Here is a 71,184-nt window from a genome sequence, read left to right as displayed (position 1 = left end):
CCCAAAGTACTGGGATTACAGGCTTTTTTTGTATTTTTAGTAGAGGTTTTGCTATGTTGGCCAGGCTGGTCTCAAACTCTTGACCTCAGGTGATCCACCTGCCTCCCAAAGTGCTGGGATTACAAGTGTGAGCCACTACGCCTGCCTATTTATATTTTTAGTAGAGAAAAAGTCTAGGTATGTTGCCCGGGCTGAACTGGAACTCCTGGGCTTAAGGACCCTCCTGCCTCAACCTCCTGAAGTCTTGTGATTTTAGGCATGAGCCACCAAACCCCATCCATCATCATAGTTCTAAGTCATTACTTGTAACTATTCCTTATTCTGGTCAATTACTACAAAGAATTGTAGGAAAGCCTACACTAGTCAATACATATTTCTTAGGCCCTGGCATTGATGACTGACCCCCAGATCTTTGTGGCTTAAAACAACACACATCATTGTTTAGGGTAAGCATCCTTAGATCAGCTGGGATCTGTTCTTTGCTGTTATCTTGCTCACCCAGGACCCAGGCTGGTGGAATGCCTTCTCTCTGTAATACTTATTGTCATCTGTGTGTCAAAGTTAGGGCCTCTGGCCAGAAATAGCCCAAGTCACTTTCGCTTACATTTAACATTTTTATTTTTAATTTTTTAAGTGTACTTGTCACTGATGTGAAGCTCACTTTTTTTTTTGCTTTTTTTTTTGGCCAAAGCAAGTCATATGGCCATGCCTGAGTGTAAGAGCCTGGGGAAATAAAATCCTCCCAGAATAGTTAGACTACCTTAATGGATAACCTGTCCCAACTTATGAGATCCTCAGATTTCTGTACATCAAACTCCCAAGAGATGCTATCATGTTATTAATCACTGAAGTTGGTGTGTTACTTCTCCCATTCTCTTACTTTTCTTTAGCTTTAGTTTCAAGGCTTTCGGTCCTCAAAAATGATTATAAGGCTGGGTGTGGTGGTTCATGCCTGTAATCCAAGCATTTTGGGAGGCAGGAGGATCACTTGAGCTCAGGAGTTTGGGACCAGCCTGGACAACATGGCAAAACCCAGTCTCTAAAAAAACAGAAAACAAAAAACAAAAAAACATTAGCAGGGTGTGGTGGCGTGTGCCTGTGGTCCCAGTTACTCAGGTGGCTGAGGTGGGAACCTCATAATAAAAATAAATATAGGCCAGCCATGATGGCTCACGCCTGTGATCCCAGCACTTTGGGAGGCTGAGGTGGGCAGATCACCTGAGGTCAGGAATTTGAGACCATCCTGGCCAACATGATGAAGCCCCATCTCTATGAAAAGTACAAAAATTAGCTGGGCATGGTGGCACATGCCTGTAATCCCAGCCACTAGAGAGGCTGAGACAGGAGAATTGCTTGAACTCAGGGGGCAGAGGTTGTAGTGAGCCAAGATCATGCCACTGCACTCCAGCCTGGGCAACAGAGTGAGACTCCATCTCAAAAAAAAAAAATGGAGAGTGTTTTTGAGCAGCTTCTGAGCAAACGTTTTTTAACAGGTTGGGGTCTTTACTCCTCATAAGGGCCTGCCAGACACAATCGTGTTCATTCCTGCCTCTGCACCTTTATGGACAGTGTCAGGATCTACTCCACCAGCGACCTCTGTATCCAAAGATGGGAACTGAGTCCTCGGCTAATCTTTGGCATCATATCTTCTGTAAATTTCTGTCCTCCAAACCCTGGTTCCACTGTCATAACCAAGACCATATCGATATGATTAGCCCATGGTGCCAAATACTCAACTGAAGTTCCTGGTTTGATGACAAGGCCAACATTCATCGCATTATCCCAAATGTCTTTAATCAAAGCCCCTGGGTTCTCAGTAGCCTCAAAATGAAAGGTGTACTGATTGGCTCCTGCTGCAGCCATTGGCTTTACCCACTGTTGTGGCTTGGACACCATCATGCGCATGTCAAAGAAAGCATCTTGGCCTAGCTGCTTTCAAAGGCTTTCTACCACACTGTGACCAAAGGTGATGTTGAGAACAAAATGCCCATCCTTTGTATCCAGGTGCAGATAATTAGCCCAGAGTCCAGCATCTGGAGGCACTTAGCCCCTAAATTGGCCAAGTTGCTGTTGAGGATGTATGGGCCAATCCTGCAGTCTGACACCCCAGAGCTGCTTCCCAAGAGCAAGTTATCCCAAGAGACCCCTCTTTTTCCAACTTCTTACAGAAAATGTAATGCGTTAAGTTTTAGCCCCTGTTTTTAAATATAAACATTTAAGGTTATATATTATTATTATTGTTTTTAGAACAAATTGCCCAGACTAGAGTGCAGTGGTGCAATCTCAGCTGACTGCAACCTCTGCTTCCCTGGTTCAAGTGATTCTCATGCCTCAGCCACCCAAGTAGCTGGGCTTATAGGCATGTGCCACCATGCCCTGCTAATTTTTGTATTTTTTTGTAGAGATATTATTTAAATTTTTTCATCCAGGTGCAGTGGCTCACACCTGTAATCCCAGCACTTTGGGAGGCCAAGACAGGCAGATCACCGGAGGCCAGGAGCCCTGTCTCTACTAAAAATAAAAAAATTAGCCGGGCATGGTGGTACACGGCTGTAATCCCAGCTACTTGGGAGGCTGAGGTAGAATTGCTTGAACCAGGTAAGCGGAGTGAATCAAGATTGCACCACTGAACTCCAGCCTGGGCGACAGAGTGAGACTCCACATCAAATACATAAATAAATAAATATTAAATTAAAATTTTTCATTATGGTAGTTTCTTTGATCCATAAGTTCTTTACATAAGTGTTTTGAAATTTCCACAAATTTTTGTAAGTTATTTCTTTTATCACTAACTGTGATAAAAACAAAATAAAGATTTTATTTTATTTTTTTAGAGACAGGGTCTCATTCTGTATTCTAGGCTGAAGTGCAGTGGTGCAATCCTAGCTCACTGCAGTCTTGAACTCTTGGACTCGAGGGATCCTCCCACCTCAGCCTCTGGAGTAGCTGGGACTACAGGGGAGTACCACCATGTCCAACTAATTTTGAAAAATTTTTTGTAGAGCTGGGAGTCTTACTATGCATGCTGCCCAGGCTAATCTTAAACTCCTAGCCTCAAGCGATCTTCCTGCCTCAGCCACCCAGTGCTATGGGATTATAGGTGTAAACTACTGTGGCCAGCCTTTGTTAGTGATTTCTAAACTAATTTCTTTACAGTCAGAAAATATGATAAGCTACCTTTCTGGGGTCTCTTAGAAACTTTTCTTTGTTAATTAAGAAATGATAGCTCCTAACATTTAAACATTTAAAGGCATTTCCTAGGCCGGGCGCGGTGGCTCACGCCTATAATCCCAACACTTTGGGAGGCCGAGGCAGGTGGATCACGAGGTCAAGAGATCAAGACCATCCTGGTCAACATGGTGAAACCCTCTCTCTACTAAAAATACAAAACTTAGCTGGGCATGGTGGCACAGCCTGTAGTCCCAGCTACTCGGGAGGCTGAGGTAGGAGAATTGCTTGAACACAGGAGGCGGAGGTTGCAGTGAGCCGAGATCGTGCCATTGCACTCCAGCCTGGGTAATAAGAGTGAAACTCCATCTCAAAAAATAAATAAATAAATAAATAAAATAAAATAAAGGCATTTCCTTTGTTCTTTTTTTTTTTTTTTTTTTGAGATGGAGTCTCGCTCTATCACCCAGGCTGGAGTGCAGTGATGCAGTTCTCCAACCTCCACTTCCTGCGTTCAAGCAATTCCCTTGCCTCAGCCTCCCGAGTAGCTGGGACTACAGGCGCCCGCCACCACGCCCGGCTAATTTTTGTATTTTTTAGTAGAGATAGGGTTTCATCACGTTGGCCAGGCTAGTCTCGAACTCCTGACCTCAGGTGATCTGCCCACCTCAGCCTCCCAAAGGGTTGGTTGGCATTACAGGTGTGAGCCACCTCAACCAGCCCTTTGTGGGTTTTTAAATTTTTTTTTGAGACAAAGTATCACTCCCTCACCCAGGCTGGAGTGAAGTCATGCAATCTCAGCTCACCGCAACCTCCGCCTCCCAGGTTCAGGCGATTCTCTTGCCTCAGCCTCCCAAGTAGCTGGGATGACAAGCATGTGCCACCACACTTGGCTAATTTTTGTATTTTTAGTAGAGATAGGGTTTCACTGTGTGTCCAGGCTGGTCTTGAGCTCCTGACCTCAAGTGATTCATCTGCCTTGGCTTCCCAAAGTGCTGGGATTACAGGTGTAAGCCACTACACTTGACCAAAGCCATTTTCTTTTTTCCTTCTTTTTTTTTTGACAGGGCATCTTGCTGTGTTGCCCAGGCTGGAGTGCAGTGGCACGATCTGCAACCTCTGCCTCCTGAGTTCAAGCGATTCTCCCACCTCAGCCTCCCAAGTAGTTGGGACTACAGGCACACGCCATAACCCTACTAATTTTTGTATTTTTGGTAGAGACAGAGTTTCACCACGTTGGCCAGGCTGGTCTCTGAACTCCTAGCCTCACATGATCCACCCGCCTTGGCCTCACAAAGTGCTTGGTGGGTGTAATTATAGGAGTAAGCAACTGCACCTGGCCTTTTACCTTTTTTTTTTTTTTTTTTTTTTAATTTTTGAGACCAGCCTGGCCAACATGGTGAAACCCTATCTCTACTAAAAATACAAATATAAGCCAGGTGTGATGGCGCGTGCCTATAGTCCCAGCTACTTGGGAGGCTGAGGTAGGAGAATCACTTGAACCTGGGAAGCAGAGGTTGCAGTGAGCTGAGATCACACCACTGCACTCCAGCCTGGGCGACAGGGAAACTCCATCAAACAAAAAAAGCAAAAAACAAAAACCATTTTTCATGTGTGTTTGAAAATAGGTGTGTGTGTTTTGTTTGATATTAATTTGGCCATATCAGCTTTGTTTAAGGTTCCCTGGCATATATTTTTCTGTGTACTTTTGTTTTAGACAGGTTACTTAAAAGCAGCAGCAGAACAGCTACTTAGATTTTTAAAATCCAATCAGACTGAGTGTGGTGGCTCACACCTGTAATCCCAGCACCTTGGGCCTAGGCAGAGAATCACTTGAGCCCAGGTATTTGAGACCAGCCTGGGCAACATAGTGAAAGCTTGTCTTTATAAAAATAAAAACATTAGGCTGGCACAGTGGCTCACACCTATAATGCCAGCACTTTGGGAGGCCCAGGCAGGTGGACCACGAGGTCAGAGTTGAGACCAGTCAGGCCAACATAGTGAAATCCGTTTCTACTAAAAATACAAAAAATTAGCCAGGTGTGTGGTGGTGTGCGCCTATAGTCCCAGCTACTAGGGAAGCTGAGGCAGGAGAATCGTGTGAACCCGGGAGGCAGAGGTTGCAGTAAGCCGAGATCACACCATTGCACTCCAGCCCGGGTGACAGTGTGAGACTCTGTCTCAAATAAATAAATAAATAAATAATATTAGGTTGGGTGCAGTGGCTCATGCCTGTAATCCCAGCACTTTGGGAGTCCGAGACGGGTGAATCACAAGGTCAGGAGTTTAAGACCAGCCTGGCCAAGATGGTAAAAATAAATAAATAAATAAATAAATAAATAAATAAATAAATAAAATAAAAATAAAATCATCAGCCAGTCTCTTAAAAAAATAAATAAATAAATAAAATAAAAATAAAAACATCAGCCAGGCATGGTGGTGTGCACCTGTAGTCCTTGCTACCTGGGAGTCTGAAGCAGAAGGATGGCTTGAGACCTGGAACTCCAGGCTGTAGAGAGCCCATGATCACACCACTGCACTCCAGCCTGGGCAACAGAGTGAGATTCTGTCTCAAAACAGAAAAAAGGAAATTCGATCAAATAATTTATTAGATTAGTCCATTTACATACAGTGTATTGACCAATTTATTTGGAATTTTTTCCACCATCTAATTTTGTGATTTCTGGGTTTGTTTTTTGTTTTTTTGATCTTGGCTCACTGAAATCTCAACCTCCTGGGTTCAACTGATTCTCCTGCCTCAGCCTCCCAAGTAGCTGGGATTACAGGCGCCTGCCACCACGCCCAGCTAACTTTTGTATTTTTAGTAGAGATGGGGTTTCACCATGTTGGCTAGGCTGGTCTCAAACTCCTGACTTTAACTAAGCTGCCCACCTCCCAGAGTGCTGGGATTACTGGTGTGAGCCACCGCACTTGGCCATGTTTGATAATTTTTTATTGTGAACTCATAACTAATTATTTTAATCTGAGGTGATCCTGAGTGACCTGGATGGAGGACACATTCTTCCAGAGAGGATGTTAGCATATCCAAACTAGATAAGGAATTTCTACTAATTGATAAAAAACAAAAACTGTGAAACAATCTAATGAAGAAATAAACTAAGGATGTGAAGATATGTCACAGAAATAAATACAAATGGCCAATTATGAAAAATGACTAACTTTACTTGTAATCAAGGAAATGCAACTGAAAATATCATTTTACATTCATCAGACTGGCAAAAAATAAAAGCGAGATTGGAGTGTAAAATGGTATACAGCTTTTTTTTTTTTTTTTGAGACAGAGTCTTGCTCTGTGGGTCAGGCTGGAGTGCAGTTGCTCAACCTCGGCTTGCTGCAACCTCATGCTGGCCAGGCTAGTCTCAAACTTCTGACCTCAAGTGATCCACCCGCCTCAGCCTCCCAAAGTGCTGAGATTACAGGAGTGAGCCACCATGCCCAGCTGGTATATAGCTGGGTTTTTTTTTTTTAGAGAGAGTTTTGCTCTTGTTGCCCAGGCTAGAGTGCAATGGTTCAATCTTGGCTCACTGAAACCTCCACCTCCCAGGTTCAAGCGATTCTCCTGCCTCAGCCTCCCAAGTAGTCAGGATTACAGGCATGCACCACCATGCTTGGCTAATTTTGTGTTTTTAATAGAGACAGGGTTTCTCCATGTTGATCCAGCTGGTCTCGACGAACTCCCCACCTCAGATGAGTCACCCACCTCAGTCTCCCACAGTGCTGGGATTACAGATGTGACCTGTATATAGCCTTTTAAGAGGGTAATTTGGCAATATATGATACAATTATTACAATTCACCTTTCCTTAACACATTCAATTTCTTTTTTTTTTTTTTTTTGAGACAGAGTCTTGCTCTGGTGGCCAGGCACCAGGCTGGAGTGTAGTGGTCCAATCTTGGCTCACTGCAAACTCCACCTCCTGGGTTCAAGCAATTCTCCTGCCTTAGCCTCCCTAGTAGCTGGGACTACAGGCACACGCCACCATGCCCAGCTAATTTTTGTGTTTTTTAGTAGAGACGGGTTTCACCATGTTGGCCAGGATGGTCTCGATCTCTTGACCTCGTGATCCACCTGCCTCGGCCTCCCAAAGTGCTGGGATTACAGGCATGAGCCACCGCGCCCAGCCAACACATTCAGTTTCTAAGTATTCTAGAGAAACAGTATAGACATGCACAAAAACACACAAATTCTGTGTTTTTGTTTTGTATTTTTTTTTCTTGAGACAGGGTATTGTTCTGTTGCCCAGGCTGCAGTGCAGAGGCATGATCACAGCTCATTGCAGTCTCAACCCCCTGCACTCAAGTAATCCTCCATCAGCCTCCCGAGTAGCTGGAACCACAGGTGCATGCCACCATGCCTGGCTAATTTTTTTTTATTTTTTGTAGAGATGAGATCTTGCTATGGTTGCCCAGGCTGGTCTTGAACTCCTGGGCTCAAGTGATCCACCCATCTCAGCCCTCCAAAGGGCTGGGATTATAGGCATGAGCGACTGTACCTGGCCTACCTCTGCCTTCTTGAACACTGATGATCCTGAGTTTTGTCCTCAGTCTTCATCTCCCTTGGTGATCTCTACTCCAAGCCTCGAACTAACATGTAAACACAGACGACTCCCATTTCTATATCCAGCCTGGATCACCCTCCTAAATTCCATATCATTACCTACTAGATATTTCTACCTGTGTCTCCCACATCCACTCTCTCACACTGAAATATAAGGCCAGGCGAGGTGACTCACGTTTGTAATCCCAGCACTTTGGGAGGCCAAGGCAGGTGGATCACCTGACGTCAGGAGTTCAAGACTATCCTGGCCAACGTGGTGAAACCCTGTCTCTACCAAAACCACAAAAGTTAACTGGGTGTGGTGGCACATGTGTAATCCCAGCCACTTGGGAGGCTGAGGCATGAGAATCGCTTGAACCCAGGAGTTGGAGGTTTCAGCGAGCCGAGATCACATCACTGCACTCCAGCCTGGGTGACAGAGTGAGACTCTGCCTCAAAAGAAAAAAAAGATAAGACTCATTAGCTCTCATTTCCTGCTCTCTCACTATGATAGCTCCTATCCTTACTCACTCTCACAAACATGCTTCTCTTCCTTCTCACATCCCAGCAACTAATGATCCACCATCCATCTAACTGCTCATCCAGTCTGCAACCTGGAACACATCTTGACTAAATACAAATTGAATCAGTGGCTCCCTAGGGTCTTTAGGATAAAAAAAGTTTCAATTGCATCACATGGCTCAAGGAACTTGACCCTGATTTGGTCCTCCAATGCCAGCTTTTTTTGGGGGGGGGTGGGGACAAGGTCTCCCTCTGTCACCCAGGCTGGAGTGCAGTGGCATGATCTTGGCTCACTGCAACCTCCACCTCCTGGGTTCAGGTGATTCTCCTGCCTCAGCCTCAAGAGTAGCTGGGATTACAGGCACCCACCATCATTTTCAGGGAATTTTTGTAGAGATGGGATTTCACCATGTTGGCCAGGCTGGTCTTGAACTCCTGACCTCAGGTGATCCGCCTGCCTTGGCCTCCCAAAGTGCTGAGATTACAGGCGTGAGCCATCGCACCCAGCCAATGCCAGGTTTTTATTACCTTACTCCCAGTACTCCAGCTGGTAGTACTAGCCACACAAGGTGGAAAATCATTTGGTCAAAACTAGATTTTTTGAAATAACAATTTAACTAACTCATTCATTAATTGATTAAACATGTATTAAGCATTTATTATTTACCATGTACTGGATATTATGGCATTAAAGAAATAGTCACCAGGCCAGGCCCAGTGGCTAATGCCCATAATCCCAGCACTTTGGGAGGCTGAGGTGAGTGGATCACTTGAGATCAGGAGTTCGAGACCAGTGTGGCCAACATGGTGAAACTCAGTTTCTACTAAAAATACAAAAATTAGCCAGGCATGCTGGTGTGCACCTGTAATCCCATTTACTAGGGAGGCTGAGGCAGAAGAATCACTTGAACCCTGGAGATAGAGGTTGCAGTGAGCCCAGATTGTGCCATTGCACTCTGGCCTGGGAGACAGAGCAAGGCTCTGTCTCAAAAAAAAAAAAAAAAAAAAAAGGAACTAGTCATCAGTACTTTAGTTTATGGGGAGAACATGTTTTAAAGAAATAACTACATGAATAATTAAATATAATTTAAAATTATGACAAATGCTATAAAGGAAAAGTATAAGATGGATTGAGAAGCTACTGATTTAGTGATTTAGACTGTGGGGTGAAGAAAGGAAGGCCTCTTAGAGGAAGCGACTTAAGTGAAGACTTGAAAGCAAAAATAGGGAAAAGCTGTTTAGGTGCAAGGCCCTGAGGGAAGGGAGTCTCTCAGCCCCATAATTTGCTTTCTTTTGTGAAACATTTTTCCTTTATTGGCTCAATGTTAGGCTGTGTCAATAGAGGGCACTTGGGGAACAACACAAATTGATAGTGGCAGGAAGACACTTCCTTCACGGGCTCTGATTCTCTTCTGGTGCTCTGTGTGGGAGCCAATGGATCAGTGTACAGAAGCCCTAGCAGCGTTCACCTCAATGGGCTCCAGGACCTGCCCCAGCTGCCCCTCATGTGTCCCACCCGCAGCTGCCTCCAAGGCAGCTTTGGCTGCACCTCCCTGCAACTGTCTCTAGAATCGACAGAAAAAATATACAGGACACTCCATTAAATTTGAATTTCAGTTAAACAACAAGTTTTTTTTAGTATAAGTATGTTCCATGCAACATTTGGCATTGTGCTTTTTTTTTTTTTTTGAGACAGGGTCTTGCTTTGTTGCCCCGGCTGGAGTGCAGTGGCATGATCATGGCTCACTGTGGCCTCAACTTCCTGGGCTGAAATCATCCTCCCACCTCAGCCTCCCAAGTAGCTGGGACTACAGGTGTGTGCCACCATGCCTAGCTAATTTATTTATCTTAATTTTTTATGTTGTAGAGATGGAGTCTTACTATGTTGCCCAGGTTGGTCTTGAACTCCTTAGGTTCAAGCAATCCTATCACCTTGGTCTCCCAGAGTCCTGTGAGCCACCACACCCAGGCACATCAAATTCATTTTTTTTTTTTTTTTTTGAGATGGAGTCTCCTTCTATTGCCCAGGCTGGAGTGCAGTGGCGCAGTCTCCGCTCACTGCAACCTCTGCCTCCCGGGTTCAAGCAATTCTCCTGCCTCAGCCTCCCAAGTAGCTGGGACTACAGGTGTGTGCCACCACACCTGGCTACTTTTGTATTCTTAGTAGAGACAGGGTTTCACCATGTTGGCCAGGATGGCCTCAATCTTCTGACCTTGCGATTCACCCACCTCCACCTCCTAAAGTGCTGGAATTACAGGCCTGAGTGACCGCGCCCGGCCAGCCACACCAAATTCTAAAGGACCCCGATTAACTGATGAGTGATAGCCAGGAAGAGTCCAAAACATTACCCTCCTAAGTATCTAATTTATGGTTGCAGGGTAACTAAAGACTGCCTCAAGTGGTAGTTAACCTACCTGTATTTGAAAACCTCTTCGAAGACCACTTATTTACTCTGGAATTCAGACAGGTGCAAAGTCTCTACTTTTTAACCCTTGTGTTATTTGTATCACAACAAATCAGGTGAGAGCACGTAAGCCAAAGAAATTAGAACTTCTTTGGAACATTTTCAAAGACATCTTGAGATTAATGGAATTACTTACTTAAGGGCACTTGACTACTTTTTGAGAAACCTCAAAAGACTTTTTTTTTTTTTTTTGAGACGGAGTTTCGCTCTGTCACCAGACAGGAGTGCAGTGGCATAGTTTTGGCTCACTGTAACCTCCGCCTCCCAGAATCAAGAGATTTTTATGCCTCAGCCTCCCAAGTAGCAGGGACTACAGATGTGCGCTACCATGCCCACCTAATTTTTGTCTTTACTGGCCTCAGCCTCCCAAAGTGCTGGTATTGCAGGTGTGAGCCACCGCACCCAGCCAAGATGTTTTATCTTTTTTAAGTAGCAGTTTCCTGCAAGTATAGGAAGGAAAGTTGTAGACCACTCTGTTCCTTCCAAATCAAAGTCCATTTCTTGAGATGCCATCATCAGTACTAGAAGCAAATTTTATGCTATGTATTTCTGCATTTTCATCTTTTGATCCCTTACCAAATTGTCTCATACAAAAAACAACTTGGCCGGCATGGTGGCTCACACCTGTACTGCCAGCACGTTGGAAGGATGAGGAGGCAGGATTGCTTGAGCCCAGGAGCTCGAAACCAGCTTGGGCCTTTTTTAGAGACCCGGTCTCTAAAACAACACCACCACCACCACTCAGTCCAAAACTGAGTGTAAGACAGAATGCACAAAATCAAGTTTTTTCTTTTTTTTTCAACTTTATTTTAGATTAGGGGTACACGTGCAGCTTTGTTACCTGCGTATATTGCATGATGCTGAGGTTTGTGGTAAGAATGGATCCCATCACCCAGGTACTGAGCCTAGTACCCAATGGTTAGTTTTTCAACCTTCCCCCCAGTAGTTCCGTTTCTATTGTTGCCATCATTATTTCTATGAGTACCCAGTGCTTCACTCCCACTTATAAGTGAGAAGATGCAGCATTTGGTTTTCTGTTCCTATGTTAATTCACTTAGGATAATGACCTCCAGCTTCATCCATGTTGCTGCAAAGGACATGATTTCATTCTTTTTTATGGCTGCATAGTATTCCATCCTGTGTGTGTGTGTGTGTGTGTGTGTGTGTGTGTGTATGTATATATGTATATGTATATATATATATGGAAAATGGCTGCATGGCAATCAAGAGCAGGCCTAGGTAAACATCCAGTGCAGCATGACACAGCGGGATTGGAGCACAGGTGCACAATCCTGTGCATCATATAATCACAGTTATGTAACCATGTTATGGGTGGGCTCATCACCTGGCTCTCATCCATTATTGTCTGTGAGGTGCATGAATGTATCACTGACACTGTGAGAAGGGGCACATAATAAAGCCATGTCCCACCTGCCTACAGCCCTCCCTGCTGAGTGCTCTTTCAACTACCAGCCAGCTGTCCACCAACTACCCGGGGACCCCAGCTTGTGTTGGAACCTGACAACTGGTATAGCTGGCAGGTTTCTGAGGTGAGTGAGTCCTCAGCAACTGATGATCCCAGGTTGGCACATGTGGCCCCAACCTGGTGGCAGCCGTGCTGTTTGGATGGGCCCTGGTAGAGACACGGGTGGTGGTGGACAAGTCCTCCATGAGCATGAAGGAGGTGCTGAAGCCCCTGGAACCGCACAGCATGATGGAGTGTGCCTTTGCCAGCAGAGTTGGATGGGCATTTTTGATTGTGCTATGGGAAGTGCATGCCCAGTGAGAGGCAGCACAGGTAAGGAGCCTCCAGGTGCTAGCTGAGCACCTGGAGGCCCAAATACACAGCTTGGAATGAGAATTGGGAACTGCTGTGCTGGCCTGGGCCCACCTTCCCAGCCAGACTCCCACTAGATCTGATACCGATGAGTAAGAACTCCCACTGCAGGCTCACCTCATGGTCTGCCTAAAAATAGAGCATGAACAGCCACTTGGGCCCCAAGGTGGGCCCAGGGACCCCCTATGAGGTTGAGCACACTTCATATAGTGCCTACATCCCCTGAGTTGCAGGGGTTAAGCAAGTAGTGGGAGCCCCCACCTGCATGGATGCTCCCCCTCTGGGACAAAGAGGCTACAGTATTTCCAGTGCCACTGCTGAGATGGAAAAGTTGGCTTCTATCATGACTCTCCCCTCCCTCCATCAGTGGTTGCAGGTGAGCAGGCGGTTGGCACAAGGACAAGGCAACCTCACCCTGATTGAATGGCTCAGGGCAGCCATATGGACAGTGTGGAATGAGGCCAGAGAAATAGCAAAAACTGTGAGTAAATGGCAATCATATGCAGAGCTGGTGTAGGAACTTCAGGAGGTGGGTATGCGGCAGGCTATGTTTGATTTGAATACCCAAGGGCCAGATGACAAACGCTTTACCCCTACAGGGGGGACCTTGTGTTGGGCTCTGCACCCCCGTGCACCCCCGAGTGCTTTCAGCTCTCTGGCCGTTGTCCTTACTCCATACTGCATATATAAGGTGACTATTGCCATGGCAGCCCTTGGGGAAGCAGAGAGCCAGTAGTAGGAGTGGGGAGTCCACACCATAAAGGGGAAGGTATCCCTCCCACAGGGAATCACCCCACAGGACAAAAAGGGTCCCCAGCTGGTGATCCTCATGCAGACATGGATTGATCTGATTTTTTTTTTTAAAGACAGAGTCTTGCTCTGTCGCCCAGGCTTGAGTGCAGTGGCGTGATCGATCTTGGCTCACTGTAACCTCCGCCTTCTGGGTTCAAGTGATTCTCCTGCCTCAGCCTCCTGAGTAGCTGGGACTATCCAGATGCATGCCACCTCGCCCGGCTAATTTTTTGTATTTTTAGTAGAAATGGGGTTTCACCATGTTAGCCGACTAGTCTTGATCTCCTGACCTCATTATCCACCCACCTCGGCCTCCCGAAGTGCTGGGATTACAGGCATGAGCCATTGGGCCTGGCCCTGATCTGATATTGGCTGCAGTTGCCTGAGAGAAAACTGAAAAGCACAGCAATGAAGTGCTGTTAACTTTGTGGAGTCAATTGTCCCTGGAGCAGCAATTCCAGAAAATGCCCAAGAGTGGGCAGGATGATGCTGCTTGGCCCAGTCCCACTGGACACTCCAGCTCAAGATTACTTGCAGATGGGCTGAGGAATAAAGCCTTTTGTGTTTGATAGGTAACTGGCCAAGGTGCCCGGCTTGGCAGGACACCAGATGACTGGAGGCCACATGTGGAATTGGCAATCCACTGGTCCCCCACCCATGTATGGCAGGTGTTGGTGTTGGTAGATACTGGCGCAGATGGAGTCTCATCTATGGGAACCAGGATAAGTTTTTAGACAAGGCTGCATACATAGACGGCTGTGGAGGCCAGTCAGTGAAAGTAAAACCTGTATCTTTGTACCTGAGCATCGGCGCTTGGCTCCCCTTTTATACACTGTATATGTCTCTCCCACACTGGAATACATTCTGGGGGTGGACATTTTGCACGGTCTTAGCTTACACACCATGGCCGGAGAATTCAGATTTCAAATACATGTAGTGAAGCCGATACTATGGGGAGATATGCATCACGGGCCCCAAGTTCTGCCACAGCCCCGAGGGATCACCTCCACTTGTCAATACCACTTGCCAGGAGGGCATATGGAGATAACTGAGGCTATTAAGAAGCTAGAGGAGGTGCAGATAGTGCATGGCACCCACAGCCCCTACAATTCTCTGGTATGGCCAGTCAAAAGGCCTGTTGGGACTTGGTGGATGACAGTGGGCTATCATAACACCCCCTTTATATGCAGCTGTCTCATATATCACAGATTTGATGGACTGCTTGATGATGGAATTGGGATAGTACCATTATGCAGTAAACTTGGCTAATGCCCCCTTCCCTTCTTTTCTTCTTCCCTTCCCTTCTTCCCTTCCCTCCCCTCCCCTTCCCTTCTCTTCCCTCCTCTCCCTTCATGTCCCCTCCCCCCTACTCCTTCCCATTCCCTCCCCCACCCCCTTCCCCTCCTCTCCTCTCCTTCTCCTCCCCTCTTTTCTCCTCCCCTCCCCCCACCCCTTCCCTCCTCTCCCTTCCCCTCCCCTCCCCCTACCTTTTCCCCTTCCCTCCCCCACCCCCTTCCCTTCCCTACTGCTCTCCCCTACCCTCCTCCTCCCCTTGCCTCCCCTCCCATCCCCTCCCCTTCGCTTCTCTTCCTTTTTTTCTTCCATTTTCTTTTCTTCCCTTCCCTTTTTCTTTTGTTTTGGAGAAAACTCTCTTGTTGCCCAGGCTGGAGTGCAATGGTTTGATCTTGGCTCACTGCAACCTCCACCTCCCAGGAATCACAGGCATGCGCTATCATGCCTGGCTAATTTTTTTGGTATTTTTAGTAGAGATGGGGTTTCTCCATGTTGGTTAGGCTGATCTCAAGCTCCTGACCTCAGGTAATCCACCCACCTCAGCCTCCCAAAGTGTTGGGATTATAGGCATAAGCCACTGAACCCGGTCAATGCATTCCTTTCAATTGACATTGCACCAGAGAGCCCCAAACAGTTTGCCTTCATGTGGGAAGGGAGACAATGGACTTTCACAATGTTGCCACAGGGCTGTGTGCATAGTCCCACCATATGTCATGGTCCCACCATATGTCAGGGTCTGGTTGCCATGGGCTTAGCCTCCTGGGAATGTCCAAAGGGGATCCGCCTGTTCTATTACATTGATGATATTATGTTAACCTCTGATTCTCTTACAGATTTAGAAGGGGTGGTGCCCCTCTTGCAACGTTTGGCAGCATGGGGTTGGGTTGTCAATGAATACAAGGTCTAAGGATTGGCTGCCAAATTCTTGAGAGTTATCTGGTCAGGTAAGACAAGAGCCATACCAGAGGGCATCGTAGACAAAATTCAGGCACATCCCAGCCCACCACGGGGAGGCAGCTGTGACCTTTGTGGGTCTCCTGGGGTATTGGCAGGCGTTCATGCCTGATTTGGCTCAAATGACAAAACCATTGTACTGGTTGACAAAAAAAGGGGCTACCTGGGATTGGGATGATGAGGCTAAGACAGTCTTTCTGGCAGCCACGTGGGTGATTCAATAAGCACAGGCCCTACACGTGATTGACCAGGGCCGCCCATTTAAACTTGATGTATGTGTGACCACAGGTGGTTTTGGCTGGCACCTATGGCAGTGCACAGAGCACTTTAGAACACCAGTAGGCTTTTGGTCTCAGCTTTGAAAGGGAGCTGAGCTCCAGTATTCGTTGATAGAGAAGCAATTAGCTGCTACATATACTGCCCTTCAGGCTTGTAAGAGTGTGACAATACGGGTTACATTCATTGTGCAGACAGCTTATCCATATTGGGGTGGATACATTCACGTGTAACAATCCCCCGGACTGGGATGGCACAGACATCCACTTTGGCAAAGCGGGGTGTCTACTTAGAACAGCGGAGTAGTCTGAGTACAAGCCCCCTAGCAGCAGAATTACAGGAAGTTCTCGGACCCGTACGTAGTCCTAATGCAAGATAAGGCCATGGATCGGCCTGAGGCACCCCTAGACCCCAAGCTATCACCGCTTGAGCAAGGGCATCCCCCCATTTCTGATGGGGCATGGTGTATGGATGGGTCTTGCCGGGGTGCCACTGCTGCATGGACGGCTGTTGCAGTCCAGCCTAGTACTGATACCCTATGGTTTGACATGAGGTATGGACAAAGTAGTCAATGGGCTAAACTCAGGGCAGTGTGGATGGTGATCACCAAGGAGGAGGCACCTGTGGCAATCTGGACTGATAGCTGGGCACTTCATTGAGGCCTAATTGTGGTTAACTACCTGGAAGTCACAGAATTGGTTAGTTGGCCACTGACCCATTTGAGGGCCAAGCCATGTGGCCAGACCTCTAAAAACTGGGCCACCAGAAGAATGTAACTCTTTAATACAAGTACATGATGAGGAAAGACGTTCCTTCTTTGCCACATTTACTGTGAGAATGAAGACCATTCTCAGCAATCAGACTGTCGACATTCCAGAAAATGTCGATATTACTCTGAAGGGACGCACAGTTATCGTGAAGGGCCCAAGAGGAACCCTGCAGAGGGACTTCAATCACATCAATGTAGAACTGTCTTCTTGGAAAGAAAGAGGCTCCGGGTTGACAAATGGTGGGGTAACCGAAAGGAACTGGCTACCGTTTGGACTATGTGCAGTCATGTACAAAACAAGACTGAGGCCTCATCCGTTACAAGATGAGGTCTGTGTATGCTCACTTCCCCATCAACGTCGTTATCCAGGAGCATGGGTCTCTCGTTGAAATCCGAAATTTCTTGGGTGAAAAATACATTTGCAGGGTTTGAATGAGACCAGGTGTTGCTTGTTCAGTATCTCAAGCCCAGAAAGATGAATTAATCCTTGAAGGAAATGACATTGAGCTTGTTTCAAATTCAGTGGCTTTGGCCGGGCGCAGTGGCTCATGCCTGTAATCCCAGCACTTTGGGAGGCAGAGGCGGGTGGATCACAAGGTCAAGAGATTGAGACCATCCTGGTCAACATGGTGAAGCCCGTCTCTACTAAAAATACAAAAAATTAGCTGGGCATGGTGGCACGTGCCTGTAATCCCAGCTACTTGGGAGGCTGGGGCAGGAGAATTGCCTGAACCCAGGAGGCGGAGGTTGCGGTGAGCCGAGATCACGCCATTGCACTCCAGCCTGGGTAACAAGAGCGAAACTCCGTCTCAAACAAAACAAAACAAAACAAAATAAATTCAGAGGCTTTGATTCAGCAAGCTACAACAGTTAAAAACAAGGGTATCTGGAAATTTTTGGATGGTGTCTGTGTCTCTGAAAAAGGAACTGTTCAGCAGGCTGAGGAGTAGGACCTTAGAGTTGTCCAGCTACAGAAACAAGATGCCTATCATAGCTAAGACCTACCTGTGATATTTAACTGATGCAATAAAAGACCTATTAATTTGGAAAAAAAAAAAAAAGAATGTAAGTCTTTATCATGTGTCAGGTCATGTGCCTTTGGCTGTCCCTGGCAGTAACGAGGCAAATGCTTTGGCCAGGGTCCAATGGTTGAAGTCAGCACCTACACCAGATTTGGCTTAATGGCTACGCTGGAAATTGGACCATGCAGCTGGAAATTGGGCCATATGGGGGGTAAACTAATGCAGCAGGTCAATAAGCACTTGGGTCTGTCCTTGTCCATGGGGGATATTTGAGAGGCCTACTGTAAGTGCCCAGTGTACACACACAGGCATACCCAGACAGAGGCAGCTGCTTAGTGTCATGCAATGAGTGATGATGATAGGGCAGATGCCCTTGACCAGATGGCAGAGAGATTACATTGGGCTGCTAGGTCGGGTTCGGTGGCTCATGCCTGTAATCCCAGCAATTTGGGAGGCTGGGGCAGGTGGATCACTTGAGCTCAAGAGTTTGGGTCCAGCCTGGGCAACATGGTGAAACCCTGTCTCTACTAAAAATACAAAAAGTTGGCCAGGTGTGGTAGTGCATGTCTGTAATTCCAGCTACTTGGAAGGCTGAGGCATGAGAATAGCTTGAACCCAGGAGGCAGAGGTTGCAGTAGGCCAAGATAATGCTACTGCACTCCAGCCTGGGTGACAGAGTGAGGCTGTCTCAAAAAGTTAAAATGAAAAATTAGATTACACTGGGCCACTGCAGAAATTGCAGGGAAATACGCATGCACTGGTGGCTGTAGATACAGCACTGGTCTGTTGTTGTCTACCCTTGTAGGGGGGTCAACCAACAACATACCATTTGGGCCCTGCAACACTTGTGTCCTCTCTTCGGTCACCCCTTGGCCATTGAAAGTGATAGGGGAACACATTTCACTGAGAAGCAAATACAACTGTGGGCATGGCAGATGGACATAAAATGGGGGTTTCATGTTCTGTATAACCCACAGGCTGCTGGCATGATTAAACGATATAGTGGACTGTTGAAAAGAGGATTATGCTTGCATGTTACTTCCCTCTGTTTTCAGAGCTGGAGTTCATGGCCGGACCTAGTTCTTTAGACCTTAAATGAGTGGCCACGAAAAGGTGGCACAGCCCTGGTGGAGGCCCTGCTGCACTGGGCTGCTGCCCCCATTCAGTTACAGATACACATCAAGGAATACCTCCTCCGACAGGTATTGGAATGAATGGTAATCTGTTGTTGCTTGTCCCAATTCCCCTAAAGGCAGGGGAACAAAAATCCTGGCTTTGACCTCGGACCTTCCAACGCCCCCCCGCCCCTATTGCAGGTGGTTGGCCATCATAGCCCCCCGGGGGGAAGGCCTAGACTGTGATTTACATGTCACTTCTTTAATGTATGGCCTCGATGACTGACTGCTTGTAGGGGAACAGCCAAGGAGGGAACCCTCCTCTGGGGGAACATATATACAGTCTGTGTGGCCTATTATGAGCTTCCCAGTAACTTTGGCATGGCTACAGGACCCAAAGGAACCATGAGGAGCTAAAAAGGTGTGGTACCATCATCCAGGGCAGAAGCTGCTGACAGCTGCACTGCTATCCAGAGATGAATGGTTGGACTGTATTTTACCTGAGGGGCATGATTTACCCATTAGTACCTGTGCCTCCTTTGCCGTTTCAACCGGAGGTTGACATGCTCCAACAGCATTGTGGAATGGGCCCGCACCTATGCTGATGTGACTCATATTTCCAATTGTTAGATTGGCATCGCCCTTCCAGCAACAGCTACGGATGGCTTGCCCTGGCATATACACCCAGCTTCTATGGAGAACTGGACCTGGCTAGAGACTTGGGGTCCTATGGGCCACACCTGGAATACAACATGGCAATCTTTGAATAGGGGCATGCCTGCCCCCTGGCTAATCTATAGTGTCTATGATGAATGAGGCTGGTTAGTGGGAGAACACAGGGTGCCTCCACCAGAGGCACCACAATGTGTAGAGCAACATTGGGGTGGCATCACCATGGAGTGGTTGCCCGCCATAGTCTGCACAAATATCACACGTCACCACACCTTTGGTGACATGTGTGATATTTGTGCAGACTATGGCGGGCAACCAAGTCTTTTTGGTAGAAAAACTTGTTGAACTAGGCAGTATCAGCAAGACCAGGCCCTGATGGACTTTGTGCCCCCTGGGAGTTTACGGGCCTGTGAAGACATGGGATGGCAGAATTTGCCAGTGAGCTCGACTGACTGCTGTACCTGGGGGTGGCCTTCTATGCCTGCCACTGCGCTTCCCACATTGCCTAGATGCCCACACAACTGGGAGGTGCTGTGTTCCTGGTTTTTACCAGTACGCCAGGCCCCTTGGTGGCTCTACCCCTTAGTTATGACTATCCCTGGAGCAGGTGTCATCACTGTAGAAACAGGCTACAGCGCTTACAGAGCACACAGCTTGGGCCCTAAATTACACCCGAGTCTCCTTCCTCCTGTTAACCAACAAGGTTAAACTAAAAAGGTGGTGCTGCAAAACTGAATGGCCTTAGATATAGTAATGGCTGCCCAAGGTGGCACCTGTGCCCTCATAGGGACACAATGTTATACCTTTATTCTGGGCAATTGCTAAAACATAACAGCAGCCTTGCAAAGGATCTCACAGGAGATTAAGGCAGTTGAGAGCCTTTCTGACAATCCCCTGTGGAGATGGTGGTGTCTGTGGGCTCTGGCTTATGTTGGGCCCTGATAATAATCCTGGGCAGCACGGCAGGAATATTAGTGGTAGGTTGCTGAGTGTATGATGGACTACATTGTTTGCGGAGAGCGATGGCAAGGAAAACCGAGATGGCCCCCCAAGCAGAAAACTGCTCAGGGTGTTCTAAAGTAGTTAACAGTATGTGTATATAGTAACTAGTTTAACACAAGTTAAACTAGTTCTTTAAGCAGGGGATATGTGACCCTGCCCCCATGGCTCCCTCATGGAAAATGCTTTGTAGTTTGTCTTTGATCAGTGATAAGCAGGCACCAGCTACCTGCCTTTATTTTTGTTCTATGAGAAAACACAGAACACCTGTTTGTTAATAATAATCACCTGTTCAGAGAATAAATGTGGGTCAGAGTCTGCTTGAGGCTCTCAGCTTGGAAGGCTGTTAGCCCCCTGATATCCCACTTTGCACTCTATTTCTGTGTCTGTTTCATAACTCCTTCAGCGCCGCCTGGGTGGGGGGTCTCTATGACTGAGCTGCTCTCGGAAGTAGGCTACTGCTCCCTGTATTGTTGCTGTGGCTTACGGCCCAGTGTGCTGCCCTGTGGGCATGTGCCCCCTCTAAGAGGACCCTTTTGGCCTAGGAGGTGTAGTGTAAAGAAAATGGCTGCGTGGCAGTCAAGAGCAGGCCAAGGTAGACATCCAGCGCAGCATGACATTGGCTCACTGCACCCTCTGCCTCCTGGGTTCTAGTGATTCTCCTGTCTCAGCCTCCCAAGTAGATGGGATTACGGGCACCCACCACCACATCTGGCTAATTTTTGTATTTTTAGGAGAGATGGAGTTTGCCATATTGGCCAGGCTGATCTCAAATTCCTGACCCGACCTCAGGTGATCTGCTGGCCTTAGCCTCCCAAAGTGCTGGGATTACCGGTGCGAGCCACCATGCCCAGCCCAATTATATCATTTTTCTTCTCACATCCTCTATGGCACTGCAAGATGTCTTACTATCCAATTCTTTGCCCAGTTCAGCCTGTCAGATAATCAGGTCGAGCCCTTTGGCCATCAATCTATACGGATGCCCAATTGAGTCACAGCAGTTGTCCCTGAACTTCCCTTTATATCACTCATGTTGGATTCCATTTCTAGACACACTGAACTTTTTCTTTTCCTGGAGACAGGATCTCTGTCACCCAGGCTGGGGTGCAGCAGCATGATAGCTCACTGCAACCTCAAACTCCTGGGTGATTGTCCCACCTTCTGAGTGTCTGGAACTACGTGTGCTAGCCACCTTGCCCAGCTATCTCTTATTTCTGTAGCGATAGGTCCTCATTATGTTACCCAGGGTGGTCTTGAACTCTTAGCCTCAAGCTATCCTCCTGCCTTGGCCTCCTAAAGTGCAGGAGTTACAGGCCTGAGCCACTGCACCTGGCTGCTGTTGAGAATCTAAGGCTAATACTACTTAAAAAAAAAAAAAAAATCCATGAAGGAAGATGAAGGCTAATATTACTTTCAATCCTTTTCCATTTGGAAACTTTTAGAATACTGTCTGGTGTCCTAAAATTGCATGGTGGTATAACTTCATATGGATCTTTTTACTATTGTGCTAACTCAATAATAGCCATTTTTCTTTCTTTCTTTTTTTTGAGATGAAGTTTCGCTCTTGTTACCCAGGCTGGAGTGCAATGGCGCAATCTCAGCTCACCGCAACCTCTGCCTCCTGGGTTCAGGCAATTCTCCTGCCTCAGCCTCCTTAGTAGCTGGGATTACAGGCACGCGCCACCATGCCCAGCTAATTTTTTGCATTTTTCGTAGAGGCGGGGTTTCACCATGTTGACCAGGATGGTTTCGATCTGTTGACCTCGAGATCCGGCCCTAATAATAGCCATTTTTCAACTTGAAGCTCATCATTTCATCAGGGAAAGTTTCTTATATTTTAAAATAAATCATAGGCCAAGAACAGTGACTCACGCCTGTAATCCTGGAACTTTGGGAGGCCGAGGCAGGCAAATCACCTGAGGTCAGGAGTTTGAGACCAGCTTGGCCAACATGGTGAAAACTGGTCTCTATGAAAAATACAAAAATTAGCTAGGTGTGGTGGCAGGCACCTGTAGTCCCAACTGCTCAGGAGGCTGAGGCAGGAGAATTGCTTGAACCCAGGAGGAGGAGGCGGCAGTGAGCCAAGACTGTACCATTGCACTCTGGCCTGGGCAACACAGCAAGAGTAAGACTCTGTCTCAAAAAAATAAAATAAATTCTAGCTGGGCATAGTGGCTCACACCTGTAATCCCAGCACTTTTGGAGGCCGAGGAGGGTGGATCACAAGGTCAGGAGGCCAAGACCATCCTGGCCAACACGGTGAAACCTCATCTCTACTAAAAATACAAAAAAAAAAAAAAAAAAAAAAAAATTAGCTGGGCACGGTGGTGCATGCCTATAGTCCCAGCTACTCAGGAGGCTGAGGCAGGAGAATTGCTTGAACCCAGGAGGTGGAGATTGCAGTGAGCCAATATTGCACCACTGCACTACAGCCTGGACAACAGTGCGAGACTCCATCTAAAAAATAAACAAATAAAAATAAAATAAAATAAATTCTACCCACTCTATTTTCTCAGTTCTTTTCCTGAGATTCCTGTTGGTTGCTTATTAAACCTCCTGTATTTTTTAAGCCAACTTTATTTTCTCCCTTCACTTTTGGTTTATGCTCTAAAACAGTTCCTTGTCTTTTAGTATTTTCACTGAATTAATTCATATTTAAAAAATTTTTTTCTGATATTTTATTACTATCCTGCTCTATTTTTTTTTTTTTTTTTTTTTTTGAGACAGGGTCTTGCTCTATCACCCAGGCTGGAGCACAGTAGCTCTACCTTGGCTCACTGAAACCTCGGTCTCCTGGGTTCAAGTGATTCTCATGCCTCAGCCTCCCAAGTAGCTGGGATTACGGGCATACGCCACCACACCTGGCTAATTTTTGCTTTTTTCTTTTGGAGACAGTCCCGCTCAGTTGCCCAGGCTAGAGTGCAGTGGCATAATCTTGGCTCACTGCAACCTCCACCTCCTGGGTTCAAGCTATATTCTGTGCTTCAGCCTTCCGAGTAGCTGGGACTACAGGTGCCTGCCACTGTGCCCAGCTAATTTTTTGTATTTTTAGTAGAGATGGGGTTTCACCATATTGGCCAAGCTGGTCTGGAACTCCTGACCTTGTGATCCACCATCTTGGCTCCCAAAGTGCTGGGATTAAAGGTGTGAGTCACCGTGCTTGGCTAATTTTTGCATTTTTAGTAGAGATAGGATTTCCCTATGTTGGCCAGGCTGGTCTGGGGAGGACTCCTCACCTCAGGTGGGTGATCCACCCGATTTGGCCTCCCGAAGTGCTGAGATTATACAAGTGATCCACCATGCCCTGCCCTATTTTATTTAATTACTTATTTTTTTGAGAGAGTCTCATTCTGTTGCTCAGGCTAGAGTGCACTGGGATGATCTCTGCTCTCAGCATCCTCAGTCTCCCGAGTTTAAGTCATTTTTGTGCCTCAGCCTCTGAGTAGGATTACAGGAACGTGCCACCATGCCCAGATTTTTGTATTTTTAGTACATGGCGATGGGGTTTCGCCATGTTAACCAGGCTGGTTTTGAACTCCTGACCTCAGGTGATCCACCTGCTTCAGCCTCCCAAAATGCTGGAATTAAAGGTGTAATTTTATTTTTTGTAGACATTAAGTCTTGCTATGTTGCCCAGGCTGGTCTCAAACTCCTGGGCTCAAACAATCCTCCCACCTTGGCCTCCCAAATTGTTGGGGATTATAGGCCTGAGTCGCTGTATTTGGCCTTCTAATTTCTTTTTGTTGGTTTGTTTTTTGAGACAGTCTCATTCTGTTGTCCAGGTTGGAGTGCAGTGGCCCTATCTCAGCTCACTGCAACTACCGCTTCCTGGGTTCAAGCGATTCTTCTGCCTCAGCCTCTCAAGTAGCTGGGATTACAGGCTTGCACCACCATGCCCAGCTAATTTTGTATTTTTGAGACAGAATTTTGCTCTTGCTGCCCAAGCTGGAGTGCAGTGATGTGATCTTGGTTCACTGTAACCTCTGCCTCCTGGGTTCAGGTGATCATCCTGCGTTAGCCTCCTGAGCAGCTGGGATTACTGGCATGTACCACCCTGCCTGGCTAATTTTGTATTTTTAGTAGAGATGGGGTTTTGCCGTGTTGGCCAGGCTGGTTTCAAACTCTAATCTCAGGTATCTGCCCGCTTTGGCCTCCCAAAGTGCTGGGATTACAGGCGTGAGCCACTGTGGCCAGCCATCAAAATTTCTCGAATACAGCATCTTCTCTTATCTGGGGATAAACCACTGCACCTGGCCGTAATTTCTTTCTTTTTTTTTTTTTGAGACAAAGTCTTGCTCTGTCGCCCAGGCTGGAGTGCAGTGGCACAATCTCAACTCACTGCAACCTCCGCCTCCTGGTTTCAAGTGATTCTCCTGCCTCAGCCTCCTGACTAGCTGGGATTACAGGCACACACCACTATGCCCAGCTAATTTTCTTGTTTTTAGTAGAGATGGGATTTCACCATGTTGGCCAGGCTGGCCTCGAACACCTGACCTTGTGATCTGCTCACCTCGGCCTCCCAAAGTGCTGGAATTACAGGCATGAGCTACTGCACCTGGCCCATAACTTCTTTTGAGATGGAGTCTTGCTCTGACACCAGGCTGCAGTGCAGTGGCGCGATCTCAGCTCACTACAACCTCTGCCTCCCATGTTCAAGCCATTCTCCTGCCTCAGCCTCCCGAGTAGCTGGGACTAGAGGCGTGCGCCACGACGCCCAGCTAATTTTTGTATTTTTAGTAGAGATGGGCTTTCACCATGTTGGCCAGGATGGTCCCAACCTTTGATTTTGTGATTCACCTGCTTCGGCCTCCCAAAGTGCTGGAATTACAGGCGTGAGCCACTGTGGCCAGCCATCAAAATTTCTCGAATACAGCATCTTCTCTTATCTGGGGATATTCCAGTTCCTGGAAATTTTCTCACTGAGTTAACTTTTTGTTTAGAGCTACCTTTCACAATCAAAGGTTTCCTCAAATTTCTAGTGGTATTTTCCCATCCCATATAAAAGTGAAGCACTAAACACCTGTCTGCAAGATTTGTGTACTTAAGCAGGCCTTATTGACTGGCTGTAGAGGGACTGGTGGCCAGTTGGCTTTTTTGGTGGGTGCTCGCCAATGTAACTGCCGTCTCTCAGGAGTCACTTAGTTTTTCCACAGAAGGATCCTCCAACATCCTGCCCGGTGGGCTTAAGTCTGGCTGTTGACATTCTAGAGCTGAACAAGAATAAATAGCTAAGGATCTCATTTATCTAGTATACAAAGTTGTACTTAATCTATATTTTCTGAACAGTATCACCTAGTAAAGAAGTTTTCTTTCTCCTTTTTAAAGTTGCATTTACTACCTGAGTAACTTTACCCTTCAGCTTTAGGAGCCACAGTGTAATTAATTACTGGTCAGTCTTGGCAAAATCTCCTCTCTGAAGCTAGTGCTGCAAATAGCCATTTGAGTGAGCAGAAATTTCTAACTGCAAGACACTCAAGAAATGCTACCACTGGCTGGGCCTAGTGGCTCTCTCCTGCAGTCTCAGCACTTTGGGAGGCTGAGGCAGGTGGATCACCTGAGGTCGGGAGACCAGCCTAGCCAACATGGTGAAACCCTATCTTTACTATAAACACAAAAATTCAGCTGGGCGAGGGGCTCACATCTGTAATCCCAGCACTTTGGGAGGCTGAGGCAGGTGGATCACTTGAGGCCAGGAGTAGAGACCAGACCAGCGTGGGCAACATGGCAAAACCCCATCTTCTACTAAAAAAACACAAGTTAGCTGAGTGTAGTGGTGCATACCTATAGTCCCAACTATTAGGGAAGCTGAGGAAGGAGAATCACTTGAACCCAGGAGGTGGAGGCAGCAGTGAGCTGAGACTGTTCCATTGCACTTCAGCCTAGGTGACAGAGAGAGAGAGACTCCGTCTCATTGGGAAAAAAAAAAAGAACTGCCAGCATTGACCACTGACACCTGTAGGTTAATATGAGTATGAATTAAGGTCTCCAAATGAAGGGAGAAAACCCTATTTAATTGAGATACACTCATACATTTTATTAAGGCTCTGAAATTAAAATTCATCGATTTGGATGTACATTCTTCAAATTCTAAACACAACAGTCAAAATGCAGTGACTATAATAAAATGTAATAACCTCCTATAAAGAAATGATTGGGGACTATCATTTTTGTGATTTAATAACACACAGTGAAAATCCAGGAAGAATGAATTGAATTCCTTCTGGGTTTATTCCTGCTCATGCTTAAGACTGATGATTTCGTGAAATAAAGAACATTTAAAAAAGAAAAAATAATATGTATTTTTTTAAGTGGACCCAGCCTGGGAGCAGGGGGTGGGGGGCAGCTTTTTTCTTCCTTTTTTTTTTTGAGATGGAGTTTCGCTCTTGTTACTAGACTGGAATGCAATGGCACGATCTCGGCTCACCGCAACCTCCACCTCCTGAGTTCAAGTGATTCTCCTGCCTCAGCCTCCTGAGTAGCTGGGATTACAGGCACGCGCCACCATGCCCAGCTAATTTTTTATATTTTTAGTAGAGACGGGGTTTCACCTTGTTGACCAGGATGGTCTCGATCTCTTGACCTCGTGATCCACCCGCCTCGGCCTCCCAAAGTGCTGGGATTACAGGCGTGAGCCACCGTGCCTGGCCTTATTTTTAAAAAAAAAGAAATCATCACTCTCAGACTGGGTGCAGTGGCTCACTCCTGTAATCCCAGCACTTTGGGAGATGGAGGCGGGCGGATCACCTGAGATTGGGGGTTTGAGACCAGCCAAGTGAAACCCTGTCTCTACTAAAATTACAAAAATTAGCCAGGTGTGATGTGTGCCTGTAGTCTCAGCTACTCGGGAGGCTGAGGCAGGAGAATCGCTTGAGCCCAAGAGGCAGAGGTCGCAGTGAGCCAAGATAGTGCTTAGTGCCACTGTACTCCAGCCTGGGCAACAGACACTCTGTCTCAAAAAAAAAAAAAAGAAAAAAAAAAATCATTACTCTCATTTGAAAGATTTGTTTTCTTATTCCTATAAGTACATTTTGTTTTTCTAATTCAACTGTAGCCTCAGGAGCACTGCAGAGTACTTAGTAAACCTGTCTTTGTACATGCAATCTAGTTCTTAACTGCCTTTTCAAACGGAATAGAAGTGTAACACATACATAAAAGGAAGATGAGGAAGCACAGGGACAAACACGAAGAAAATAAAGACTAGAATGTGATTCACATTTTCAACAAGTATCAGCAAGGAAAATGAGACCCTGGTTTCATAATTAATTAAATCTGCAGAATGCCAATTCCATTTGGTGTTAAACAGTAACCCATGTAAACCACTGATTCCCAATTAAGATTCTGAAAAATTAAAATACCTGAGTGAATATAACAACACGGCTAGACCAAAAAGAAAAAAAATCTCACACAATAATCACTGCAAGAAGATCCCACAGGTTATAGAAAACATAAAGGAACTTTAATATCCAAACAGTCAAGGTAAAGAATACTGGATTAATACCCATTAAGTGTGAATCACTGCAGGTTCTTTACAGTACCAGAAAGTAAAATCTGAATTTGCATATTGCAGAGAATGAAACCATTTTAAAACTTTAATTTCCTTACCTGATACTAATACTGGTATGCTTTTTAGACTGAAAACTAAGAGTAAGATTTAAACTAAAGACAGGTGTTCCTAAAATGTGAATCTGTTCGGTAGTAACCTTTCATGAGTACTGATACCACTTTATCCTCAAAAAGTAGTCAATGTACATTTTTAAGATTTGTGCAATAACCAAATATACTGCCAAATAAAAACTATTAGTGGAGACAGTCCAAATGAAAGAAAACTATACTTTTGTTTAAATTATTTATGCCCAAATAATTTACCCTGCAGTCCATGAGATGTACAGGAAATAATTTTTTTTTTTTAATAAGAGAAAAATGAGGGTCCTAAAATAGAAACATATGCCAGAAGAAATCTAAAAATAGCTTCCTGATATTTCATTTTTTAATATTTTGTTTAAGCTGCTTTTGGTTACATGCCCTGATCTGTAGATATTAACAAGGAAATAAAATTTCCCAGTATTTAAAAAATTTACTCATCTTCCATAAAGCGACTTTTAATGTATCAACACTTAAAAATACACAGTGACTTAATGAAATAGCACAACTGCATAGAATTGAGCTCCAGAGAATTAAACACTCGAACTGTCTTTCCTGGGTTCTGGTTTACTACGGTATTGGCCTAGAGACCAGCTTAGAGTCATTTGCCCCTACCTGGGAAATGCAGGCCAGGAAACTTAAGATTTTGCAGGCCTTTTCTGTTTCTAGGTAAAATGCTGGAAGCTCTTTGAAGGTCGTGAAAACCATCAACTATTCAAATGTGTATACTAAGACCTTTCTGTTCTGAGTCAAAGAAGGAGGAGGTTTGAGACCTTCAGTGAAAACAAAATGAAACTTCCCACACAAGTCTTCTAAGAGACTCTGAAATATGCTAGAAATTTCAAAACTAGAACAATGCCATCAAAGATTAAACCTCTTAATGCTTGGAGCACCCCAAAATAATAAAATTGGAAACTCAAGGAAAACAGGTACCAAAAGAATCAAAATAATGATTGCACTGAGGATTCTCTTCTTTGAAGGCTGTTTAAGGAGGTAGGATTTTAAGGTTTTTTTTGTTTATCTTTTGGCCTCTGAACATTTAAAAAACACTTTGCCCAGCTGGTCCTTCAGACAAAATTTGGAGGTCACAATGAACCCCAAGCCTGACACAAAGACAATTTCACAGCTATCATTTGTACATATTAAGTTGATTCACTCTTTTTGAGTAAATTTACCTAGATAATGGCAAATTAATATGTTCCTTTACATACTACTTTGTATCTCAAAATTCTTGAAAAACAAGAGCAGATGACTTTGTATTCAAAGACTACCAAAGTGTGTATTTGATTTTCACATGCAAACAACTTAAAACCTTATAAATCTCATGTCAACTCTGCATAATGCCTTGAAGGAAATGACATACAAAGTTTGCTACCTGTGCAAAATATTAAATTGCGAAAACATTTTACATAATGAAATAATACATGTAAATGTTGAAGTTGACACATGAAATTAACATGGCATAAGAACTTATCACATTTCAGATATTTTCTTTCGTAACAAGTTTTTGTTTTTATAGTTCCTGGTACACAGCAAAGTTTATCACAGAAGATAAAAATCCTTTTAAACAAATCTAACAGAGAATTCTTGAGGCACCTTCTTATATAAAACACAAGATGAATGCAATTATCAATCCATCTGAGAAAAGTTTTCAATCTAAATGAACATCATTTTCTCATTTAAGTATACTTTACAGAACTTTAATAAGGCAAGACAAATTTGTGAAAAAGATGTAGATACAAAAATGATGTAAACTAATAATTTATATTAAAAAACCCCAAAAGTATAACAGCGGAGATGGGACAGCTCAAACAATGCCTTTTTTTTTTTTTTTTAACCTAAAACAGAATTGTGCATAAGCTGAAGATTAGAAAGAACTTCTAGACTCTGCACAGTTTTGGTTTTTTTTTTTTTTTTTTTTTAGCGTCTTTATATTACATGTTTTAAATCATATCAGGAATGCAAACTAGAACTGCACACTACTTTAGTGGAAAAAAGTTCAATATTGTGCAATTTTCTGCCTCTTAATATTTAAAAAGTGGCAGCAATCCCTGCATTTGTGTTTGAAACAAGGATCTGAGAAACTTTATCAAAAAAGGTAATGAAGGCAAAAATTGGCAGACATCCAGCATCTTGTTTCTTTTTAAAACAATGTGGATGATAAGTAATTTCATGATTAAAAATGAATCTTTTAAATAAATACATTGTATCTGACATTTGCACTGACTGATTTGATAAATCTTTAAGTAAACAACGGCTTTACTACACTCCCTGTAGCCTCAAGCCACTGGCTTTAGATTCTGGAGTCCTTTTTCACTGGGTTTCATACCCTGCCACTCTATACCCGGAAGGCTGATTAGGCAACATGCTCCCATTTTGCCCTTGAGGTGGCTGCACTCCGTAATTTGGTCCCATCCATGGTGCAGAAGACTGTGTTTGACTGGTGGAGAATGTGAAAGAAGCAGAGCGGGGAGGAAATCCACTGATTAAAAGAAAGTATTGGCAAGAACAAATACTGGAAATGGGAAACATACTTTTTAAAAAATCCAAATAGAATAACTATGCCAGGGAAAATGAAAGCTTTTACTAAAGTTTTCCCCTTTTCTAAAGCTTTTTTGGAGACAGAGTCTTGCTCTGCCCCCCTGGCTAGATTCATTGCAACCTCCGCCTCCTAGGTTCAAGCAATTCTCCTGTCTCAGCCTTCTGAGTAGCTGGGATTACAGGCGCATGCCACCATGCCTGGCTAATTTTCCTTTTTTTTTTGAGACAGAGTTTCACTCTTGTTAGGCTAGAGTGCAATGGCAAAATCTCAGCTCACCGCAATCTCCACCTCCTGGGTTCGAGCGATAGTCCTGCCTCAGCCTCCCAAGCAGCTGGGATTATAGGCATGTGTCACCATGCTCAGCTAACTTTTATATTTTTAGTAGAGACAGGGTTTCTCCATGTTGATCAGGCTGGTCTTGAACTCCTGACCTCAGGTGATCCGCCCACCTAGGCCTTCCAAAGTGCTGGGATTACAGGCATGAGCCACCACGTCCAGCCTAGTATTTTCCTCTTAAAATCAAGCATCCTAGCCAGTCGTTGTGGCTCACACTTGTAACCCCAGCACTTTGGGAGACTGAGGTGGGCGGATCACCAGGTCAGGGGTTCAAGACCAGCCTGATCAACACGATGAAACTCTCTCTCTACTTAAAAATACAAATATTAGCTGGGTGTGGTAGCACATACCTGGACCCCAGCTACTCAGGAGGCTGAGGCAGGAGAATTGCTTGAACCTGGGAGGTGGAGGTTACGGTGAGCTGAGATTGAGCCATTGCACTCCAGCCTGGGCGATAGAGTGAGACTCTGTTTCAAAAATAAATAAATAAATAAAAATAAAAAACAAAAAAACCCGGCCGGGCATGGTGGCTCACGCCTATAATCCCAGCACTTTGGGAGGCTGAGGCGGGTGGATCACGAGGTCAAGAGATTGAGACAATCCTGGTCAATAAGGTGACACCCCGTCTCTACTAAAAATACAAAAATTAGCTGGGCATGGTGGTGCGCGCCTGTAGTCCCAGCTACTCGGGAGGCTGAGGCAGAATTGCTTGAACCCAGAAGGCGGAGGTTGCAGTGAGCCGAGATCGCACCATTGCACTCCAGTCTGGGTAACAAGAGCGAAACTCCGTCTCAAAAAAAAAAAAAACAAAAACAAAAACAAGCATCCCTCTATGTTTAATTTGGGCAGTTTAACTTTATTAGAAATTAAAGCTAGGCCGGGCGTAGTTACTCACGCCTGTAATACAACCACTTTGGAGGCCAAGGCGGGCAGATCACCTGAGGTCGGGAGTTCAAGACCAGCCTGACCAACATGGTGAAACCCCGTCTTTAAAAAAAAAAAAAGAAATTAAAGCTAAGAAAATACCCTGAACCTATAAACATTCATCTCCTTTGAATATAGAAAAACCCAACCCCACTACTCTTAGAAAAGAAAACTGTCCATCGCTATCTTGGCTGAACAATATTTGTTGAGTTAGCCGCTACCTGGAAGAGCCAGGTAGGTTTCCCACAATGATAAAAAAACTGATATTTATATTACTCAAAGAAGAAATGAAAGCAATCATTAGCATATGTAAATTCGTAAAAATTCTCAACATTACCAGATTTTTTTTTTTTTTGAGACAGGTTCTCATTCTGTCATCCAGGCTAGAGTACAGTGGTATGATCTCAGCTCACTGCAACCTCCATCTCCCCAGGCTCAAGCAATTCTCTCACCTCAATCTCCCGAATAGCTGGGACTATAGGCACGTACCACCATAACTGGCTAATATTCTTTTGTACTTTTTGTAGAGATGAGATTTCACCATGTTGCTCGAACTCCTGGACTCAAGAGATCCACCTGCCTTGGCCTTCCAAAGTGCTAGGATTACAGGCATGAGCCACTGTGCCCAGCAACACAATTCTTTTTTTTTGAGACAGAGTGTTGCTCTGTTGCACAGGCTGGAGTGCGGTGGCATGGTCTCGGTTCACTGCAACCTCCGCCTCCCAGGTTCAAGTGATTCTCCTGCCTCAGCCTCCCAAGTAGGTGGGTCTACTGGTGTGCAGGACTACACCTGGCTAATTTTATATTTTTAGCAGTAGTGGGATTTTGCCATGTTGGCTAGGCTGGTGTTGAACTTCTGGCCTCAACTGATCTGCCAGCTTTAACCTCCCAAAATGCTGGGATTACAGGCGTGAACCACAACACCCAGCCTACAAAATTCTTTTTTAACAGTCTAAGTATTTTTATTTCCAGTGTGTTTTTCAGAAATATAAGTAAAATAGTGTAATTCAGGGTGTATAAGGAAGCTTGTAATATAATAATACATGAGGCTGGGTGCGGTGGCTCATGCCTGTAATCCCAGCACACTGGGAGGTTGAGGCGGGTGGATCATCTGACGTCAGGAGCTTGAGACCAGTCTGGCTAACTTGGCGAAACCCCATCTCTACTAAGAACACAAAAATCAGCTGGGCGTGGCGGTGCATGCCTGTAATCTCATCTACTCGGGAGGCTAAGACACGAGAATTGCTTGAACCCAGGAGGGGAAAATTGCAGTGAGCCAAGATTGCACCACAGCACTCCATCCTGGGTGACAGGGTGAGACTATCTCAAACAAAACAAAACATGAATATACCCTTTTTACAGAAAAAAGCATAATGAATACAACAACTAGCATCAAAGTCCGTGTATATAAGAATGGCTAAGTGACCATTAGTCATGTGAAAAGCTTAACAACTATTAAGCTCTTATTTTCTTACTAAAAAATGAGTCCTTTCAAGGCTATAGTTATGCTTTACACAAGGGGCCCTATTACTAATTCTTAAAATTTCTTCCTACTTAAAATTTCTTTAGACATTTTCAAAGGTTAGTAAAGGAAGAGGTCAGATATGCTTACTTAAATCCTTGCTGGTTCCATGCCTGGCCATACATTCCATATGCAGGAACTTGCCAGCCATTAGGCATATACTGGCCAATTTGCTGTGCATTTCCATACCACTGGCCCCACTGGCCATAAGGTTGTGGATATCCAATTTGACTCTGCTATTAAGTAAAATTTAGTATTATTTAAAGTTAACTGTATATATACAATCCTAATATGTTAATACCACAAATTCTTTGCCAAAACACACAGGGCCATCCTTATAATTAAAATAACAGGATAAACAAGAGTTGACTGCTAAAAAAAAATTAAAAAGTGAGGTTAGACTGTTGTAACTCTACGTGATACTCTGAATGGCATAAATTTTGGAAGGCATCAGTTGATACCCTAGCAATAAATATTAGACTTAGTAGAATGTTTAAGTGTTTGGCATACTATCCATATAATTGTTTCCTTTAGATAGAGAAGATGTGATTACTTATTTCTATATTCAGCTTACTTAAGAAACTTAAATAGTTTAGGATTTGCTTACTTCTATCTCTGTGCTCCATTTACAATTTCCTCATAGAAATCTTTGTGGAATCAAGTTTGAATTACTAAAGCTGCCTGGAAAAAAAAATAAGGCAGCAAAATCTGCAAGAAAAATGCCAAGGCCATAACTATATTTACAGCTTTATTTTCGTTTCAGTTGAGTCAAGCATGCTTGTGAGTTCTCCAAATAGTGTGTGAATAAATTACTAAGTATTAAAAAAAGATTTAATACCCTTTTAGGTTTCTCGGAGCATTTTAAAATCCACTGTGTGAGCATGAGTCAACTGAGGCGGTCACATTCATGTCACTACTGCAATCCATGAAACACCATTCTGGAACTATAATACATGTAGGAACAGCCCTTATGTACTATCATTTTAGCTAGAAATTTATTAATAAGGATTATCAACAATCTTCACTTTAAAATAATATTATTAGTCCAACAATTATTTCTCAAAGTTAAGAACCCTCTCACCTGTTGCACGGGATTTATCATATCAAGAGTTTCTTTGCCCCAATAGCATTTCACAACATGACCTTCAATGGTAGTACCATTAACAGAAACAATTGCATGTGCTGCACTTTCATGGGAATTGAACCTATTGAAAACAATATTAAGAATCACCAATACAAATTCTTTTAAATATTAAGGAATAAAACCTATTTTTAAAAATCAGGGTAAGTCTGAGGTAAAACAGTTTGCATAAAAGAATCAATAATATGGCACATTTTCTTTGCTATTTTTTTTTTTCAAAAATCTTGTAGTTTTGGGAAAACTTGTGTTAACAGAGAATGTGTATTTGCTGGCCTTGTGTTAGAAGGAGGGAGCAATTAAATCACAGAGATGGCCGGGTGCAGTGGCTCATGCCTGTAATCCCAACACTTTGAGAGGTGGGCTGTTCATGAGGTCAAGAGATCGAGACCATCCTGACCAACATGGTGAAACCTGTCTCTACTAAAAATACAAAGATTAGTTGGGCATGGTGGTGTGCGTCTGTAATCCCAGCTACTCAAGAGGCTGAAGCAGGAAAATTGCTTGAACCCAGGAGGTAGAGGTAGCAGTGAGCTGAGATTAGGCCACTGCACTCCAAGCTGGGCGACAGAGCAAGACTCTGTTTAAAAAAAAAAAAAAATTACAGTGGCAAACACGTTAGATGCTAGAGAAACTGCATTTTCTTTCTGAGACGGAGTCTGACTCTGTTACCCACGCTGGAGTACAGTGATTGTGATCTTGGCTCACTGCAACAACCTCCACCTCCTGGGTTCAAGTGACTCCTGCCTCAGCCTCCTGAGTAACTGGGATTACAAGCATGTGCCGCCACACCTAGCAAATTTTTGTTTTAGTAGAGATGGGTGGTTTCACTATGTTGGCCAGGCTGGTCTGAAACTCATGACCTCAGGTGATCCACCCGCCTTGGCCTAACAAAGTACTGGGAATACAGGTGTGATTCACTGCATCCGGCCAAAATTTCGATTTCTTTATAACCAAGGTAAATTTTTAAGAAAACAATGTAAGTGTTTAAAAAAATATTTTGGAGGATTAAGTTTTTTATTTTTATTTCTTTTCTGATTTTCCAGTTATATTAGCAAGGAAAAAGTATTTTTTAAAAAAATCATCCTTACCGAACAAATGAATACCCTTTATCTGGAAAGACTCGAATTTCCATTATTTGTCCAAATGGTGAAAAAGTCTGACGCATTAGTTGTTCTGTTAGACAAAAAACAAAAACAAATCACACTAAGTTACAAATAAAGCCCACAAATATTAAGCTTTGCACTTTAAATATTAATGCCACACAGGGAAAGCTCCCATACCTGTTAGCCCGGAAGTAACACCTCCACAGTATACAGTACAGTTGCTTGGACTAGACTGATTTACAACCTCATCATATGATAGCTGTTTGGTATTTGCTGGTGAGAGAAAAGGTTTATGTCTTTAATTCATTAAAATGTGCAGAAAGGGAAAAGCAGCATTCACTACACTACTGTAAAGGTAACATTAACATTAACCAAAATGCTCATATCATATATATTATACTTCAGTCCAGGATTAAACCTCCCCAACAAATGTCTAAAAAATTACCCAGTATTTTCTACTTAATAGGAGACTTGAAATTAGAAATAATATTATTTATAATTACAAAAATGAAAACTAAGTACATTTTTGAACAGTAGTCTTGATTTGCTTCTCATCTATTTCTGCAATAAGTCTCCGGGAACAGCTCTAACATTTAAAATCTATTGTATTTTTCTCCAAAATTCCACATTTCCTTTTCTTCTCCAATACACCTACACTCATATGTACTCTTTGGAGCGGGAGGCTTTCGGGTTGCCCAGTTAGTTCTGATTTGTCTTCCACCAAGCCACTGGCCACCCATCTGTTGAATGGCGTTTTCAGCATCCTGTTCCGCACAACATTAGAAACAATAAAGAAGTCACTATTAGTTGATGTTAAACAACTTTAAGCAGTAGAGAAAACTTGGTGCTTTTCACAAACGTTTTAAGTGAAAATGCCTTGCGAGGCGGGGTGCGGTGGTTCATGCCTGTAATCCCAGCAATTTGGACACTTACATTGCTTCCTTAAATTCTTTGGCCAAGGTGGACAGATCACGCGGTCAGAAGATCGAGACCATCCTGGCCATGGTGAAACCCCATCTTTACTAAAATAAAAAAAATTAGCTGGGTGTGGTGGGGCACGCCTGTAGTCCCAGCTACTCAGGAAGCTGAGGCAGGGGAATCATTTGAACCCGGGAAATGGAGGTTGCAGTGAGCCTACATTGTGCCACTGTACTCCAGCCTAGCGACAGAGCAAGACTCCATCTCAAAAAAAAAAAAAAAGAAAGAAAATGCTTTACAAAAAATATGATCACTTTCCTAAAATGCAATGGTGCTTTTAATTTTTAAATTTATTTTATTTTATTTATTTATTTTTTGAGACAGAGTCTTGCTGTGTCGCCCAGGCTGGAGTGCAATGGTGTGATCTTGGCTCACTGCAACCTCGGCCAACCAGGTTCGAGCGATTCTCCTGACTCAGTCTCCCGAAGACGTGGGATTACAGGCACCCACCACCATACCTGGCTAATTTTTGTTGGCCAGGCTTCTTGAACTTCTGACCTCAAGTGATCTATCCACCTCAGCCTCCCAAAATGCTAGGACTGTAGGTGTGAGCCATTGTGCCCAGCCCAATGGTGCTTTTTAATTATTTTTCTTTTATTTGAATATTAAACTTTGAGAATATTAATCATGTGAAAAAGTCCTGAGCCCAAAAAGCCCTAACGAGTTATATATCATAAAGTTCATACAACTCAGACTAGTATAGAAGAAAATCTTAAACAAATAAGCCTGTTAACAACAATATTTGGTTTCTCATTCATCCAACAAATAAATATTGTAGTTATGTTCCAGGCACGAGGTTAAGAGCTAGGGATACACTGCTAAACAAGCATACATGGTCTCTTACATTCTTTTGTAGGGAACAAATAAACCAATTACAAATTGTAATAAGAGCTATGACAGAAACAAAAGGCTGAGATAGAGAATGTGGGCACAAGAATATACTACAGACTGGATGAATAAAGAAGGTCTTTTTGAAATAACTTTTAAACTGAGCCTGAAAGCAGCAGGAGCTGGCCAAGTTTAAACAATGGGGAAGAAAGCCTCAGTGGAGAGAAAGGTATTCCAAAGTGTGTTAAAGCAGGGAAGAGTTTGGCATGCATCTAAAAGAAGCATGTGAGAGAAAACTAGGTTCAATGGAACCTAGTGAGCAAAAAAGAATGTCAGAGAATGAAATCGAAAGAGTCTAAGCAAGGAATTGTCATGACCTATGTTTTAAGAAGGCCATTCTTAGTGCTAAGAGAATGGCTTAGGGTAATGGGTAGTAAGGGGATAAAGATACTTTAAAAAGTTTGAAGACATATAAATGAAGACCATTTGTTAATAAGTGTGGAACAGAGAAACAGACTGAAGATACAAAATTCATGCAGACTAGAGAAAGGGCCCACGACAGAGCCCTGAAAAACAGCAAAAATTGAAACACGGGTAAAGGAATAATCACTAGTAAGGTGACTAAGAAGGAGCAGCCAGTGATGAAGGAAGAAACCCACAAGAGTACGGTCAAGGGGGCCAAGAAAAGAGGTTAAGAGGTGACCTTGAAAACAGAGTAGCGTTGGTAGAAAGTGAGAGTAAAAATCAGCTTAGAGTAGACTCAAAAGTAAATCGGGTGTAACTTTTGTGCACGCACATGAAAGATAAGCTTAACCTAGTTTTGAAGGGACAGGCAAATTCAAGGCCTTTCTTGAGATATGATAAGGAAATACTTTAAAAAAATTGAATAGGGGTGTCATCTGTCATCCAGGTGTGATCATAGCTTACTGCACCCTTGAACTCCTGGGCTCAAGTGATACTCCCACTTCAGCCTCCTGGTAGCTAGGCCTATAAGCAAGCACCAATACGCCTGGCTATTTTTTTTATTTATTTTTATTTTTATTTTTACTGTGGTAGGAATGGCCTTAACTGGTTGCAACAGACAAAGGGAGGAGATTTGGTGTCCACAGACTAGGTCACCAGGCTTTTTTTTTTTTTAATGGAGACAGGGTCTCCATTATGTTGCCCAGGCTAGTCTCTAACTCCTGGACTCAAGCAATCCTCCTGCCTTGGCCTCCCAAAGTTCTGTTATTACAGGCATGAGCTACTGTGCCTGGCAGGAAACACACATTACACATTCTTTTTTTCTGAGATGGAGTCTCACACTGCTGCCCAGGCAGGAGTGCAATGGCATGATCTTGGCTCACTGCAACCTCCGCCTCCTGGGTTCAAGTGATTCTCCTGTCTCAGCCTCCCAAGTAGTTGGGATTACAGGCATTCACTATCATGCCTGGCTAATCTTTTGTATTTTTAGTAGAGATGAGGTTTCACCATGTTGGCCAGGTTGGTTTCAAACTCCCGACTTCAAGTGATCCATCTACCTTGGCCTCCAAAAGTGCTAGGATTACAGGCGTGAGCCACTGAGCCTGGCCAGAAATGTACACTTAAAAAGAAGCAAATATTATCAACACTAACTAGTCAGAACTCCATGAGATGCTTAACTAATGTTATATGTTGAATTGATAAGTCCTACACCCTGGTATCTGTGAATGTGGCCTTGTTTGGAAACAGGGTCTTTGCAGAAGTAATTAAGATGAAAGTTATATTGGATTAAGGTGGGTCCCAAATCCAATGACTCAAGTCCTTGTAAGAGGTAAAGATTAGACTGGGCACGGTGGCTCACACCTATAATTCCAGCACTTTGGGAGGCTGAGGCAGGTGGATCACTTGAGACCAGGAGTTCAAGAACAGCCTGGCCAACATGGCAAAACCCTGTCTCTACAAAAAATATGAAAATTAGTTAGGCATAGTGGTGCACACCTGTAGTATCATCTACTTGGGAGGCTGAGAAGGGAAAATCACCTAAGCCTGGGAGGTTGAGGCTGCAGAGTGAGACCCTCTTTTTCTCTCAATAAAAAAAAAAAAAAAAAGATTATATGGCTATACAAAGAGGGAAGATGGTTAGGTGAAGATAAAGGCCGAAATTAGAGTTATACAGCCACAAGACAAGGAATGGCAAGGATTACCAGTAACCATCAGAAGCTTAGAAGCAACAAAGGACTCTTCCAGAGCCTTCAAGAGAGCACGAACATGCTGACACCTTGATTTTGAATTTCGCACCTCCAAAACTTTGAGAAAATAAATTTTTGTTCCCCTAAGCCATCTAGTTTATGATACTTTGATACAGCTCCTCAGGAAAAAAATAAAACTATTCACTCAAAAAAGTAGGAAAAAACCATATAATAAATGTCTATGTTGGTGGTTATGAATGGGAAATAAAGTGAAACAACTCTTGAGAATTATAGTAGAGAAATGGGGATACAGGTAGGGAAGAGATGTAAGAATAAAGAGTGGTTTTGAGGTCAGGCGTGATGGCTCACACTTGTAATCCCAGCACTTTGAGAGGCCAAGGTGGGCGGATCACCTGAGGTCGGGAGTTCTAGAATAGCCTGACCAACATGGACAGACTCTATCTCTACTAAAAATACAAAAAATTAGCTGGGTATGGTGGCATATCCCTGTAATCCCAGCTACTTGGGAGGCTGAGGCAAGAGAATTGCTTGAACCTGGGAGCAGAGATTGCAGTGAGCTGAGATCGTGTCATTGCACTCCAGCCTTGGCAACAAGAGCGAGACTTCATTTCAAAAAAAAGAGTGGTTTTGATTGGGGTACTAGATAGCCAGGGACGATGGCTTGTGCCTATAACCCCAGCACTTTGGTAGGCCGAGGCCGCAGGGACTGGTGGAAGCCAGGAATTCGAGACCAGCCTGGGCAACAAACTGAGATTGTTCCCACAAAAAAAAAATTTTTTTGTTTTGTTTTCTGCCTCTCAGGATCAAGGGATTCTCCTGCTTCATCCTCCTGAGTAGCTGGGATTACAGGTGTGCACCACCATGCCTGGCTAATTTTTGTTTTTTTGGTACAGACAAGGTTTTACCATGTTGGTCAGGCTGGTCTCAAACTCCTGACCCTGTGATCCACCTGCCTCAGTCTCCCGAAGTGTTGGGATTATCAGTGTAAGCACTGCAACTGGCCTTTTTTTTTTTTTTTTTTTAAATAAATTATGTGGGCATGGTGGCATACACCTGTAGTCCCAGCTACTCTGGAGGCTGAGGCAGGAGGATGGCTTGAGCCCAGGAGTTCTGAGGCTTTGGTGAGCTGTGATCACACCTCTGCACCCCAGCCTGAGTGAGACGCTGTCTCAAAAAAAAAAAAAAAAAAAAAATCTATTACTGCTCGGGTTCAACAAAATTCATAAAATAATAATAATAAAAACAGAAATACCAGGTGTTTTTTGGTTGATGAGAATCATCCAGTGGAGAAAGAATAGCATGATGACACAGGATAATAAAAAAACCAGTATATATTATATGATTCCATTTATAGAAAATATTGAGTACAGGGAAATCTATAGTCAGTAGATTGACAGTTGCTCAGGGCTGGCAGGAGGGATAGTAAAGGAAAAAGATAGTGACTGCTAATGAGTCATGTAGCTTCTTTTTGGGATGGTAAAAATATTCTAAAATTGATTTTGGTGATACTTGCACAATTCTATGAATTACCTAAAAACTACTGAATTGTACACTTTATTTATTTATTTTTGAGACAGGATCTCACTCTGTCGCCCAGGCTGGAGTGCAGTGGTGCAATCTCAGCTCACTGGAACCTCAACTTCCTGGGCTCAGGTGATTTCCCCACCTTAGCCTCTCAAGTAACTGGGACTACAGGTGTGAGCCACCATGCCTGGCTAATTTTTGTATTTTTTTGTAGAGAAAGGGTTTTGCCATTTTGCCCAGGCTGCTCTCAAACTCCTGGGATCAAGTAATCTGCCTTCCTTAGTCTCCCAAAGTGCAGGGATTACAGGCCAACCACACTGTGTACTTGAATTATATCTTAATAAAGCTGCTGTTAAAACGAAGCAGTGACAGCATAGGCTCAAAGTCCTTGAAAAGACAAGAAAGGTGGGGACACAATCATAAGTGATTTGGCCTATGACAGGAAGGACCTTTCCTGTACTATAATAGGAGGAATAATGGGAAAATGAATGAATTTTATGTAAGTTTGGTGGTTGAAAGATGAAATTATCTGGACTGATGGGGGCTGAAAATAAAAATTAAAAAAAAAAAGAAAGATGAGAAAATTCTTGTATGATAGTCTCTTTTTTTATCAGAGAAGCATGCGATAAGGGTGTTAGCTTAGGGTAATGATGGAGGAAGAAGGGAGGATATCTGAAGAGATGGAGCAGTGAGGAATAAAATAGTCATCACGAAGAATGGGAAATCAAATGTATTAGAGAAACACATGATTGCCTAGATAGTACTCTGTACTCATCTACAATGTGTGACTATTAAATTAGAAGCAAAACCACTTGAACTCAGTTTTTTTCCAACAACATTCAGTTATTTTTGGGTAGGCAGAGAAGCTAAGTTCAATCAGAATTGTGGTTTTCCTAGGATGCAGAACACAGGAAGAGAGGCTGGTGGGTAATTACAATCAAGGTGGTAGCATGGCATAACAGAGCCAAGCACATATCACAAATTTTACAGAAGTTGAAATTTATAGATTATATTATTTACTCAAAGTTACAACTGTTTCATAATGGTTGTCAGAATTTGCATATATCTCAGCTAACTCCAGAGGCTGGGCATAGGTATCAATAGACAACCTTTGCTATTTGACTCCAGTTCATACTAAATACAGATTCAATAGTGATTTTTATATAGCACAACCCTATAGCCCATAATTTCAAAAATGTGAAAAATTAGATCCTAGCCCACCAAACCCCCAACTTATTTCCCTAAGGTGCAGTAAAACATTCTAAAAACCTATGAGGACCTCAAATAAGGAACTCAAATTAATCATGACTATCAATCCGCTGTACAAGGTATTTTTCGACCTTTCTAAAATACTATATACTGTGATTAATAGTAAAGTTTTCAGAAGCAACTAAACTGTTATAATTTTTATTTTCTCATCTCACAGGAAAAGAATAATCTTTTAATTGGTAGATAGGACATGTACATGATTGAGCTTGTATTTCTTTTCTTTTTTTTAAATTGCATTTTAGGTTTTGGGGTACATGTGAAGAACATGCAAGGTAGTTGCATAAGTACACATGTGACAGTGTGATTTGTTGAGCGTGTATATCATTTTCAACTTTTTTTTTTTTTTTCTTAAGACAGGGTCTCACTTTTTCACCCAGGCTGGAGTGCAGCGGTTTGATCACGGCTCACTGCAGCTTTGACCTCCTGGGTTTAAGTGATCCTCTGACCTCAGGCCCATAAGTAGCTGGGGCTACAGGCATGCGTCACCAAGCTTGACTAATTTTTTGTAGAGATGGAGTTTTGCCATAAAGTCTAGGCTGGTTTTGAACTCCTGACCTCAAGTAATCCACCCACTTTGGCCTCCCAATGTGCTGGGATTACAGGATTACAGGTGTGAGCCACTGGGCACAGCCGAATTTTTTGAATTTCCGGAAAAAATAAATAAATAAATAAATAAATAAAAATAAACATATATTTTGTAGACACAGGGTCTCACTATATTGGCAGGGCTTATCTCAAACTTCTCCGCCTCCCAAAGTGCTGAGATTCCAGGCATAAACCACTGTGCCCGGCTAATATTTAATTTTTTAAAAAGTTCCTACCCATCAAAGTATTTTAATTTTTTTTTTTTTGAGTTAGGGTCTCACTCTGTTGCCCAGGCTGTGCTGTTGCATGATTTTAACTCACTGCAAACTCTCTTCCTGGGTTCAAGCAATTCTCCTGCCTCAGCCTCCCTAGTAGCTGGGCCTATAGTCACCCCAAATTTTTGTATTTTTAGTAGAGACAGGTTTTACCATATTGGCCAGGCTGGTCTCAAACTCCTGACCTCAGGTGATCTGCCCGCCTTGGGCTCCCAGAGTGCTGGGATTACAGGCATGAGCCACTGCGCCTGGCCTCATCACAGTACTTTATTAGCTACTTTTAAATTACCATGGGAATACAAACAAGGGAGATAATGGATTAAGTCCATAAATGAGATTTTCAACATCTTCCTTTGGCTAATAATTTAAACAACTTTACTTTACTTCCTATATTCTGAAAACATCAGTACTCTGCATGAATCAGCAGGTGCTAATAAATGTTAAATAGACAAAACAGAAGAAGATATCTTCTAGTGTGGATTTATTTTAATTATCAGTAAAATAAACAGCAGATGAAAGAAAGATTAATAATTAAAACTAAGTGTTTCCATTCTTTACTGTTTAAGCATTGTACATGCACTTCTGATTGAGCTCACCCATTTGTTGAAAAAGGAGACAAAGCCATATCCCTTAGACTTTCCTGTTGCCATGTCTTTTACCACTCGGGCATCTCTGAAATCAGAAACAATCAGAAGTTTAGGTTTGCAAACTCTCCTCTAAATATAAAATGAGAATTTCACACACAACTGATTATCATGTTTCACCTTCATTAAAGTGAACCTTTAATGCAAATTCACCTTTTATTCTACAAAATTTATCATGTATAAGGAAATGAGGCTTAGTTTTATAGACATGCAAATCAGTAACTTAAGTATATATGCATATGTACATTGTACAGAAATTGCCTCTCCAAAAAACTTTTTAAACTTTTAAATATTAAGCATGGTGAAAGCAGCTACTCACATGAACTACTTAAACATTTATAAAGTTCACATGATATTAGATGAATGGCTTTCTTTAACCATGCAATTTATAATTTATTTGATATTACATTCTACCTTATAATTAAAAAAAAAAAAAGAAAACCGGAAACCAAAAGAATAAAAAAGTTGTATATTACCTAAACTAATTAAATTATTTCATTTTTTTCAGATAAATTTATACCCCCCTTTTTGACTAGAGTAAATTTTGAGAACTTGACATTTTAGAAATGTTAAATCATTGAAGAAAAATACTAGACAAACACAAGTTTTAAAGTATACAAGAAAAGATTTTACACTGAATTTTATAATAGCATTCATATAAAATTGATTGGAACTACAAGATATAAAAGCAAAATTTTAAAAAGTCAGAAAGTAAAAAAGCACGCCAACATTTATCCACTGTGAACCGTAGCTTGTAGTTAGCCAGGGCAATTCTGTCCATTCTTCAGAGACACTCTGCAAAATAACCAGAGCCCTATTATTTGAGATTGAGTAAAAACCCAGCCATGATAGCTAAAACTCCATACCTCAAAAAATTGGACTCAAATTGTGCTTCACAGGCAATCTGCTTTTAAGTTAGTCAGGTATGTCACAATGCTTGCTCTCTTAGGACACATGAACAAAACAGGCACTTTTATAACAAAAACCCAAGTCAGAAAGCCATGCAATGTAATTTTCTATTAAAGTATACATAAGCATATTTTAGATCAATTTGAGTGATTTATTAAGTGTTCAGGGTCAAAATGACAAAGACGTGGTGGTGAAAAGGGAAAACTAATGTAAGTCAATTCTCAATATGCAAAAATACTTACTAAATTATCTGTATGGTACACATGCATTTAATTTGGTAGCTGACTCTCTTCTACACTGTAATTTATTAGTCTACCCTAAACTCAAGGAACAGGAAGAGTTCATAAGCTGTATATAAGGGAAACTACCATATTTTTTTTATACTAAATGCTTTTACAGACCACTGTTTATTACACATCTATAAATCAAGCACTGATATTTGCACTTTTTAGAGACTATCAGGGGAACCCTTCAACATACAGTTATCAACTTATCTCCTTTAACAACAAAAAAATCAGGAAAATATGCTGACTGCCAAATGATTCCTTTAAATGTAGGAAAGCTAACTCCTTGTATAGCCTAAAACTCAAACATTATACATTATCTCAATTGAAAATCATAAAACTTAAAGGTCTCACCAAGAAAAAAAAAGTCTACATCAATAATCATTGGGATCATAAGAAAATCTACAAACTAAAAATATGATAGAGAAACATATTTAAGAAAAATAAATTATGACCATGATTTATAAATTATGAAACTGCTAAAATCTGAAGGTCACTTAACTTAAACTCACCAACTGTTAAACAATCTTTGCCTAATCCCAAACTAAAATTCCCAGGTTTTCAAAAAAGCTACCTCAATCAAAATCAAAGCATTTACTTAAAAAGCTACTTAATCTGTTCACAATGTCAGAAAGTTTTTTCTTCTTAAAGTTTAAGGAAATGTTAACCTTGAAAAATGTTCAACTCATATTTATTTCTCTCTGAAAACATTCTCCAGAGAAGCAGCAGCAAAGATCTAGATCAGGCTTCTTTATCTTTTTACGGTCCTGTGACTATTCTGACAATAGGATGAAATTTACAAAGATTTTCCATAGCAAAATGAAAACACAAATATTTGCATAGAGATTTAGAGCCCTTGAGAGGCCAAAGGATAAGACTGTCTTAAGTCTAGATATTTGAAAGCAAGCTAATTATCCTTGAAACTCTAAGACATTATATTAAGAGGAACAATCAGAAAAGAAAAGCTGTATTTATTTTCCTAACCAGGTCTCACAAAGAAAAATGTCATCTGAAAGAAGTCCACTGATAAGCCCTAATTCTGTGACTGCCTTTAAAGCTGGCCATTCCTTGGTCAAATGCATTGTCATCCACTAATCAACAAACTACAACTCTTCAAATGAAAACTCCCAAAATTCATCACCAATGCTACTGGTATTTATTTCCCAGTCTCCTCATCTCATCTCTGCTGATGGTCTGTTCAAACCAAACCACAGTTAGCATTGCCTTTTTAGTACTCTTCTAGGTGGAAAAATAATAGAGCAACCGGAAATCCTGAAGAAGTTTTCTAAACTAAAGAATTACTCCACAGAAAGTACCATAACAACTTGCTATTCTTACTCTAATATGGCATGCTTTTCAAAATTTTAAAGTTCTTCTATGATGAATACTGTATCAAGTAAGGTATTTATTCATAAGGGCCTAAAAGGTATGATTAATAACAAGTGCAAGCAAGGCAGTGCTTCATAAAATACTATAAGGCACTATTATTGTTAGCAGTTTTTTTAAAAGGGTGCAAATACCTAGGAAATAACATTTAATAACTGCTTTTTAGGTTAAATTGTTGAAGTTTCTTTTTGTTAAAATATATTAACACAAAATGCATGGTATCACAGACGTGCCCAATGGATCTAAATTCCTTAGTCACAGCACAGTTTTAACTAAAGATTATCACCAAGCTAGCTTGACACCTATATAAGAAACTATAAAATGTACAATGGCAAATTTGTCTCTTAAAAGCTATGCTAACTGAAAAAGGATTTTAAGGTAATTGAAAACCAAAGGTTTATTCTCATCAACGGGAAAACAATCTTTTGCTGTTAATTTCTTGAATGATCTCTAAACAATGTAATACATTATAAATTAATACAAAAAATTCATACTAAAATTATTTTCAAGTTATGCCTACATATAATTGTTTCTAATTAAAAAGATTTTATTTATCTTCTGTTACTTACGATATTCTTCCAAATGGTGCAAAAGCAGCTTTTATATCTTCAGTTGTAATTTCTGGACTGAGATCACCAACAAAGACATGGAAATGATCTTATAAGGGGAAGGAAGGGGAAGTGAAAAGAAAAATAGAACTTTAGAATTTAAAAAGTACTAAAATCTATCCAATAAAGTATTCTTAAAATGATTATGACTTATGATAAAGTATAAACAAAACACTATCCTATATCTATACAAATCCTATCAACTTTAAACAATGAGTCAAGGTAACAATATAGGAAACATTCTCCTGAAAAGACTGTGATACATCTAACTGGAAGTGACATTTATATTTCTATTTACAGTCAATTATTATACTGGTCTAAGAAAATAAACTAATAATATACAAGTTTCAGTTCTGCAAAAAATTTAATGACTTAGTTACCGTTCTAATAATAATTATTTACTTTTATTCAGTTTACCACTATATTAAGGCTTTCCAAATTAAAATAAAATAGTGGTACTGTGAATTATGTGAACTAGATTTGCCTCAGTTAACACAATTTACTGAAGCTAGCTACATGATATATACTTGGTTTAACCATATTTTGTGAAGAACAATCAAAGAAATACCTTGCATTGCAACAGTTTGATGTTAAAGTATTTGACAGTTTTCTCAAAAGCCAACAGTTTTGGTTGCCCAGACATTACACCATTCAGTTTATGTGAATCCATGTGCAAGTGAACTAAGACTGAAGGCAACAGAATGAAAACAGTAATCCCTTCACTTTATATCAGAACCATTAAAAAAGCATTGGAGAGAAATAACCATCCCATATCTGAGTTTTTAAAAAAGACAATTATCAAAAAAAGAAACACTTTAAAAATGCAAAATTGTTGGACCAACACTTTAAAATGGACACACACATAAATTTGACAAAGCATATTTGGAAAGAAAAGTTACCCATATTTGACAGGCCTTAAACAACATTTTGGATTGCTCTTTGGGAAATAAAATTTGAGGAGCAACTCAAGCATTTGGAAGATCTGGGTATGAAGCCCAGATGGTGACCTCAAGAAAGCAGGGTATCTTGCCCCTTAGTTGATGAAAGTAGTTCTAAGGCATCAGCTGCTACCAAAGGGGTCAGAAAGCTTGAACTAGCACCAAAGTAGTGGACAAGCTATACTTGGTCAACACTGAGAAGAAGTGAGAAAAATATTGCTAGAGAGACAAATAGAAATACTATCTCCTCCCACCCCCCCTCCCCCAAATATCAAACAAAAAACTTCAGGTGGTTAGTGAATACCCTTTCAAGAGATTTCATTTTATGTTTAAGAAGATACAATTACCTTGTGAACGCTGTGTGCTGACAACGGTACTACCTGATGACAAAGATTAGATTTGTTCTTAAATTTATTAACACAAACACATTCAATCATATCTTAGGATAACGATCAAAACATTACTGCAAACATGTATGATGTTTATAGGCTTTACAATAAAACTACTGAGTATAATAAAAACAAATGTTCAAAAAGCATAAAATATACTTACTGCTTGTATCTTTCTTTTGACTGCTGGGGGTTGTTGCCCAATTCACTTTGACTTCCTAAAAAAAATTTTCTACATTTACACTTCATAAAAATAAAGCCCAAAATCATATTTGCATCTATAAACACATAGGAAGTTATCTGTTTAAGATGAAACACTAAGGGAGATACCAGCTCTGGTCCAGTTTCAATACTTATCTTCTGAACCACATTTAGGCAAATAAATAATGTTGACAAATCCTAATCTTTCTGTCTGTTAACATTCAATTAACCTTTTTTACCTAGAAGTACCAACGTTACTTTTTTCCTCTGATTCTTTTCCATTAGCATCCAAACTTGGAGTAATTCAGCAAATATTTTAGTATTTACCATAATACTAACATAAGCTGGTGGCTCATGCCTGTAATATCAACACTTTGGGAGGTCAAGGCAGGCGGATCACCTGAGGTCAGGAGTTCAAGACTAGCCTGACCAACATGGTGAAAATTCCGTCTTTAAAAAAAAAAAAGAAAGAAAGAAAAAAGAAAATACTGACATAAACACAGGAATCTGCCTCTAAAAGCATTATCACATCTTTTTAATATTAAATATGAATAACTGACCTTTTTGCTCTAAAGTGTTTAAAGTTTCAGCTGGGTGTGGTGGCTCACACCTGTAATCCCAGCACTTTGGGAGGCTATAGTGGTAGGAATCACCTGAGGTTAGGAGTTCAACACCTGCTTGGATAACATGGTGAAACCCCATTTCTACTAAAAATACAAAAAATTAGCTGGGTGTAGTGGCAGGCGCCTATAATCCCAGCTACTCAGGAGGCTGAGGCAGGAGAATCACTTGAACCCAGGAGGCAGAGGTTGTGGTGAGCCGAGATCACACCATAGCACTCCAGCTTGGGCAATAAGAGTGAAACCCCGTCTCAAAATTAAAAAAAAAAAAAAGGATTTAATGTTTCTAAAAAGGAAATAAAATCATAAATTTTTTCAGTGCAAATCACCTGCTTTAATTATGACAGCTTACCTTACCCATTATCTTCCGTCCATTCATAGCAGCTAATGCTGCAGCTGCATGACGATGCTCATGAAACTCCACAAAACAATAGGGATCATTTCCAGCTGTCTGTGGAAGAAGAAACACAAAAGCCAATGTTAAGCTTTATTCTCCCATTAGCTTAAAATTATGTAAAAAAAATTTTAAACCAAGTTTTATACATCTGAATTATCAGGCCATGGAGAATGAATGGTCCATTCCACAAGTGAATTTTGGATAAAAAAAAAAGTAAACAGCCAGGCCTGGTGAAGAGCTCCTGTAGTCCTAGCTACTTAAGGAGACTTAGGTGGGAGGAACGCTTGAGCCCAGGAGTTTGAATCCAGCCTGGGCAACACAGCAAGATCTTGTCTCTAAAATAATTAAAAAGTAGAAAGAAAAAAAAAAGCAACCACTTAAAAATCACACTGCTTTATAGAAAGCTATTTTCTTCAACAAGTTATACTATACTACTATAATTTAATATTAATGACTAGGTATCCTAACTGGATATAAATATAGCTAGAATAGAGATACTATATTTATAGCTATAAATAGAGATATTTTCTCCCCATTATTGTATCAGCATTTTTTTCAAGCTATATAGATAAAGTTTGACCAGAGTCCTAGGCTGTGAAGTCTCACTTTGGCTTTTTATGATTTTCTATCCCCTCCCTGTTATATGCTACTTTTTACTGCTACAAATGTACACAGCTCCTTGCTGCTTCTAGTTTGCTGAGTAGCAGAAAATCTTAGCCAACCTTCTTAAACCTGTTTTTAAAATATAGGTAAATAGACTCTGAAAACTGAAGAGACTCTCTGCTAAGTAAAACTTTAAGTTTTAGAATATGAACTTTCTGACAACAATTTTCTGCTTGCTCAGAGCCTTTAGAAAATTATCTTCCCAGCCAGGCATGGTGGCTCACGCCTGTAATCCCAGCACTTTGGAAGCCCAAGACAGGCGGATCACCTGAGGTACATAGAAAAACCCCATCTCCACTAAAAATACAAAATTAGCCGGGTGTGGTGGCAAATGACAGTAATCCCAGCTACTCGGCAGGCTAAAGCAGGAGAATTGCTTGAACCTGGGAGGTGGAGGTTGCAGTGAGCCGAGATTGTGCCGTTGCACTCCAGCCTGGGCAACAAGAGCAAAATTCCATCTCAAAAAAAAAAAAAAAAAAAAGAAAAAAATTAAGTATTTTTTCCCCCCCAGGAGACACAGACGCAAGGGAAATGGGGTCAGTGTTCTCTAAATGTCTTTTTATACATATTATGATTTGGGTTAACACCAATTAGATGAATGAATTCAATATGTGTGTGTGTTTTAATACATTAAGGTCTCATAAATAGGAATTGCCTAAATACAAGAAAAACTTGAATCATGACCTTTAAAAATAAAGTTAAAAACAGTTTCGCTGTATCAAATGCCTATTACTTTGAAACCTGTTTTTCAATTTAATTGTAACAGCTGAATTTATTAGCCAACCAATTGACACTGCATATTAAATAAACATTTCTGATGCCTCAATGCACCTGAAACAGTCCAGATATACATAGTTCCCATCTGATCTAGAAATGACTATTCTATTCTCATCTTCCATTATTTAGCAAAACAAATTAAATTCAGTTGTCAAAACAGGTTCATTACAAATTCACTAAATTCCCTATTAATTTAGACCATAGTAACGTAAGAATTTATACTATATTTAGACTACAGTAAACTAAGAATTCCTTCCAAGCAATGGCTTTAAGTAACGTGTTAAAAAAAAAAAAAAAAGTTTGCTGATACCCATTACTGAAGATAGTAAAAGAAAAAAAAAAAAAAAGAATAAAGTTAACTAAGTAAAATACCCTTACATCCATAATCATTTTGCAGTTTTTACAAGGTCCAATCTGGCTAAAGAGTTGCAGAATTAAAGCTTCTGTCACATCCCTGGAAAGGTTACCGACGTATCTGAAACACAAAGAAAATCAATTTACCTTTTTTTTTTTGAGATGGAGTTTCACTCTTGTTGCCCAGGCTGGAGTGCAATGGTGCAATCTTGACTCACTGCAACCTCCACCTCCTGGGTTCAAGTGATTTTCCTGCCTCAGCCTTCCGAGTAGCTGGTATTAACGACATGTGTCACCATGCGGCTAATTTTTTGTTTTTAGAAGAGACGGGTCTCTCCATATTGGTCAGTCTGGTCTTAAACTCCTGACCTCAGGTGATCCACCCACCTCAGCCTCCCAAAGTGCTCGGATTATGGGCGTGAGCCACTGCGCCCAGCCTCCTCCTTTTTTTTTGAGACGGAGTCTCACTGTTGCTCAGGGTAGAGCACTATGGCGTGATGTCGGTTTACTACAATCTCCGCCTCCCGGGTTCAAGAGATTCTCCTGCCTCAGCCTCCAGAACAGCTGGGATTACAGGCACCCACCACCACGCCACGCCTGGCTAAGTTTTGTTTGTGTGTGTGTGTGTGTGTGTGTGTGTGTTTCTTCTTAGTTCAACTTGAAATTTTTGTATTTTTAGTAGAGACGGGGTTTTACCATCTTGGCAAAGCTGGTCTGGAACTCCTGTACTTGTGATCCACCCGCCTCAGCCTCCCAAAATGCTGGAATTACAGGTGTGAGCCACCGCACCTGTTCTTCTTCTTCTTTTTTTTTCCTTTTAAGAGAAACAGTCTGGCTATATTGCTCAGGCTGCTCTCAAATTCCTGGCTTCAAGTAAACCTCCTAAGTAACAGACTACAGGAATCACCACACCTAGCTCAATTTACTTTTTTTTGAGACAGTCTGGCTGGGTTGCTGAGACTGGAGTGTAGTGTCGCAATCTCGGCTCACTACAACCTTTGCCTCCTGGGCACAAGGGATTCTTCCACCTCAGTTGCCCAAGTAGCTGGGATCACAAATGTGTGCCACCACATCTGGCTAATTTTTTTTTTACTTTCTGTAGAGAATGGGTTTCATCATGTTGCTGAGCTCGTCTCTAACTCCTGGGCTCAAGCGATCTGTCCACCTCGGCCTCCCAAAGTGTTAATGTTAAAGATTACAGGCATGAGCCATTGTGCCCAGCCCTAGATTTACCATTTTAAATTTGCTTATTCTGCACCAGTTTCTGTAACTGTTTATTAAAAATTAAATTTGAAAAACAGGCAGATCTTTGCCTTAAAGTATATATTTGGGAATAACTTTAACAAGTTTGCCAAAACTTAAAAATCTGTTTGAAACAGATATAAAATATGTTATTTGAAAATATATTAGCTGGGCACAGTGGCTAATGTCTGTAATCCCAGCACTTTGGGAAGTCAAAGCAGGCAGGTCACCTGAAGCCAGGAGTACGAGACCAGCCTGGCAAACATGGCAAAACCCGTCTCTACTAAAAACACAAAAATTAGCCAGGTGTGGTGGTGCATATCTGTAATCCCAACTACTAGAGAGGCTGAGGCAGAAGAATCATTTGAACCCAGGAGGCAGAGGCTGAGTGAGCTAAGGTCATGCCACTGCACTCTAGCCTGGGCAACAGAGCAAGACTATGTCTCAAGAAAGAAAAAAAGAAAATATATTATACCCTGTTAGTGAAGGGGAAGATAGTATGTGCAAGTCTGTTTTAGTTGTGGTTTTGCAAATTAAACCTATTGCTTTTTGTTTTCTTTAACAACCCTGCAGAAAAACTATTGCTTGTTTTTAAGTTTCCAGGCTTATCTTAGGAAGATAAGCTTTAAAAAACACTCGAATAAATCATCACTAGTTATATAAAATATTTTATACAATAATGGACAGATGTGGTGGCTCATGCCTGTAATCTCAGCACTTTGGGAGACTAGGGTGAGTGGATCACTTGAGGCCAGAAATTTGAGACCAGCCTGGCCAACATGATAAAACCCCATCTCTCGGCTGGGCGCAGAGGCTCACGCCTATAATCCCAGCTCTTTGGGAGGCTGAGGTGGGTGGATTACAAGGTCAAGAGATCGAGACCATCCTGGTCAACGAGGTGAAACCCCGTCTCTACTAAAAATACAAAAATTAGCTGGGCATGGTGGTGCGTGCTTGTAGTCCCAGCTACTCGGGAGGCTGAGGCAGGAGAATTGCTTGAACCCAGGAGGCGGAAGTTGTGGTGAGCCAAGATCCTGCCATTGCACTCCAGTCTGGGTAACAACAGCGAAACTCCATCTTAAAAAATAAAAAAAAAATAAAATAAAATAAAACCCCATCTCTACTAAAAACAAAAATTAGCTGGGCGTGGTGGCAGCTGGCTGTAATCCCAGCTACTGGGAGGGGGGTGGGGTGGCTGAGGCATGAGAATTGCTTGAACCCAGGAGGCAGAGATTGCAATGAGCCCAGACAGTGCCACTGCTCTCCAGCCTGGGTGACAGAGCAAGACTACCTTAAAAAAAAAAAAAAAAAAAAAAATTATACAATCAAACCTAAGAACCATTGCCATTATTTCTACTTCACACATTTTTGAAAAGTTATAGGTAAATTACTTATTAGTTGTTTTGGATGTTAACAATGGGATGGGATCCCTTCCATTTAACATTACTGATTGGTGGAAGAGGTATGAAAGATCACAGGTTATGAGTTGGTAATCAATACAAATATAAATGGTGCATTACAAGACCATAAGACTGCGATGAACCTCATTTAAAGGGTTTAGACTGGGGGCAATGGCTCACTTCTGCAGTCCCTGCACTTTTGGAGGCTGAGGTGGGAAGGAGATTAGGCCAGGAGTTCAAGACCAGTTAATACAGTGAGATCTCCATCTCTACCAAAAAAAAAAAAAAAAATTAGCCGGACATAGTGGCACTATGTCCCATGGCATGGTCCCAGCTACTTTGGATACTGAGGTGGGAAGATCACTTCAACCCAGGAGTTAGAGGCTGCACTGAGCTATGATTATGCCACTACACTACAACCCAGGTGACAGAGCAAGACTCTGTCTCTAAAAAGAAAAGGGTTTATAAATAAGTTTTTTAAATGAGATTTTTGAGATGAGATTACCTCTAGTCATATAAGAGAGTTAAGAGGTTTATCAGTTCTGAAATCAGAGAATGTAGTCTCTCCATAATGGGAGAGTTTCTCATTTGTCTCTCAGGTACCCTTCAGAAAATTTGATACACGGTATGGACTTTCTCCTCAGAAAAATAAACATTCATATAGCTCACAAAGTGTGGATTCAATTTCTTCTTTCCATCTACCATTCAACAAACACACAGAGTGCTTAACATGAAGCCTTCGGAGAAGGTTAAGATGGCAAAGGAAGAAATGCTGAGTCTTAATAACAAATGACATTTAAAGATCAGGTAAAATGGCTGGGCACGGTAGCTCATGCTGGGCCAGCACTTTGGGAAGTCAAGGTAGATGGATCACTTAAGGTCAGGAGTTCAAGACCAGCCTGACCAAAATGGCAAAACCCCATCTCTACTAAAAATACAAAAATTGACCAGGCATTGTGGCATGCAACTATATTCCCAGCTACTCGGGACTATAGTTGGAGTATCGAAGCAATTCTAAGACAGGAGAATTGCTTGAATCTAGGAGGTGGAGGCTACAGTGAGCCAGGATCATGAATGGTACCCGAAAGAGAAAGTAACAGCAACATTTAACCAACAGCAATTTACCAGTACTGGGAATTATCACTACACCAAGTTTTTATTCTGAAAAAGAGACAGAATTACGTATTAATCCCATCTATTAAGTAGGAACTCCTGAATAGTGTAATCTAATAGCTTTGGTTAAGGAAAAGTTCTCCTTTACAGAAGACTGCTAGGTAATAAATGTAGAAAGAGGCCAGGCGCAGTGGCTCACGCCTGTAATCCCAGCACTTTGTGAGGCTGAGGCAGGCGGATCATGAGGTCAAGAGATCGAGACCATCCTGACCAACATGGTGAAACCCCACTCTACTAAAAATACAAAAAATAGCTGGGTGTGGTGGCACGCGCCTGTGATCCCAGCTACTCGGGAGGCTAGGAGGAAGAACTGCTTGAACCTGGGAGGTGGAGGTTGCAGTGAGCCGAGATTGCGCCACTGCACTCCAGTCTGGCGACAGAGCAAGACTCTGTCTCAAAAAAAAGAAATAACTGATTCAGGCAAATCTTTAGGCTTAAAGTACGAGGTGAAAAGTTGATGTGGAAATAGTCACAAGGTATCAAAGTTATCACATAGATTACTTAATTAGTTGCAAAGGGAAAGCCTTACCTTAAAAATGAGAGCTTCAGCTATTACCACTATGACCCAGGGATCAAATTTTAAATTATGTTATAGTTGGGTAACGACCAATGAGACACTGTTTCTATAAAATATGAATCACACAGTATCACCTGTGAAATATTTACATAAAGAAGTCTAACCAGGTGAGGCACGGTTACTCATGCCTCTAATCCCAGGACTTTGGGAGGCCAAGGCAGGTGGATCACAAGGTCAGGAGTTTGAGACTAGCCTGATGAACATGGTGAAACCCTGTCTCTACAAAAAATTAGCTGGGTGTGGGATTACACAGCATGTAATCCCAGCTACTCTGGAGGCTGAGGTAGGAGAATCGCTTGAACCAGGGAGGCAGAGGTTGTGGTGAGATGAGACTACATCATTGCACTCCAGCCTAGGCAACAAGAGCAAAACTCCATCTCAAAAGAAAGAAAAAGTCAGCCGGGCGCGGTGGCTTATGCCTGTAATCCCAGTACTTTGGGAGGCTGAGGCGGGTGGATTGCCTGAGCTCAGGAGTTCGAGACCAGCCTGGGCAACATGGTGAAACCTACAAAATATTAGCCGGGTGTGGCAGCGTGCGCCTGTACTCCCAGCTACTCAGGAGGCTGAGGCAGGAAAACTGCAAGAACCCAGGAGGCAGAGGTTACAATGAGCTGAGATCGCACCACTGCACTCCAACTGGGTGACAGAGCTAGCCTCCATCGAAAGAAAGAAAGAAAGAAAGAAAGGAAAGAAAGAAAGGAAAGAAAGAAAAAGTCTAACCTAAATCTAACCAAGCTGAAAATTAGATTTAAGTTTATAGGTTGTTGGGTATATAAAACATGTAAAACAATTCCACCAATCCAGATGTGGGACATTTTATAAGACAACTCAGTCTTTTCAAAAAAATATTGTCCTAAAACAAAAAAGACAAAAGATGACTGTTCTTTTTTTTTTTTTTTTTTTTTTTAGATGGAGTCTCACTCTGTTGCTCATGCTGTAGGTACAGTGGCACAATCTCGGCTCACTGCAACCTCCACCTCTTGGGTTCAAGCAATTTTCCTGCCTCAGCCTTCTGAGTAGCTGGGATTACAGATGTGTGCGCCACACCTGGCTAGTTTTTGAATTTTTAGCAGAGGCGGAGTTTCATCACGTTGGTCAGGCTGGTCTCAAACTCTTGACCTTGTGATCCACCCGCCTCAGCTCCCCATGGTGCTGGGATTATAGGCATGATCCATTGTGCCCTGGAGCAGTGGCATGAGCCTGCAGTCCTAGATACTTGAGAGGCTGAGGTGGGTAGATCCCTTGAACCCAGGAGTTTGGAGTCCAGCCTGGGCAACATAATGAGACCTTATTTCTAAGACACAAATAAATAAAAGAAACACAAAGCTGGGCACAGTGGCTCAAGCCTATAATCCTAGTACTTTGGGAGGCTAAGGTGGGCCATTCACTTGAGATCAGGAGTTTGAGATCAGCCTGGCCAACATGGTGAAACCTTGTCTCTACTAAAATAAACACAAAAACTAGTCAGGCATGGTGGTGCAGCATGCCTGTAATCCCAGCTACTCGGAGGCTGAGGCACAAGAATCACTCGAACTCGGGAGGTGGACGTTGCAGTGAGCTGAGACTGCACCACAGCACTCTAGCCAGGATGACAGAGTGAGACACTGCCCACTCCCACAAGAAAAGGACATAAAAACACCGACAACCAACCACAATGATGAATAATCTTTAAATGGATCCTGGAAGAGGGAAAAATAGTTTTTCTTACAGAATGTTAATAAATGTGGAAAGAATGAGAGAAATAGAAAATCACCATTAAAACAACACAGTAATAATTCCTATAGGAAGATCCACCCATGGAAGCTCACATTAGCTAATGAAACTTTTTTTCATTTTTTTTTTTTTTTGAGACAGAGTTTCATTCCTGTTGCCCAGGCTGGAGTGCAATGGTGCCATCTCAGTTCACTGCAACCTCCTCTTCCCAGGTTCAAGTGATTCTCCTGGCTCAGCCTCCCAAGTAGCTGGGATTACAGGCATGCGCCACTATGCCTGGCTAATTTTGTATTTTTAGTAGAGACAGGGTTTCTCCATGTTGGCCAGGCTGTCTCAAACTCCCAACCTCAGATGATCTGCCTGCCTTGGCCTCCCAAAGTGCTGGGATTACAGGCATGAGCCACCATGCCAGGCCTAGCTGATTAAACTTTAAAAGGAGAAACAGGGTATCTGCATAGCCTCAAAGTACCTCCTCCTTTAATTACCTCCTCCTTTAATTAAAATTTAATTTTAATTAAATATTAAATTTAATATTGATTAAATATTGGTTTTGACCAATGAACTGGTGGTTTTATATAACTATGCTTTTTTTTTTTGTATTTTAGTAGAGAGGGGGTTGGCCAGGATGGTCTCAATCTGCTGATCTCGTGATCCGCCTGCCTCAGTCTCCCAAAGTGCTGGGATTACAGGCATGGGTCACTGCGCCCGGCATAACTATGAATTATTTTGATACACCTCCTTCCAGGAAGTGTAACTTAATCTTTCTCTTCCTGAGCGTGAGCTAGCCTTGGTAACTTACTTCTAATCAGCAAAGTCAAGAAAAAAGAAGTCATGGTGATTTTGGAGAAAATGAGAAACAGTACCCTTCCAAAGTGTCAGCTGGATGCAGTGGCTCACACCTGTAATCCTACTGCTTTGGGAGGCCGAGGTGAGAGGTTCGCTTGAGGCCAGTAGTTTGAGACCAGCCAGGGTAACTTAGCAATATGCCCCATCTCTACAAAAAATAAAAAAAAATTAGCTGGGTGTGGTGTGCACCTGTAGTTCCAGCTACTTGGGAAGCTGAAGTGAACAATGATTGTGCCACTGCACTCCATCTTGGGGAACAGAGTGAGACCCTATCTCTAAAAAAAGAAAAAAGTGTTAAGGTCAAGAAAGACATCTCACAGAATGAAGGAGAGTAAAGAGATGATGATGAAATGTAATGTGGTATTATCTTGAATTGGATCCTAGAATATAAAAAGGATATTAATGGAAAAATTGGAATAAAGCCTATAGTGTTAATTTCTTAATTTTGGTAATTATATTTTTGATATTATATAAGATGTTAATGTTAAGGGATGCTGGATGAAGGTTATCATGTCATTCTTCTGTAAAACCCTCCCCCACACACATACACAAAAACTCTGTACTATCTCTGCATCTCATCTGTGTCTACTCTTACCTGATTCTTGTGCCTATAAGAAATTTTCAGGCCAGGAGTGGTGGCTTGCACCTGTAATCCCAAGCACTTTGGGAGGCCAAGGTGGGTGGATCACCTGAGGTCAGGAGTTCAAGACCAGCCTGACCAACATGGAGAAACCCCATCTCTAAAAAAGAAAAGCAAAGAAATTTTCAGGATTAGCCAGAAGCAGTGGCTCATGCCCGTAATCTCAGCACTTTGGGAGGCTGAGGTGGGTGGATCGCTTGAGCTCAGGAGTCAGCCTGGCTAACATGTGAAACCTGTCTCTACTAAAAACACAAAAAATTAGCCAGGTGTGGTGATGGGTGCCTATAATCCCAGCTACTGGGGAGGCTGAGGCAGGAGAATCACCTGAACCTAGGAGGCGGGGGTTGCAGTGAGCCAAGACTGCGCCACTGTAGTCCAGCCTGGGCAACAGAGACTCCGCCGTCTCAAAAAATAAATAAATAAAAAGGCAGAAGTTGATAAGGTCTCTGAAAATTTGATTAAAACCTCTAAGTAGTTTTTTATCTAATAATAACTTCCATAAGAGGTTTTTATTAATTGTTATCTACTGTCTAGAATAGGGGTCCCCAACCCCCTCCCAGCTATGGACCATTATGGGTCAATGGCCTGTTAGAACTGGGCCACACAGCAAGAATTAAGCAGCAGGAGAGGGAGCGTTACTGTTTGGGCTCTGCCTCCTGTCAGAGCAGCAGTAGCATTTGTGAACTGGGCATGCAAGGGATCTAAGTTGCATGTTCCTCATGAGAATTTATCTAATGCCTGATGTTCTGAGGTGGAACAATTTCATCCTAAAACGATCCCACCATGGAAAAATTGTGTTCCACAAAACTGGTCCCACTGCCAAAAAGGCTGGGAGCTGCTAGTCTAGAACACTGCCTGGAACGTTGCAGTAAATATCATTGCAGTGATATTTATTGTTCTATAAATATCTGTTAAAGAGTTAAATGTACTGGCTGGGCGCGGTGGCTCAACCCTATAATCCCAGAACTTTGGGAGGCCAAGGCGGGTGGATCACGAGGTCAAGAAATTGAGACCATCCTGGTCAATGTGGTGAAATCCCGTCTCTACTAAAAATACAAAAAATTAGCTGAGCATGGTGGTGCATGCCTGTAATCCCAGCTACTCAGGAGGCTGAGGCAGAATTGCCTGAACCCAGAAGGTGGAGGTTGCAGTGAGCCGAGATCGCACCATTGCACTCCAGCCTGGGTAACAAGAGCGAAACTCCGTCTCAAAAAAAAAAAAGAGTTAAATATACTGTCTCAGAATGACTTCTGAACATTTGCAATTTGCTAGAAAACTCTCACTTTGCCTAAGTTACCCTAGGGGGAAAAGGTTAGTTATGTCTTTTACCAATGAAGAAACTGTGTAGATGCCAGGCATAGTGGTTCACACCTATAATTCCAGTACTTTGAGAGGCTGAGATGGGAAGATCACTTAGCCCAGAAGTTTGAGATCAGCCTGGGCAACACAGTGAGACCCCTTCTCTACAAACATTTTTAAAAATTTAGCTGGACGTGGTAGCACATGCCTGTAGTCCCAGCAATTCAGAAGGCAGAAGTCGGAAGATCCCTTGAGCCTGCGTTGAGGCTACAGTGAGCTGTGATTGTACCACAGCTTGGGCAAAAGAATGAGACCTTATCTCAATTCAAAAAGAAAATTGTGCGCCGGGCGCGGTGGCTCACGCCTCTAATTCCAGCACTTTGGGAGGCCAAGGTGGGTGGAACACGAGGTCAAGAGATCGAGACCATACTGGTCAACGTGGTGAAACCCCGTCTCTACTAAAAATACAAAAAATTAGCTGGGCATGGTGGTGCGTGCCTGTAGTCCCAACTACTCAGGAGGCTGAGGGAGGAGAATTGCCTGAACCCAGGAGGTGGAGGTTGCAGTGAGCCGAGATCGCGCCACTGCATTCCAGGCTGGGTAACAAGAGCGAAACTCCGTCTCAAAAAAAAGAAAAGAAAATTGTGTAGAATAGTAAGTGCTTGTGTATATACATCAGCATCCTAACCTTAGTATTATTTAACAAATGTATACCCATCACAAAGATCTGTAACAAGAGATGGCTGAAACTGCCTTGTTAGTTGGGACCTCCTTCACTGGTAAACCAGCTTGAACAAATGTATCTAATACCATGTCTGCAGACATCTTAAGGGATATCCATCCTCAAGACTTTTCATTTTTACTTACATTTTCCAACAAACTGTAACATTTTAGATGACTGATATTATACATTTTAAAATAAATCCATTTATTGTTGACATCATTCTCATAGGCCACATCCAAGTCACTGGCAATTCCTGTTGCTCTATTTTCTTTTTTTTTTTCTTTTTGAGATGGAGTCTTGCTCTGCCACTCAGCTGGAGTGCAGTGGAGCAATCTCTTGGCTCACCGCAACCTCCACTACCCAGGTTCAAGCAATTTCCCTGCCTCAGCCTCCACGAGGCCTGAGCCGCCGCGCCAGGCCTGTTCTCAACTCCAAACTATTACAAACCATTACATGTATGACTCATTTTGCCTTGTATCCCTCACTAAAACACATCATCCAAGAAACTCTTCCTCAAAGTAGTTATACTCTAAAAGTCTTCTCTTGTTTCTACCTCCCTCAACCAAAACTCCCATTTTTCCAGTTAGGCAAACCTTGACTAAACAAAGGAAATGAATCCCTAAATTTTCCTAGTAGTGTTTTTAATTTTAATGTAAAGATTTTTTCTTTAATGACCCTGGAAGTCAAAGGCTTTTAATATATGTTCTTGGTCTGGTCCACCATAAGTAATCAATAAATTTGTTTAAAAAACTGGTAGAATTTCAGTTGGGCACAGTGGCTTATACCTGTAATCCCAGCACTTTGGAAGGCTGAGCCGGGCAGATCACCTGAGGTCAGGAGTTCAAGACCAGCCTGGCCAACATGGCAAAATCCCGTCTGTACTAAAAATACAAAAATTAGATGGACGGGGTGGCGCATGTTTGTAGTCTCTCAGGAGGCTCAGGGAGGAGAATCGCTTGAGCCCAGGAGGCGGAGGTTGCAGTAAGCCGAGATCATGCCACTGTACTCCAGCCTGGGCGACAGAGTGAGACGGAACCCAATTAATTGCTACATACTAATGCAGGCCTTGCTTTTCTTCTGCTCCATGTTTATCTTTCATTCTTGTTATCTACCCAACTCTCCAAATAGTGTTGGCCTTGTAATTTGTATGAAATAACATCTCCTGTATTGAGATTCAGACCTATCTAAAGATTCTACTGAAGGCAAGGTTGACTAAAATGAGTTATTTATTAGATAATACTTATGTTTCCAAATAACTGCTAGTAATTAAGAATATGCTAGAAACATTATATTCACTCAGTAATATTAAGAGCATACTACATGGCTGTCACTGTTCTGGGAGCTCAGGATACAACAGTAAATATAATAGGCCTTTTAAGAATTTACCTAAGTAATTATGTTAGATGGTAATAAGTGCTATGGAGAAAAATAATGCAGGGTATGTGTTGTAAGAAGGATGGGGGGGATATTTACAGAGAATAATAAAGGAAGGTCATTCTTTGATAAGGAAAAAAACTGAAGAAGATGAGGGCGAGCCATGCTTCTATCTGAACGAGGGGCACCCTAGAAAGAGCAAGCTAATGCAAGGGCCCCTTCAGGGAAGGGCATGCTGGTTGGTTAGCCTGAAGAGAGTGAATGTCATAGAGGAGTTGTAAATGAGGTCAGAATGAGAAATAGGAATGGTAGGAGAGATAGAAAATACCAGATCATATGGGTCCTTATGAGGGCCATCTTTTTTTTTTTTTTGAGACAGAGTTTCGCTCTTGTTACCCAGGCTGGAGTGCAATGGCGCGATCTCGGCTTACCGCAATCTCCGCCTCCTGGGTTCAGGCAATTCTCCTGCCTCAGCCTCCCGAACAGCTGGGATTACAGGCACGCGCCACTGTGCCCAGCTAATTTTTTGTAATTTTAGTAGAGACGGGGTTTCACCATGTTGACCAGGATGGTCTCGATCTGTTGACCTCGTGATCCACCCGCCTCGGCCTCCCAAAGTGCTGGGATTACAGGCTTGAGCCACCGTGCCCGGCCATGAGGGCCATCTTATCTGAGTAGTAATGGAACTCGTAAGCGGGTTTAAGCAGAGTAGTGGTATAGCCTATCTTAACCTTTAAATTGGCAGAAGCAAGTAGCCTAGTCAGGAAGCCAGTCCAGGTGAGACAGAAAGCAGTATCTGTAACTGTAGTTAGTGCCGGTGGAGGTGATGAGAAGTAGTTGAATTATGGACGTTTTGAAAATACAGCAGGCCAGGCACAGTGGCTCACACCTGTAATCCCAGCACTTTGGGAGGCTGAGGCGGGCAGATTACGAGGTTGGGAGTTCAAGACCAGCCTGGCCAACATGGTGAAACCCCATCTCTACTAAAAATACAAAAATTAGCCAGGCATGGTGGCACCCACCTGTAATCCCAGCTACTCAGGAGGCTGAGGCAGGAGAATCGCTTTAAACCGGGAGGCGCAGGTTGCAATGAGCCGAGATTGTGCCACTGCACTCCAGCCTTGCAGCCTGGGTGACAAAGTGAGAGTCCATCTCAAAAAACAAAAAAGTAAAAAAGAAAAAAAATTAAAAATTTAAAAAGTTAAGTGGCCAGATACTTCGGGCAGTTTTTAAAATTAAACATTGTCAACCTAATACTAAGAATATTAGGTTTACATTATAAAACAAGAGCAGTGCCTTAACCCAAAATACTGATGAAGGTTACAGCTAAGGGGCAAGGGGAACAGATTCCACCAACACCGCGAAGCTAACAGTTTTTTAGGGTGTATTCATCTGCAGATACAATCTTTCCTAAAACAAAGGTCATGCACTAATTGCTACTTCCTATTGAAAATATACTTTTGAGCCTCAGGAATAGAGAAAACAAGAAATTTCAAGGTTACTAAAAGATTAACTGACAATCTAGTAAGAAAACTGTAACCACATTTCTAATATAGACAAGAAATAGCAACTTAAAAGTGGAAAAATTTTGGAGGTGAATAAAAACAATTGCATCGTACTTCAGAGCAACTTTATCATCTAGAAAGCTGCAAAAAGAAACCGAAAATTGAGTTTTTAATGCATGGAGCTCTCAAACTGCCAGTATTCCAAGAATATAAACAAAAAGCTGTATCAGAAACTGTTGAGCTTTTCTTTTTCCGAGAAGTGTCAACAAAAGCAGGATCAACTCATCCGATAATACTTCGAAAAACAAAGAACGAAGTGGACGAAGTCAAACGACAAAGAAAATATCCGCGCTCCGATAATTTAACGCTAACTCTAAAAATGATCTCATTATGTTAGGGCATTTACCAATTGTTGCTTCATAAAAATGGCCCGCTCGTTCAGCACCATGTCAATCACAACGGTAGTAAGCCACTATAAACATATATTTAATACATTTCCCCTCAATTAATATATTCCTTCTGGGTGAAAGTTCCAAATCCTTGGGGTGTCTGGTAAGGCTTTTTGGTCGGTGGGTGCTACAGAAGGAAAGCCAGAGGTTAAAGAAAAATGCTTGGCTTTTTTCCAATTGGCAACTGCAAGAATAAAGTTTACCGCACTGAAAATTAGTATGAGCAGCCTCAAGAAAAAAAAAAAATCCCATCACCGAGAAGAAAATGAAAGGAAGAGTTTCAGTAGGAAATCAAAAGTAAAATTAAAGGGAGACGGCTGTAAAGATAAGAAGAGGTTAATAAAAAAAAGGGGAGAAGCGGGAAAAGAGAAGGAAAGGAAAGAAAGCATGGGACAAAAGTAAGGTTCGACGAGCTCTAAAAAGAGATCTGAATGAAAAAGTCTTTTCTCCACGTCTAAGACCACAGAGGGCCCGTGGCGAGAGCAAAGGTCACGCAATGGTGTAAAGTGAAGGGATTCATTGATAGGGTTGTGCCCCGTCTCCCTTCACCTCATCCTCTTAGAGATCGGGTCTTGGTTCTAAGCATCCAGGTGCGTGCTAAGGAAACAAAAACCATGATATCGCGGTGTCCACGGAGAACAATAGTCTGGGAGCGGCGCAGGGCCGAGGCCTTCCCTCCGGGACGACCACCATCCCGCCTCCCTCATCGCTGCCCCAGACTCACAGAGTCTTGGGCATCTCGTCCTCCATGGCTGCTGCTGTCGCGGCGGCGCCTCCAGGTCCAGTTCCCTGCCCTTCACTACCTCCCAAATTGTTTGAGCGGTTATGGCTACGGGATAGCTGGGTTTCTCGGCTGACCAGAGGTTACTCCACCTCCTTCTTCCGCGGCAATTACACTAAACTGCCCGGCCCAGCGCAAACAATGAAGCCCCAATACAAGATGGCGGCGAGCCGGGAGCATAGGAGCAGCCAGCGAAGTTATCCGGGACGCGCAGGCGCAGAATAACCTTGCACTTTCAACCTCCCGGCGGCCAGGCTACATCTCAATCCATAGGTTCACTTGTTGCGCAGCCGCTTTTCCACCCTACGCTAGGGACGTTTCAGACTGCGCAGGCGCAAAGATTAACTACTTCACCATTGGCGTGAACTTTTTGTCTTCTGTCTGCGGATTCGAGTGTTTCGACCGTTAATTATAATGGAGTGGAAACCTTAAGGGAGAGTAAAAAGCCTAAGCCTTTCTAAAGGAGGAAAAATACATCAAGATTCTTCAAGCTATCTGGTTTATTAGACAGCGGTAAGCAAAATAGTCGTGCGCCGCCCGGGAATCGAACCCGGGTCGCAAGAATGGGAATCTTGCATGATACCACTACACCAGCGGCGCTGTTAGTACAAGAGGCCGCCAGAATAATTTAGGAGTAAATGAAAGCAGACGTTCATTTTCATACGAGAAGAATTTTCATATATTATTTACCTATTTAAAAGTAAAAGTTTATTGACAGTCTATAATCTTCTGTTTTTCTTTCTTTTTTGGTGCCGTGACTCGGATAATCTTCTGTTTTTCTTTTTCTTTTTTTTAAATTGCATTTTAGGTTTTGGGGTACATGTGAAGAACATGCAAGACTGTTGCTTAGGTACACACGTGGCAGTGTGATTTGCTGCCTTCCTCCCCTTCACCTATAATTCTTCTGTTTTTCAATGACATAAATAATCGATCTTCTCTCATCCCAAACAACTGAATGAATGTTTCAACTTTCTTTGTACAGAAAAAAAAAAAAAAATCTCAATTTAAAATATTTTACTTAAGAAATAAGAAAAAAAAGTTTTACTTAAAAAAGTAAGAATTTTATTAAGAATTTGCCTTGTTGGCCGGGCATGGTGGCTCATGCCTGTAATCCTAGCACTTTGGGAGGCTGAGGTGGGTGGATCATCTGAGGTCAAGAGTTCAAGGCCAGCCTGGCCATCATGGTGAAACCCCATCTTTAAAAAAAAAATAATTTGCCTTATTGATGCTAATCAGATTTTTGAGAGAGGGGACGATATTTCCAGATGCCAGATTTTTATTTACATTTGCATTTCTTTTGCGTATTTAATGCACACTGAAAAGCATTTAAGAAACAGCTGTTTAGGCTAGACACGGTGGCTCACACCTGTAATTCCAGCATTTTGTGGAAGCTGAGGTGGGTGGGCCACCTGAAGTCGGGAGTTCAAGGCCAGTCTGGTCAACATGGAAAGAACCTCATCTCTACTGAAAATACAAAACTCAGCCGGCTGTGGTGGTGCCTGCCGGTAATCCCAGCTACTCGGGAGCTGAGGCCAGAGAATAATAGCTTGAACCCGGGAGGCCGAGGTTTCGGGGAACCAAGATCGGTGGCATTGCACTCCAGCCTGGGCAACAAGAGTGAAACTTGGTCTCAAAAAGGAAAAAAGAAAAGTTTTTTAAACATAGGAGAATTTACACATTGAAAAACATGCTGTTGGCCTAGTGGGGCTGCTCACTCCTGTTATCCCAGTCTTTGGGAGGCGGAGGCGGGCAGATGACTTGAGCTCAGGAGTTCGAGACCAGCCTGACCAACATGGTGAACCCCTCCCCACACTTTAAAATATAAAAATTAGCCGGGCATGGTGGCACACATCTGTAATCCCTGCTACTAGGGAGGCTGAGGCATGAGAATCGCTTGAACCTGGGAGGCAGAGCTTGCAGTGAGCCAAGACTGTGCCACTGCACTCCAGCCTGGGAGACAAAGCAAGTCTCAAAAACAAAACAAAACAAAACCACACCAAAAACAACCAACCAACCAACAACAACAACAACAGCAGCAACAATGACAAAATCCAAAAAACAAAACAAAACAAAAAAGGTGATGTCATCTTCAAAGTAGTTTCTTCAGACTAATGCAATCTGGATTTTTTGGAATTGTCTTTAGAGTCTCTGGCATATTCTTCAGATTATTTCCAAAGATATCAAGTACTATTTTTTTGAGGGTGAATAAAACAAATGTTAATGGTGGATGGTATTTTTAAAACACCTTTTTGGGACACCCATATAAAGTGTGTATCAGTTTAATGTTTTTTAGTTTATACACAGTTGTGTTTGCAACAATCACCATGATCAATTTTTTTCTTTAAACTGATACAGTAAGTCACTACCAGCAGACACAATCAATTTTATAACATTTCCTTCATCTCAAAAAGAAAAACCCTTAGCAATTAGCAGTCACTCCCTGTCCCTCATCCCATCCCATGTCTCAGCCACTAGTCTTTCTGTCCCTATAGATTTGCCTATTCCAGGTATTTCATATAAATGGAAGCATGCAATATATGGTTCCTTGTGACTGGTTTCTTTCACTTAACCTTATGCTTTTCAGGGTTATCCATGTTGTAATATGTATCAGTACTTCATTCCTTTTTATTCCCAAATAAAATTCCATTATATGGATGTTGCACAAGTATTTTTTTAGTACAGTAGTTTTTAAGTTACAAAAGTAATACGTGCTTAGTATTACAAATGAAACAAAAAATGGATACATAAGAAAAATATTAGCCGAGCGCGGTGGCTCACGCCTATAATCCCAGCACTTTGGGAGGCTGAGGCGGTGGATCACGAGGTCAAGAGATCGAGGCCATCCTGGTCAACATGGCGAAACCCTGTCTCTACTGAAAATACAAAAATTAGCTGGACATGGTGGTGCACGCCTGTAGTCCCAGCTACTCAGGAGGCTGAGGCAGGAGAATTGCTTGAACCCAGAAGGCGGAGGTTGCGGTGAGCTGAGATCATGCCATTGGACTCCGGTCTGGGTAACAACAGCGAAACTCCATCTCAAAAAAAAAAAAAAAGAAAAATATTAAAAATGTATCTTCCCCTTCTTGAGGTAAGTAATATTAATAGATTTGTCTGTAATGCTTCACATTTTACTCTATACAGATGCACATATTTACACTTGGGATTTTTAGGTTTTTTTTTTTAGACAGAGTCTCACTCTGTCACCCAGGCTGGAGTGCTGTGGTGCAATCTTGGCTCACTGTGAACTCCGTCTCCTGGGCTCAAGCGATTCTTGTGCCTCAGCCTCCAGAGCAGCTGGGATTACAGGTGAGAGCCACCACAGTTGGCTAATTTTTTATTTTTAGTAGAGATGGGGTTTCACCATGTTGGCCAGGCTGGTCTCGAAGTCCTGATTTCAAATGATCCATCCGCCTCGGCCTCCCAAAGTGCTGGGATTATAGAAGTGAGCCACCACGCCCTTTAGTTATTTTTTTAAAAATGTGGTTGCACCATAGGTATTACTTGACAACAACTTTTGTTTGTTTGTTTTTGAGACAAAGTCTCACTCTGTCTGTTGCCCAGGCTGGAGTACAGTGGCCTGATTTCAGTTCACTACAACATCTGCCTTTCTGGTTCAAGGGATTCTCCTGCCTCAGCCCCCCTAGTAGCTGGGATTACATTCGTGGGCCACCACACCACACTAATTTTTGTGTTTTTAGTAGAGACGGGTTTCACCATTTTGGCCAGGCTGGTCTCGAACTCCTGACTTCAAGTGATCCCCCTGTCTTGGCCTCCCAAAGTGCTGAGACAGAGGTGAGCCACTGCGCCTGGACTTTTTTTTTCTTTTCTTTTTTTGAGACACGATCACTCAGTCACCCAGGCTGGAGTGCAGTGGCAGTGATCTCCACTTACTGAAGCCTCCACCTCCTGGGCTCAGGTGTTTCTGCCACCTTAGCCTCCTGAGTAGTTGGGACTACAGGTGTGCACCACCACACCCAACTAATTTTTGTAATATTTGTAGAGACACATATCTCACTTTGTTGCCCAGATTGGTCTTAAACTGCTGGGCTCAATCGATTCACTAGCCTTGGCCTCCCAAAGTGCTGGGATTACAGGCATGAGCCACTGTGCTCAGTCCTGGCCTAATAGTTTTTTTTTTTTTTTGAGATGGAGTCTCCCTCTGTTGCCCAGGTTGGAGTGCAATGGCACAATCTTGGCTCACTGCAATCTCCACCTCCCAGGTTCAAGCAATTCTCCTGTCTCAGCCTCCCGAGTAGCTGGGACTACAAACACCCACCACCACACCCAGCTAACTTGTGCATTTTTTTTGGTAGAGATGGGGTTTCACCATATTGGCCAGTCTGGTCTCAAACTTCTGACCTTGTGGTCTGCCTGCCTCGGCCTCCCAAAGTGCTGTGATTACAGGCATGAGCCACTTCGCCCTGCTAATAGTTTTTTTTAATAGTTGCAAAACTGTCCATAAAAGGAAAGTTCCACAATGTATTCAGTGGTAAATTGAATAAACTACCATAAGTGGCATTGATGGATATTCAGGTTCTTTTTTTTTTTTTTTTTGAGACGGAGTTTCGCTCTTGTTACCCAGGCTGGAGTGCAATGGCGCGATCTCCGCTCACCGCAACCTCCGCCTCCTGGGTTCAGGCAATTCTGCTGCCTCAGCCTCCTGAGTAGCTGGGATTACAGGCATGTGCCACCATGCCCAGCTAATTTCTTGTATTTTTGGTAGAGACGGGGTTTCACCATGTTGACCAGGATGGTCTTGATCTCTTGACCTCGTGATCCACCCGCCTCAGCCTCCCAAAGTGCTGGGATTACAGGCGTGAGCCACCGCGCCCGGCGATATTGAGGTTCTTTTAAAAACTCTATTATATTACAAATAATGAATGTTGCGTTGTATCCTGGTACATACTTTTTTTTTTTTTTTTTTGAGGTTGGTAGGTAGGCACATTCCAGTCTGTGCCCAGGCTGGAATGCAGTGGCGTGACCACTGATCACCTCAGACTACACCTCCCAGACTCAGGTGATCCTCCTGCCTCATCCTCCAGAGTAGCTGGGCCTACAGGTGCACACCACCATATCAGACTGATTTTCTTGTATTTTTTCATAAAGACGAGTTTTGTCATTTTGCTCAGGCTGGGCTTGAATCCCTGGGCTCAAACCATCTGTCCACCCTTGCCTCCCAAAGTGCTGGGATTACAGACATTTTATACACATCATGCAGCCAAAAGTTTTTCTTTACTAATAATACTAGAACATTAGTTATATACCCAACATTTTTTTTTTTTTTTGAGATGGAGTCTCACTCTGTCACCCAGCTTGGAGTGCCATGGTGCAAACTTGGCTTACTGCAACCTCTGCCTCCTGGGTTCAAGTAATTATCCTGACTCAGCCTCCTGAGAAGCTGGGATTACAGGCATGCACCACCACACCCAGCTAATTTTTTTTGTATTCTTGGTAGAGATGGGGTTTCACCATGTTGGCCAGGCTGGTCTCAAACTCCTGACCTCAAGTGATCCGCCTGCCTCAGCCTCCCGGAGTGCTGGGATTACGTGAGCCACTGCACCTGGCCTTTTTTTAATGCATGCATAATGTTCTGCAGTATGGTATGTTGGGGAGAAAAAGAGTTTTTCCTCTACCGTTCAGAGTTTTTGAGTGAAATATCCCCTGTAGCAAAAGACAGATTAGCAAGGAGAAAACAAACAGGGCCAGGCATGGTGGCTTATGCCTGTAATCCCAACACTTTGGGAGGCTGAGTTGGGTGGATCACTTGAGCTCAGGAGTTCCAGAGCAGCCTGGGCAATATGGCAAAAAACCATCTCTACAAAAAATGTAAAAATTAGCTGGGTGTGGTGATGCATGCCTGTGGTCCCAGCTACTCTATTCTGGCAGCTGAGGTAGGTGGATTGCTTGAGCCCAGGAGGAAAAGTTTGCAGGGAGCTGTGATCATGCCACTGCACTTCAGCCTGGGTGATAGAGCAAGACTGTCTCAAAAATCAATAAATGAAAGAAAAAAA

The 71,184-nt window shown here is 42.6% G+C and overlaps 1 protein-coding gene, 1 non-coding gene and 1 pseudogene across 51 annotated transcripts; 1 reads left to right on the top strand and 2 right to left on the bottom strand.

Annotated features, from left to right (window-relative positions):
• The first annotated feature begins 16,695 nt into the window (after positions 1 to 16,695).
• On the top strand, positions 16,696 to 17,691 carry LOC118147293 (large ribosomal subunit protein uL6-like; annotated as a pseudogene).
• Positions 17,692 to 25,430: 7,739 nt separating this feature from the next.
• TIA1 (TIA1 cytotoxic granule associated RNA binding protein) lies at positions 25,431 to 65,345 on the bottom strand. 50 transcript variants are annotated; one of them, XR_013526513.1, is made up of 15 exons: positions 65,117 to 65,345; positions 51,469 to 51,571; positions 49,612 to 49,710; positions 48,602 to 48,656; positions 48,397 to 48,429; positions 47,680 to 47,798; positions 47,073 to 47,160; positions 44,654 to 44,719; positions 43,877 to 43,952; positions 36,306 to 36,414; positions 35,828 to 35,923; positions 35,636 to 35,720; positions 34,488 to 34,611; positions 33,497 to 33,642; positions 29,559 to 30,522 (listed from the first exon to the last, which is right to left on the bottom strand). XR_013526513.1 is itself a non-coding variant. In XM_054244846.2 (14 exons), exons 1-14 carry the CDS (start codon positions 65,140 to 65,142, stop codon positions 25,569 to 25,571), a joined length of 1,221 nt encoding a protein of 406 aa, XP_054100821.1. In that variant the 5' UTR covers positions 65,143 to 65,345; the 3' UTR covers positions 25,431 to 25,568. The 50 variants fall into 50 exon arrangements, 41 of the variants coding, with proteins under 41 accessions (XP_054100821.1, XP_054100817.1, XP_054100823.1 ...); XR_013526517.1 differs by having other exon boundaries at positions 33,497 to 33,639; XR_013526516.1 differs by having other exon boundaries at positions 29,954 to 30,522; positions 36,173 to 36,414.
• A 357-nt stretch (positions 65,346 to 65,702) lies between these two features.
• On the bottom strand, positions 65,703 to 65,773 carry TRNAG-CCC (transfer RNA glycine (anticodon CCC)). Its single transcript has one exon. It is a non-coding gene; the product is annotated as a tRNA-Gly (tRNA).
• Between the last annotated feature and the right edge of the window lie 5,411 nt (positions 65,774 to 71,184).

This window comes from Callithrix jacchus, chromosome 14 (genome assembly GCF_049354715.1).
Source record: "Callithrix jacchus isolate 240 chromosome 14, calJac240_pri, whole genome shotgun sequence".
Classification (NCBI taxonomy): domain Eukaryota; kingdom Metazoa; phylum Chordata; class Mammalia; order Primates; family Cebidae; genus Callithrix; species Callithrix jacchus.
This window is presented reverse-complemented; position numbering and strand designations above follow the sequence as displayed.

What these genes read in the sequence shown, in the direction of transcription:
- TIA1 (XM_054244841.2), bottom strand. Translation starts at nt 65,142, where the DNA reads ATGGAGGACGAGATGCCCAAGACTCT. An exon ending in TCCAAAGAGTACATATGAGT is followed by an intron (nt 35,924 to 36,305) that starts GTAGGTGTATTG and finishes TTCTCTCACCAG; the next exon opens with CAAATACCAAACAGCTATCA. An exon ending in TGGAACCAGCAAGGATTTAA is followed by an intron (nt 26,321 to 33,496) that starts GTAAGCATATCT and finishes TCTGTCACCTAG; the next exon opens with GCTGAAGTGCAATGGAACAG.